Source organism: Silene latifolia, chromosome 7 (assembly GCF_048544455.1).
Source record: "Silene latifolia isolate original U9 population chromosome 7, ASM4854445v1, whole genome shotgun sequence".
Classification (NCBI taxonomy): domain Eukaryota; kingdom Viridiplantae; phylum Streptophyta; class Magnoliopsida; order Caryophyllales; family Caryophyllaceae; genus Silene; species Silene latifolia.
The window spans coordinates 57,978,704-58,050,792 of record NC_133532.1 but is presented as its reverse complement, the minus strand read 5'-3'; the positions used below and the strand labels follow the sequence as shown (position 1 = coordinate 58,050,792).

Below are 72,089 nucleotides of genomic sequence, written 5' to 3'. Positions count from 1 at the left end.
GAAGTATACCCTTGTGAACCTGTAAGAGATTTACAAATGTTATCACACTAATTTGTGGAGGACACAAGCTCCAACAAACTCCCACTTGTCCTCACAAGTGTATGTGCGATAACCGATTCTCATATCCTTTAAAATTTCTCCCACTCAATGTAAAACAATTTGCAAATCCGAATTCACAAAGGTCGTATTTTACAAGCGATCAGTATCAAGAGTGGTTTTCCCGACTAGAGAGTAACTTAACTGATAAACGAATCATCATTCGAGCATGGCCATGCATTTCAGTTACAACTCCTCGAGTGGCCCTGAGAAATAACTATACCGTATAAGGGTTGGATATTTTCCTCAACTCGAATCCCGCACGTAAGCACAAGTATGAAATGACCCGAAAAAAACTACTTAGCCCCAGTTACGGTAGACCGTGAGAAAGAAACCAAAGTCACCCAAAAACTGCCTTAATCTCAAGAGACAGTTGATAGTCAAAAGAATCGACTCTAGGAACACAATGGATGTCCTATCCACGACCTGGCACCGAATGTTTATTAAACATTTAGGACTCCATTACGTTGTCACAAAAAGTTGTCCTACGAGGTATCGTCATAATCTCGTATCTGTGATCGATTAGTCAACCGTTTAACTTATGGCTCGTTGAACCCACCATCAATCGACTGCACAATATAATAACCGGAGTTATCAGCTCACATTGGCGATTACGGATCAAAACAAATATAATGTAATTCAATTCACTTTGTGGCGTTCAATGTTGTCAGTACAATCCACATGAAAAACAAAATATTATATATATAAAACGATGAAGTTATAAATAATATATGAAAAAGATAATGTATCAAATCCATAATCAAGTACTACAACTCTGGAACATGTTTAATTTCCATGGAATTAACATGCCCTACATGCTTATCATAATTCAATGGTTTGGTGAGAGGATCCGCGATGTTATCATCCGTCGCAATCTTGTCAATCACTATCTCTTCTTGCTCCACGTAATCACGGATCAGGTGAGCCTTCCGAAGTACATGTCTAGATTTGTTGCTAGACTTTGGCTCCTTAGCCTGGAAGATGGAACTCTATTGTCATAATAGATGGTGATCAGGTCATTCGAACTAGGAACTACCGAAAGCCCTTGTAAGAATTGACGCATCCATATCGCTTCCTTTCTTTGCTCTCCGAGCGGCATAGTACTCGGAGTCAGTAGTAGAATCTGTTACAACACTCTGTTTGGAACTCTTCTAGCTGACCGCATCACCATTAAGAGTGAAGACGAACCCGGACTGAGATTTTGAATCGTCTCGATCCGTTTGGAAGCTAGCATCTGCGTAACCGGTTGCGCATAGCTTAGTATCGCCTCCATAAGTCAATACCCAATCCTTAGTCCTCCGTAGGTACTTGAGGATATTTTTGACTGCTATCCAGTGTGTTTCACTTGGAGTCTTTTGGTACCGACTCGTCATACTCAATGCATATGCCACGTCTGGACGTGTGCATATCATGGCATACATGATCGATCCTATTGCAGAAGCATAAGGAACACGACTCATGCGCTCAATACCTTCGGGCGTCGTGGGTGATCGAGACTTGCTCAACCGCATCCCCTCGTCATTAGAAGGTTCCCCTTCTTGGAGTTGGTCATCTTTGAACCTCTCAAGAACCTTATCTAGATAAGACTCCTGACTAAGTGATAACGTCCGCCGTGATCTATCTCGGTAGATACGGATTCCCAAAATACGCTGTGCCTCACCCAGATCTTTCATCTGGAAATGGTTCTTCAACCATTCTTTAACCGAAGAAAGGAGAGGAATGTCATTCCCAATCAAGAGTATGTCATCGACATACAATATCAAGAATACAATCTTGCTCCCACTCGACTTGATATATAAGCATGGTTCTTCGACCGATCGAGTGAAACCATACTCTTTTATCACTTGGTCGAAACGATGATTCCAACTCCGAGAAGCTTGCTTAAGTCCATAAATGGAACGCTTAAGCTTGCATACTTTCTTAGGATGTTTAGGATCTATGAAACCTTCGGGTTGCACCATGTACAACTCTTCCTCCAAATAACCGTTTAAGAAGGCGGGTTTTACATCCATTTGCCAAATCTCATAATCATGAAATGCGGCAATCGCTAAGATTATCCGAATGGTACGTAGCATGACTACAGGTGCAAAAATCTCATCATAATGCAATCCTTGCACTTGAGTGAAACCTTTTGCCACAAGTCGTGCCTTATAGATATCTGGTTGCGCGTCTCTGAGTAACGCTTTATTTTGTAAAGCCATTTGCCATAGAGGTTTTACCTTATTAGGTAAATCAACTAGATCCCATACGTTATTCTCATACATGGAGTCCATCTCGGATGGCATGGCTTCGAGCCATAGCTTTGAGTCGGAACAGGCCATAGCACCTTTATAGGTTGCGGGTTCATTACTTTCTAGAAGTAAAACATCATTCTCCTCGACCATACCAATGTATCTGTCCGGAGGATGAGAGTCTCTACCCGACCTCCTAGGTTCCTCGGGAATATTAACCGTATCATCAGTTGGAGGTACAGATTCCTCCATCTGTTCCTCGGTTGTTGGTTCCGAAATCTCCGATGACTCGAAGGTTCTATTACTCGACTTGTTCTCGAGAAATTCTTTCTCTAAGAACGTCGCACTAGCCGCAACAAAAACTCGATGTTCGGTTGGCGAATAGAAGTAATGACCAAATGTTCCTTTTGGATAACCTATAAAGTATGTCTTGACCGATCGCGGGCCGAGCTTATCCTCGTGTCTCCACTTGACATAAGCCTCGCAGCCCCAAACCCGAATAAAGGACAAGTTAGGTATCGTTCCCTTCCATATTTCATATGGAGTCTTGTCGCTTGACTTTAGACGGACTTCGGTTAAGTATAAGAGCGGTGACAAAAGAGCATAACCCCATAATGATTCAGGCACTCTTGTGTGACTCATCATGGATCGAACCATATTAAGTAAGGTTCGATTTCTCCGTTTGGACACACCATTTAATTGAGGTGTTCCGGTGGAGTTAATCGTAGAGCGATTCCACGATCTTTCGGTGTTGATCAAACTCATTTGAAAGATATTCGTCACCCCGATCTGAACAGAGTGCTTTAATCTTTCTACCCAGTTGGTTCTGTACCCTATTCTGGTATTCCTTGAATTTCTCAAAGGACTCACTTTTATGCTTCATTAAGTAGACATATCCGTATCTACTCAAATCGTCCGTGAAAGTGATAAAATATCTATAGCCATCTCTAGCGGTAATTGACATAGGTCCACATACGTCCGTATGTATGAGTCCTAATAGATCACTAGCGCGCATTCCAACACCTTTGAAGGAAATTCGAGTCATCTTGCCAATGAGACATGATTCACACGTGCCATATGCATAAAATCCGAATGAGGGAATATGCAGAAAATCCGAATGAGGGAATAGTCCCATTATCGACGAGTTTCTTTACGCGTTTCTCATTTATGTGTCCCATTCGACAATGCCATAGATAGGTTTGATCTTTGCACCAACCTTTAATTTCTTATTATTCATGTGTAATACTTCCGTGGTTTGATCTAAGATATAAATTCCATTCATGGAAACTGCTTTGCCATAAATCATTTCATTAAAAGAGAAAATACAACTATTATCCTTTATTGAAAATGTAAAACCGTCTTTGGCAAGTACAGAAATAGAAATAATGTTCTTAGATAAACTGAGTACATAGTAACAGTTATTTAAAGATAACTCAAAACCACTAGGGAGTTGGATTACATATGTTCCCTTCGAGGCAGCAGCTACTCGTGCTCCATTCCCAACTCGCAGGTCCACATCACCTTTTTCGAGAGGTATGATGTTCTTTAGGCCCTGCAAATGATTACACAGATGAGAACCACAACCACTATCTAGTACCCAAGTTCCGAAACTTGCATGGTTAATCTCAATCATATGAATATAAGATGACATACCAACAGAACGACGCGCGGCTGCCTTGATGTCCTCACGGTAGACGGGGACAGTTCCTCCTCCAATGTCCGATCTTGTGACAATGGTGGCACTCTATGTCACCGCCCTTACTCTTTGTCTTGCCCTGTGAGCCACTAGTCTCACCAGGCGCACTCTTACCGTTTCCTGGCTTCTTAAACTTTGGCTTACCTACAGCTAGGTCGCCATGAGCCTTGCCCTTACCTTTACCTTTGTGGTGAATCGTGAGAACATCCTGCTTCATGCTCCCACTCAATTTCATATCCTTCTCGTTCTGTACGAGAAGGGAGTGTAGCTCATGAGGACTCTTTTTCAAGTCATTCATGTAGTAGTTCGCCCTGAAAAGGGCAAAACCATCGTGAAGAGAATGAAGCATTCGGTCAATGACAATACTCTCACTGATTCTACAATTCAGTGACTCCAGTTTCTCGACAATCTCAATCATGTGAAGAATGTGTGGGCTAACCGGTTGGCCCTTCTGGAGTTTCGCATCAAAGAAGCGACAGGTATGCTCATATGTAACGATTCTTGGTGCCTTTGAGAACTCGTTAGTGAGCGTGGTGAAAATCTTGTTTGCACCTTGGGCAATGAAGCGTCTCTACAAATTGGTTTCCATTGCAAAGATGAGTACGTTCTTTATCGCACCCGCTTCCATAACGAAATTACTATAAGCGAGTGACTCGTTGACTCCTGCATTTGGGCCTGGGTTGACGGTATTGGCTCGATTAAATACCCGAGCTTACGTCGTCAGCAGATGGGCGACATTCCGTAGTGCCGCCTCCCGTCCGCAAAATTGGATCCATCATTCTTGATCGAGTGGTGATTCATTTGGTCCATGAACATTTTAAGCTAGGACGAACGATCGATCTTGTGGCACTAGGCATTGGGATTGCGTTATTTCCAGCCATTTGTTGTAATAGTATTATTGATAATAAGCGTGTTCTACACTGCGAAAGAAGAATAAAATAATAAGCATGCATCGTTTTTATTTTAAGTCTAATGAACTAATGTCATAACGCGAAGACTCAAAAACATTTATACAATTGACCTCCCTCAAGAATTATATAAATGACCCCAAGACTCAATTCTCTGTAAATTGATAAGCTAACCTGTTAGCTAATTCTACCGTTAGAATTCTTGGTCGATAAATTTCTGTAAATACTATCTTTAGTCCATCATAATCACGAGAAACGCTTCGGACTACAATGTTGAGGTAAACTAAGTCAACACAACTACTTACCCAACGTAGAAGGGGTCATATTAGGCCTACCGACGAAGAAGGGATTCATAGATGTTTGCCCTTATAAAGACTAATCTTAATTTCCGTTTTAGAGGAAGATCTCATCAACTTTTTAATTCATTTTAAGTGAACTATAATCTAGCATGCGAGAATGATTTAAACTAAGGTGATGGCTTAAAGACTGTGACATCTGCATGTCCATGAAAACTAACATACAACCTATATGAGTCAATTTTCATGCATTTTAGTAGTAGGTGGTTTGGTTTTAGGCGGAATATGATGCAATTACTAGCATGTGAATGAAAAGAAATAAAATGAAAAACGTAAAAAAAAAAAGTAAAAGTCCTAGTGTGGCCTATCCTATCAAAATGAACAATAAATACAAGTTTGGAATCCATCCTTGGACCCGAGAAGCTTGTCTTGATGTTCCATCTTGATCCATGTAGCGGGAGTGAGCTTGAATCTTCATCTTTAGTCTTCTTTGAAATTACAATAAATAAAATTACATAATTGACCTATTAATTACATTCTAATTTCAAAACCCAAAACTAAAATAAAGGAGATTCGAGATCTCATAATTACATAAAAATCATGGTTCCTTCATTACGAAAACATAATTTGACTAAGGCCACACTAAGTATTACATAATACAACCGATTGCAAAAATTAAATACGTAAATAAAATTCATTCATTCGATTCATTCAACAAAAAATAAAAGCATCAACTAAAATAAATTAAACATACATAATACAATACATTAATTATGTTGATTAATTTATCCAAACCACCTATTTAAATTAAATTAAGTGACAATTCCGCAATTTAATCACATTAATTTCATTTCAATCCATATTAAACTTGTAATATGAATTCTATCCGTCAAAATTTTAAACCGCTTTAAAATAACTCGGCATCTTTAATTTGTGAACCGATTCACAATAATTAATTGGCCAAAAAAAAAAAAAAAAAAAAAACCAATTAAAATTGGTTCGGCTGAAAAAATAAACAAATTTTTTTTTTATTTTTAACAGCTACTTCACGGCTGATCATAAAAAAAAAACAGCCCCTTCCCTCTTTTTTTTTATTCGGCAATTAAGAAAAGAAAAAAAAACTTTCCATAATTTTTTTTTTCCGAAAAAAAAACTTTCCTTCTTTTTTTTTTTTTTCTGATTCGGTAATAGGGGAAAAAAAAATAACCTAAAAACGTTTTTGTTCCGGGTGTAATTCCAGAGCAGTGTTTGTTTACCACGCAAGCTTGGTGAATGGATGTCCTTCCTTGCCTTGGTTCTTCCTCTCGGTCTCTCCTGAAACGATGAACAAACTGAGGGCTCGGCTTTGCACCGAGCGTACTCACTCCGACGCTCAAGTCAGTGAACTTAAAGGGGATTAAGTTGTGTGTTACTTGGCGAAGTATATATTGTAGAGAGATAAGGAAGATATTACCAGATTATGAGGTGTTTAGGTTAGATTGTGGATCCTTTCCTCAATGAGAGTTGAGGAGTATTTATAGACTTTCACCTTTTGTCACGTAGTGGCCAAGTGGCTAGCAGGTGGAAAGACTGATGTACCCTCGGCCGAGGGACCCATGGCAGGCCGGCGGGCCCTGTTGACTCCATGCCGAGGGGTCAAGGATATGAGTACGCGGATATGTGCCCCCTACCGGCTAGTTGTCCTAGCCGAGGCACAAGAGACAGCCGACAGTGCGTCGGTTAATTTGTCTAAGTCGTTGACTTTGTGGATATCTTTGACCTTGCTCAATATGTTGACTCGGTCGGCGGGTGCGAGAATATGCCCCATCAATTTGCCCCCGACTTAGTCTATGCCGTGGTATGGACCTTCGATGAGTGTTGAGCGTATTCTGCGCAAGTTGAAAACTCGCCCCTGACTTCTTCTACCTCGGCTTGGTTCGCTTAGGCCGTATCATATCCCCCTCCACATGAATGTGTAATGGACATCGATGTGGAAAAGAAAGTGGCGCTGGCCGAGACCCGAGGTTGTGAGTGCCGTGTGCTTTTGATTTCCCCGGGTCTTTGCCAAGCTTGGTCGAATCGGCGGGCGTTTGACAAGCGAGATACCAAGGGGCGTTTTTGAAGAAGATACGTCGATTGGCATTCTGTCAAGGAGCGTGTTGAAGAAGTTTTGTAACTGTTTGTCGATTGACATTCCATGGCTGCATGCTTGACATGTGTCTTGTTGTTGATTGGTTGACGCTTCATGGGCTTTGCCCTGATTCGTCTGTCTTCGTGGGCTTAACTCTATAAATAGAGCAGTATGCCCCTTAATTTTCGCACAAAGTTAAACTTCTCAAAAATTTTTCTTTCTTAGATTTTCAAGGGTTTCTTTCTCTTCTAATCTTCAGAATCGTTACTTCGGCGTAACACTTTTTTCTTCAAGGTAAACAAACAAATTTTCCAACTTTTAATTGGTAAGTTTTTGTTGTGAACATGTCTTCTGCTGATGCCGGACCTAGTAACCTTGCGCCAGGGGGTTCCCCGTCGCGCCTTGATGAGGAGGAGGCATTGGCCGCCATCCCGATAAGGTCTGGGGGCCCTAGGTCTCCTTCTCCTGAAGTTGATCCAAAAGCTCTGGAGGATTGGGAGGATGATGATGATGATGTTGATGATGACGGTGATGATGTTGAAAGGACTCGTCCTAATGAGGAGAGGCCGTACATCATGGATCACGGCGACGCCTGTAAGGTCTGCCCTGACCGTGCTTGGACCCACAAGTTTGCGGTTGTTGGTCCCGACTTTTTCGAACGTCACTTCTCCTTCGGCAGGGAGTATAGTATTGTTATTCCTGGGGAAGGTCAGGCGGTCTGTTGCCCTCCTCCAGGCTGTATCGGCGTGTACATCAGACACCTGAAGTATGGGCTCCGGTTTCCTCTAAATGAACACGTTATGGCCATAATTAAAGCCATGAACGTCGCCGTGGCCCAACTGCACCCGTTGGCCATTAGGACTATAGTCGGCTTTGTGTGGCTCTGCCTTTTCAAGGGGGAGGTCCCAACGGTTAACTTATTCCGCCGGCTTCATCACCTTCGGCCGTCAGCCCCTGGTCGCGTTGGGTGGTACAGCGTGCAGACGGAGCCGGGTTACGTCTCCGTTGATAAGCTTTATTCCTGCAAGGACTGGAAGGCGCGGTGGGTGTACGTTGAGGTTCCGGAGGATTATCCACTGCCCCGGTCCTTCCAGCACCAAGTCAATTTGCGGTGCGAGAGTAAGGTGGAGCATGACAAATGGGTCTCCCGGAGTAAGCTTAAGATGGACGCCAGCAGGGTCTCTCTTAATGCGGATGAGAAGCGGGCGATGAGGCTGTTTGAGGCTGAGAAGAATGGGATGCCGAAGGGATGGATGCCCCGACGCGGATCATTCTTGAGAATGAGTCGCTTCTGCCACGTCGGCCTCATACCGGCCCTCGAACGGGGTGAGTGGGGTCGGTGTGAGGCCCATCTCTCGCTTTTAATGTTTCATTATTTGAACTTTGATTTATTTCTTCTACTTAACCCTTGCTTCGTTTCCTTTGCGGACCGTTTGCCCGGATGCATCAAGATATCCTTAGGAGAATGGGACTTGCCAAGGACAAGACAGTTATTAATTTGCATCCTAAGGCCCAGACCCGTGATCGCAGACCGCCGCCAAATGATCTCATGGATCAGCAGTTGAAGGCCCTAGATACGAAGGCGGCCCAGGCGAAGGTTGCTGGTAACATACCGCGCCGAACGCGGAAAACAAAGTCTTCGGCGGCGCGGCAGCGCCGACATCGATTCCACCTCCCATCCCTTCATCGAGAAAGAGACGGTGGAGGTCGTTGATATTACCGCCGAGGAGGTGGTCACCTTGGCGGTGGAATCTCCTCTCTTCCGCAAGAGGAAAGAGCCTACTACGCGCCGATGCTTCGCTTCTCTCGCTCATCGCTGCGAGGCCGGCAAAGAAATGCGTCCTCCGGCCAAGAAGGCCAAGCCTGGTACAGATCTATCTGTGGCTCGAGACTTAGCTTGTTCATTAGGCGTTCACGATGACGGGCTCTCGGTATGTCCATGAATGTTGACATGGATGCTTTGGTTGAATTTTTTGTAGATCCACCGCTGCCGTCTACCGGACACACTGTTGAACGGCGTGCTGAGAAGCAAACTGCGCAGGCAAGTGGTCAAGATGCCACCGTCGTCTCCTCCTTCCCGAAGCCTACCCCCGTCCAGATTAGGTCGGAGGGCATGAGTTTGGCCGGTGCTCTTATTGTGGAGCAAGAAAAGGCCATGGCTGAAGCTACCCCACAGCTCGAGCGGCTCAGGCTTGAACTCGATGCTGCGAAGAAGGAAGCTGAGAGGGTCAAGGCCGAGGGTCAAGAGGCGGTCCGTCCGAGAGAAAACTTAGGAGGACGCTGAAAAGCGATCCTCGCCGAGAGAGCCAAGGCCGAGGCTGCGGAGGCTGATGCCGCTAAGCTGCTGGAGGGGCGTGACCACCTTCAGAAAGTCGCCGACTTTAATGCTAAGAAGAGGGACGAATGGAAGGCCATGTTTCAGGCCCAGGGGAAGGTGGTCCGGAATAAGGAGGCTATCATCGCCCAGAGGGAGGAGGACATTGAGACGCTCCAACGCGATATTCTTCCTAACATGTGCGCCCAATACCGGGACCTGGCCGAAGAAGCCGCCAGGGAAGTGATTGGGGAGCTCTTTCCTCTTGATGGCTCCTTTCCGTGGCAAAAATTTGACGAGCTGCTTGATGACAAGCTTGAAGCTAAGGAGAAGGCCGCAGAGGCGAAGGCCGCTGAAAAGGCGAGGGTGAAGAAGGAGGAAGAGGAGGCCGCGGAGAAGGCGGCCCTTGCTGAGAAGGCTAAGGCGGCCAAGGAGGAAGCTGAGAGAATGAGAGCATTTGAGGTCGCTGAGGTCAAGCCGCCAAGACAGCTTCGGGTCGCCTACCAAAGACGATCGCTAACGTCACCGATGGCAAGCGGCAGAACAGGCATAGGGAGACGGGCGGTCGTCACCAGGTTCACCCAGCATCTCGGATAGTTTCAGCTGTTCGGGGGCCAACTATTAAGCCTTTCCTCCCTGCCACCTTTTGGCGCTTCAAATGATATGTCTGTAACCTTTTGTTCTTCTTTTCCTTGTATTTTGTGAAACTTTGGTAGGTTGTGTTTTGGCTTATCCCTATGGGGACGGCCGTCGTCTGTATTCTCCTTGTAATCATTTTCAATAAAGTTTGTTTATTGGCCCGCAGCCGCCGGGCTTTGATCACAATCCTTCACATGTCTTCTTTCGTTATTAATTGAGCGCTTTTTCGTTTTTACCTTCGGCCTGGCCGAGGCAGTTAGAATGCGTATCTCAACTGTGTTTAACGTTTTTTAAACATGTTGGCATGTTGGTCGCTTCCTCTTTCACTCTCGGTCTGGCCGAGGCGTCCGATTTGCGTTTTCCAACCATTTGTGAACATGTTAGCGTATCGACCGTTGTGTCCCCTGCCAGGCCTTCGGTTGGCCGAGGCGGCTAGAGGTTACGGCTCGACAGCGTTCGTATCTCAGAGACATATTGATCGCTTCCTCTGCCAGGCCTTCGGTTGGCGAGGCGGCTAAGTGCGTCTCAACTGTACTTATACGTTCTAAGGCATGTTGGTCGCTTTTCGCAGTATCAATCGCTACTGTAGTAGTGACCGTCGTGGCGTCTACTTCTTGGGGTGATTTGCCGGCTTGGGCGTGGCGTCTACCTCGATATGACTACGGAGGGGATAAACACTTTGATGGAAAACTTGGATGATTTTTCAATAGATATAAACACACGTTGGGGTACCAACAACAGTTTTTGGACACCTCCGCATTGTACAAAGTATTTCCGAGGTTGTCGGTGTTCCAATGGCTCATCAAAGGCACACCCTCCATATCTGTCGGCGGTATGTACCCGGCCTCATTTCTTCAACCACTTTGTAAGGACCCTCCCAGTTGGCCATCAATTTACCATGAATGTTCCCTTTGTTGGTGACGGCCGACTTTCTTAGGACTAGATCCCCTACTTTTAAGTCCCTTTTGTGGACACTTCGGTTGAAGGCTCTTCTCATTCGGTTTTGGTATCCGCCAAGTTGAGGCGTGCTGTATCTCGGCTTTCTTCGACCAGGTCTAGGGAGGTTCTAAGACCTTCCTCATTTTCAACCGGGTTAAAGGTGGCCGTTCTGAATGTTGGCACCGTTGCTTCAATTGGCAGGACTGCTTCGGACCCGTAGACTAAGTGGAATGGATGTACCCGTTGCTTCTTTCTCCGTGGTTCGAAGGGACCACGGGACGCCGGGTAGTTCATCGGCCCATCTTCCCTTTAGGTCTTCAATTGTCTTCTTCAAACCGTTGAGGATTGTTTTATTGGCGCCTCACTTTGTCCGTTGCTCTGTGGGTGGCGAGATGGAGGAGTATGCAAATTTGATACCAAGTTCTTCCAACCAGTTCATTATTGTGTCACTCCAAAACACTCGGCCGTGGTCAAATACCATGACTTGGGGTAACCCAAAACGAGTTATGACATTTTCCCAGATTACCTTTCTTACGGCCGCCGTCGTCTTGGGCGGCACTGCGACGCCTTCAACCCATTTGGTGAAGTAGTCAACGGCGACAATCAAGTACTTTCTTCCTCCGGATGCCGTTGGAAATGGCCCTAGTAGATCCATCCCCACTGTGCAAAAGGAAGGGGACTAAGTACCATTGCGCAGTCTCGGGAAGGTGCATGTATCACCGGAGCATGCATTTGACAGTTGTTGCACTTTTTGGTTTTGGCTCGGAATCTTCAAGCATGGTGGGCCGAAGTAGCCGACTCGGAGAGCTTTGTGGGCTAGTGTTCTTGCCCCCATGTGATGACCACAGATGCCTTCGTGAATTTCGTCGTATTAGCTCGCGCGTCGGCCGGGCCGACACATTTCAAGAGTGGCCTTATTACGGACCTCCTGTATAATTCTCCTTCAAACACCAAGTACCTTGCTGCGATCCTCTTTATCTTCGTGAGAGACTGCGGTCCTCCGTAATTCATTCATCGGTTTGTACTTCATTATCGGAGTCATCCACGTCATCTCGGCCTCTATGTCGCCCACCATGTCGACGGTCTCAGTAATGCTTTTGGCATTTCGATGTCCACCAAAGACGGTTCGCCCGACATTCTTGATGGTTGAACTGGCAAGCTTTGAGAGAGCGTTGGCTCGGTTGTTCTCGGACACTGGGAATGCATTGTATCGAAAAGATTTCAATTTTGAAGTGTCGCTTTTACCCTTTCCGGGTATCTTACCATCCCGTCGTCTCGAGTCTCGTACTCTCCTCTAATTTGATTAGCCACTAAAAGTGAATCTGTTTTCAAAATGATGTGTTCCGCCCCGGCAACTCTAGCTAGCTCGACTCCGGTTATCATCGCCTCGTATTCGGATTCGTTGTTTGAGGCCGAGAAGGTAAATTTCAAGGCGTACTCAAACTCGTCCCTGTTTGGGCTGATGATAAGTATCGGCTCTGAGTGTTCGCCGTGGAGGACCCGTCGGTGTATACTTCCCATACTCCGGGGTTTTGCTCTTCTTGATATGTGCACTCGGCCGGAAATCGCAAGTGCTGTCCCTTTATCGAGGGCCTCGGCTTGTATTGAATGCGAAGCGGGATAGCTCTCTTGCCCATTTGATGAGCTCCTGCGGATTGCTCAAATTTTTCCAATGCTTTCTCCAATGGTTGGTCGGTTAAGACCGTCACGGGATGTGCGTCGAAGTAAGGCTTGATTTCCTTGCGGCAACGACGATTTGCAAGGCCTTTTTCAATCGGTGGGTAATTTCTTTCGGCGGGCAACAATGTATGGCTGACAAAGTAGATTGGGTGTTCTTTGTTTGTCTTCTTCTCTCGATGATCACGACACCGACCGTGGCGAGGTAATCGCTATGTATAGATATAGCGTCTCCCCAAAGATCGGCCTGGACGGGGTTGGGAGAGTTTGAAGATGAGCTTTGAGTTGTTTGAAAGCCTGTGCTCTATTCCTCCCCAGTGAAGTCCTTATTTCCTTCAACACTTTGAAGAATGGGGTGCTCTTGTCGGCTGATCGAGAGATAAAACGGGTTAGAGCCGCCATCCTTCCCGGCCAACATCATAACCTCTTTTCGATTCCTCGGCTCCAGCAGTCCAGATTGCTTGGAATTTTTCTCGGATTGGCATCAATTCCCCCGCGCCGACAAGCACGCCGAGGAACTTACGATCGGACACCGAAGTTGCATTTCATTGGGTTAAGTTTCATCTTGTATTTCCTTAGTGAACAAAATGTCTCGTGTAAATCGGCTAAGTGCTCATTTGTCGGACTTGCTTTTACAATAGCATCGTCGACGTAAGCCTCAATGTTTCGCCCTTTTTGATTCTGGAACACTTTGTCCACCAGTCTTGTGTAAGTTGCGCCGGCGTTCTTCAAACCGAACGGCATCATTTTATACATGTATGTGCCGTTACCGGTGATGAATGCGCATTTAGGCATGTCTTCTTCGGCCATGAATACCGATGATACCACGAGAAGGCGTCCGGCAGGCTCTCAGCATAGTGTAGCCTGCCGTGGCGTCGATTAAACTATCTATTCGAGGCAAGGGATAGCAATCTTTGGGGCACGCTTTATTAAGATTGGTAAAATCTACACACATCCTCCACGCCCCCGATGATTTCTTCACCATTACAACATTAGCTAACCACTCAGGATAAGTACAAGGCATGATAAAGCCCGCCGCTAGTAATTTATCTACCTCGGCTTTGATGGCCTCATCTTTCTCGGCTGAGGAGTTCCTCATCTTCTGCTTGACAGGGCGAGCGGTGGAGAGTACGTTCAGCTTGTGAACAATTATCTTCCGGCTCACGCCTGGCATCTCGGCTGCTGAGTAAGCGAAGACGTCTTTGTTCTTCCTCGGCAGTCAGGAGAGCGGCCACGAATTTTGGCTCCAGGTTGACACCGACAGTTACGGTGCGCCCTGGGTCAATTTCTACTTCTTCGGTCTCGGCTCCTTCGACCATGCCGACGGTTGCATCCATGAGATCGCCCTTCTGTTGTAGGGATGGGCTCTTCCCCTTCTCTGACTTCTTCGCCACTTTGAGGGATTGCATGTTGCACCCTCTGGCAGATATCTGGACGTTGACTACTTCGTCTTTTTCGTCCTTTGAGACGAGCTTATGCGCTTCCCCCCGGTCCGAGACATACATCAGTGTCAGGGCCCGGATGGACATTTGCGCATCGGCCTCGCTCGAGTGACTCGGCTATGAGAACGTTGTAGGCGGACGAGCCGTCAATGACCATGAACTCGAGGACGGGACGTTCTTAGCCGCATTCCCCTCGCCGAACATCACCGGGGCTGATTGACCTGGGGTACCAGGCCGGCCCCGGAAAAAGCGTACAACGGATTGGTGCAGGGGCTCAAGTCCTCAACCTTCAGACCGAGGTTGACAAACCACTCCCTGAACATGATGTTCGTGTAGGCGCCTGTGTCAATCAGGCACCTCTTGACCAGGTGGTTGGCTATGTCCAAGTGGACTACGAGTGGTCGTTTGTGCGGGCGATGACTCCCTCGTAGTCCTTCTTCCCAATAGTCATATCGGGGGATGTTGGAAGTGGGGATCGCTGTTTTGGGCACAAAATTGATGGCCTGATATAGCTCGTTCAGGTGCCGTTTGTGCCCATAAGCGGATCCACCATTCTCGTTGCCCCCGATGACAACATGAATTACTCCTATCCGTTCAAAGACGGATTTTTTATTTGAGCCGCCGGTATTAGTCTTTTGACCTCCGGCAACATATTTGCTAAGGCTCCCCTTCCGGATCAGCTCTTTAATCGCATTCTTCGATGCGGCGATTTGTCGATTAAGTGGCGGTGTGGCGTGGTACTCACAAGATCGCTCGTGTCACCGTCCCCCTCGCCTTGGGAGGCCTTTCCCACTTCTGACCCTCGTTCTTGCTCGGGGCAAAGACCTCGGCGGCGAGATACGACCAAGGGGTGTGACCATTGAAGCGCTTTTGGTAGTACGGTCCGAACTCCCCGGCGCCCGCCGAGTTACATTTCTGGCGGACTTGTCAGGCCGTGACCTATTATTGTCACGGCGTCCTTCATCCGGGTTGTCCTCCCGGCGGCTCTTTCTCTCTGAGTGCCCGGCCTCGCTGGGGCCTACCCAGGTTTTGTGGTAGTCCTCCACTTTTATGGCTTGGTCGGCCATCTTCCTGACGGAGTCTAGGTTCAGGCCTCCGCACTTGATGAGCTCGTTTTTTAAGTCTCCTCTCGGGAGGCCTTTCATCAATGCGAAGGCCGCAGTTCATTTGTTCGGCTCACGAATCTGCTTGAACCTTGGCGTCGAACCTCTTCACATAACTTCGGAGAGACTCGCCTCCCTCCTCTCCCGATAGTCGGGAGATCCGATGTCTCGACGGCCCTCCTCTTATTGCAAGAATATTGGGCCAAAAATGTGTCCCTTAGGTCGGCATAAAGATACCGACCCATCGGGTAGCCCTTGTACCAACTTTGTGCCATCCCATGCGAGTCGTTGGGAAGACTCGGCACCAAACCTCATCGGGTTGCTCCCATACCGACATGTAAGACTCGAAAGCCTCGGCGTGGTCGGTTGGGTCGCCTTCTCTTTTGTATGATATGGGTGGCAACTTTAGCTTAGTCGGCACCGGGACCTCTAGGACATAGGCATCGAGGGGTCATCGACCACGTGTCGAATGACACGCGGCGATCGGCTCCTCGCATCCTTAGTCCGGCTCCTCTCCCCGTGGCGGGAAGGGATTCTTCTCCGACTCTGGTGAGTCGGACTTCTTCTCCGACTCTGGTGAGTCGGACTTCTTTCACTCCTGCAGGGCGGGCCTCGTCGGTCTTTGCGGCGACATGTCCTCCCGCGAGTGCGGGAAGGACTCAGTCTACCACTTGCACTCTGGGCTCCCGGCGTCTTGACATGGTCGACTTCCTCCAATGCTTCGTTCAAGTTTCTCGGAGTCACTTTTTGGACCACGATCTCTGTGGGGGTGCCGCCGCTCTTGTCGTTGTGACGGTGTGAGTCGGCGTGCTACCCATTAGTTCCGGAGTAGCTTCGGTTTAGCCGCATCAACCACATGTCCCATGATAGTGACTTGGTCGGCGGGCAGCGGTGTATCTTGTTCCTTCGGCATCCCGTTCGTCGTATCAGTGATACGGCCGGTGGGGGACTGCCCGATTTCAGAGTTGTGGAATGTGTCATCTTGGTAGAATTCGGTTTCCACAAGCACCGTTTAGTTGTTTCGACATCTTCTTAGCTCGTTGGGTGGGTTTTGTTTTGTGTTTTTTTTTGTAAGGGATTTGACTAGCTTCTAGTATCTGATTCCCCACAGACGGCGCCAATTGTTCTGGGTGTAATTCCAGAGCAGTGTTTGTTTACCACGCAAGCTTGGTGAATGGATGTCCTTCCTTGCCTTGGTTCTTCCTCTCGGTCTCTCCTGAAACGATGAACAAACTGAGGGCTCGGATTTGCACCGAGCGTACTCACTCCGACGCTCAAGTCAGTGAACTTAAAGAGGATTAAGTTGTGTGTTACTTGGCGAAGTATATATATTGTAGAGAGATAAGGAAGATATTACCAGATTATGAGGTGTTTAGGTTAGATTGTGGATCCTTTCCTCAATGAGAGTTGAGGAGTATTTATAGAGTTTCACCTTTTGTCACGTAGTGGCCAAGTGGCCAAGTGGCTAGCAGGTGGAAAGACTGATGTACCCTCGGCCGAGGGACCCATGGCAGGCCGGCGGGCCCTGTTGACTCCATGCCGAGGGGTCTTGGATATGAGTACGCGGATATGTGCCCCGGCTTGCTAGTTGTTCTAGCCGAGGCACAAGAGACAGGCCGACAGGCTGCGTCGGTTAGGCTGTCTAAGTCCTTGACTTGCTGTGGATATCTTTGACCTTGCTCAATATGTTGACTCGGTCAGCGGGTGCAGAATATGCCCCATCAGTTTTTTTTTTCACGGCATACCTAAAAAAAATTGAGCCGTCAAAATTATTTTCCTTTTGCGGCAAAAAGCCCTAATACAAAAATTGATGAAGAACAAAGTTTATAGTTGCTAATAGAACATGATTTAACAAATGAATTAACAATCATGATTAATCTTATATGCTAAAACTATATAGCAAAAACAAGTTCTTGTATCAATGACATGATGATACTATATCTATTCTAACTTAATCTGCATTAAATCAAAATTTCTCAATACTTCATATGATAATTTTAACCGATTAAAACAATGATATGATCAAAAGAAATTGAATATAAATCATCAAACAAAAGGAAAAACGAAATAAAAAAAAAAAACATGCCGAAAGAAAAAAGGTCTCGGCCAAAAAAAATTTTCAACCGAAAAAAAAAACGAAGCCCTAATTTATTTTCTCGAAAATTAGGTTATAGTGTACATACAAAATTTATGAAAATCATCAAAATTAAAATCGTGGCCTAGTGCTCTGATACCACTTGTGGGAAATAAATCTGTATACTTCCCTTAAACTTGAAGGATTATAACGATTTAATAAAGATGATCAATGGTCATAAAATAAAATACATAAACATAAGTAAAAAGATTTAGAATTAACCTTCGGTCCTAGCAAATATGGCCTAAGAACAATATCAAAATTGATATTCGCCTATTAGTTTCACCCAAGATGATCTGAGATATGCCCTTTGATTATGCTAGAAATCAATCTAAAATTTTCTGTAAAATTTAATTGTCTTTGTGTTCTTGTGATGAGAAAGAGGAGGCTAGGTCAAGAAAAAGCATTAGGGTAGAAATAATTCTCTACCTTTCCTTTTATACAGACCGAAACTTGGAGTCAATTAGGAAAAGAAAAACTTCCCTAATTTCGGCCAAGTGAACCGAAATAAGGAGTATTTTTCTCCTTATTTTGGTCTTTCCAAAAATATATAAAGTGTGTTAAATTGTCATATAGTGAGGATCGAACCCATGACCTCTTGGCTTGTGTACCCTCACTATTACCACTATGACACATTCAACTTGTTGATATTAAATACAACTGATTATATTTAACTACGAATTAACAGATTAATTCGTCCAAACTAACCTTATATATATTTAATTTAAATATAACCTATTATATTTAATTTACGAATTGACAGTTAATTCGTCTCAACTTAATATTATTTAATTTTATTAAATAATTATCTCATCAACACATTGACTAACTTTTTAGTCATTTTGGGCATCAATGTAATTATATTTCTATAACCACATTTCTCAAACACGTCCTATAGGTGTGACCTTTAGGGACCAGTTGATCACCGCCATCTGTATGATAATAACGTCAAACTTTCTAGCAAGTCAACCGTTATTAGGTAAACGTTAATCAACTGATTAATTATACGAAGTATACCCTTGTGAACCTGTAAGAGATTTACAAATGTTATCACACTAATTTGTGGAGGACACGAGCTCCAACACACTTTACGCTATCTTAACATCACATACACCTTGTTTTATCAAGTATAATCAGAAAAATTAGTACATTTCACCCAAGTCCATCATCTTATCTTTGTTATCTACTTAATCATACCATATTACTATATATCAATCACCCATCTTGGGGATGATACACCAAGCCATGATCAGCCTACTAAGCACATTGCCAAACATAAATAATTCACAAAAATCAATTACGCAACGGTTTTATGGTCATCCAACCATTAAGAGGGCGTTAGGGTCTTAAAATAGGGGTACCTATAAAATAATTGGTCGAAAATAAACAAAATCATACGCCAAAAATTCACTCAATCAGGTGAAATGGTCACTCGGTCGAGTAGACGGGCACTCAATCGAGTGAAGCAGCAGTCGATCGAGTGTCAACTGAGCAGAAACTTTTCGAGAATTCTTTGCTTCCTAACTTGTCCATTTTCCTACATAAATACAACTAAGTTCTGATGGTGATTACCACACCATCCAACATCCTAAATAAGCAAATTCTAGGCCTTATGGCCATGATTACAACATCTAAAAATAAATAGTTCAAGTGTGAAAACAACACAAATGTCAAATAAGTTTGATTCAAAACAAATAAGACTAAGAAGAGGACTTTGTTCTCTTACCAAGCCTCTTCACCCACCGGACTATGGCCCCTTCACTGCTTGCTGGCGATTCCTGTCTCCGAGTACTCCGACCCTCGCTCCTTGCCTCCCCTGAGATGTCCGTTGCCGCATTCTCAACCTTCACATTAGCATAGCTGTAACACCCCCAATTTGTTTAGGAGCCTTTAACAAGACATTCCTAAATAAATTGGAATGTTGCCATCTCGGTTGCCCGAGGTAGTGAACAAAAAAGTAAAACAAGCCAAAGTACTTTATATAAAATAACCAATAAAGGTTTCGTTACACTTGCCAACTGGTTAGTTAAACTTTAATAATACAATTTACTACGCAGCGGAAAAAAATAAGCTGAATAGTAAAACTATGTGATCTAGACTACTAGGTAGACTGGGCGAAATCCTCACGCATCCCCATAAGCTCCCAAATCAGCTAATCTCAAGTACCTGTCAGTCAATCTGCTCCCCAATAATTGGTTCATCACAGGTGTTTATAGAATACACTGTCAACCAAACGGTTGAGTAGGAATATCTAAACAGCAATATTAGCCCAAATGATTAATTAAATAAACAAATAAACAACAGTAGTGCCTCCACCAACTGACCATGAACCATCATCACCACCCCCCAACCATACTGCATTGATTAGTCTAGTTTAATAAGGATTAATAAAGGTTATTTTGATAGTTAATTGATAGGTTCAGAAGCATTTTAGTGGAGTTTATTGCATATGACTTTTATGTTGGATTGGTAATGGACTTGTGTATTTCTTTGGGATAATTGGATTGATTTAGAGGTTGATATTGGGCTAAAGATGTCATGTGAGTGTGGATTTTAAAGTAAGTCAAAGGTCAAAGCAATGAAGCATCACGAGGAAATGCCACTCGGAGTGGCAAAATGCCACTTGGAGTGGCCAAACAAAGACTCTTGAACTTTTAGCCTGTAATACCCCGTATTTTTGTTGGATTTATTACACATTTAAATAATTAATCGAAGCATTTATATTTAAATATTCATAATAAGACGAAAGCATTTATATTTAAATATTCATAATAAGATGGAAAATGATTAATTACAAAGTTGGGTCGTGTATGGGAGTTATACCTGTCAAATTATGACCCGACCCATTTGTCAGGTCAAGACCCTAAAATTTCGACCCGATGACTTGTTTGACCCGAACCCGAAATGACCCGTTATTTTAGGGTCGAGAGCCGAACCGAACGGGTCGGACCCGTTGGGTCAAAGGTAAATCAAGAATTTTATTAAAATATTAGTATTTATATATTACATTTGAAAAAATAGTTAAAAAATATTATTTTTTATTACTTAAAAATACAAACATAATTAAAAAGTCAATTTTATATAATTTTTATAATATTTAATAATAAAATAATCATTAAAAAAAACTTTATTTTAATAATTATGTCAATGACTCAATATAATTAATGTAAACATTGAATATAAATAAATTTTGATTTTAAATATTTTTCACATTTAAAAAAAAAATATTTTTTTGATAAAAAAATCGTTAAAAAACGCGTTAGAAATTATTTCTTGACCCGTATTTTGACCCTAACCCGACCCGTGACCCGTATGACCCGACTCATATGACCCGACCCGGGACCCGGCCCACCCGACCCATTTGACATGTATAATGGGAGTCGTGCATTGGACCGTGCACTCGTGTAAGACGGGAACTTAAGCTAGAAGTCGAGATTTAATAATAAACTAATAATTACCTATACTAATTCAACCTAACCTATCACCTTGGTCTAAATAGCATAATAAGACCATCTAGCCTAGATTATTCATATAAAAACCTGAAGTATTCATCTATTAAGGAGAGAAGGAAATCTAAGGAAATGTGTTTGCGGAACAAAGCAATAATTAACCAAGGTAAGGCCGTCTTGTTAAATTAATTCAATTGGTATGTAATTAGTAGTGTTGGCCGTGTAAAGAACCAACTCGACAGCCGTAGGACCCTCGACTTGACCTTGACTTTGACCCAAGTGATTCCTAGGACCACCGTCATGACCCCTGGCCGTTCCTTGACCGTCAACGACCGGGGATTGGGTGTTAGCTAAGGTGATTTTTTTATGTTTGTCGATTTTACCGAATTGTTAAGATGGGTAATTGAACCCCTAACCGTCGACTATGTGACCTGGGTAGAGGAGGTGGTGTTCGTGGTTATGGGTTGACCACCTTGGTGGTGGTGGTGGTTGGGGTAAAGGTGTTACCTTTGCGTTGGTTGGCCAAATTTCGACAAAACAGGGGAAAAGGGGAGCTTTTGAGTGACCATCTTAAGACCACTAGTGTGACTGACCTAGGGGACTCGCCAGAGGAAGGGAACCACCACTGGAGTCACCGTGAGCCGGTGTTGGCAACAGTGGTGGCGAAAGTAGGTATGTTGGTTGTGTTGGGTTAAAGCCACGGTGGGTGTGGGTGGTTGTGTGACTAGATTGTACACCAGAGAGGATTGGTTTGGTGTTTAGTGTGGTTTCTTGACTCGATCTGGATCTGGGAGTGGGTCTCAACCCAATGTGGTGAAAGGTGGCAGGTTATGGAGGGACACGGTGGTGAATGGTGCGGGATATGTGGTTTGATGCGGGTCTTGACCCGGGTTATGAGGGTGTCATGGGTTGTTGTTTTGTTAAGAAGGCTTTTAAACTCGTAATTATTAATAATTCAAGTAATGAATCGTGAATTTTAAGTAAATCGAATAATTAGTAATTAAATTATAATATTGTATTTAGGTGACGGTTTTGAAGTGGAGTACTTTTGATTATTAATCTTTGGACTGCATTATTGGATTATAGCTACTAAGGTAGGTTATCAAATCAACTTGAATGTGCTTTTGTGATATTTAATATTTGGAAGATGATTGGAATTGAATATTGTATGTTGGATGATTATTGACAAGAACTGTTATTGTTAATCCGTTCATTAATTATTATCAATGTTGCATACTTTTGTATTGTTGTACTATGAAGACCCGGTCCAGGAATTGGCGAGATATATGAGTGTTCGAAGTATATATAGGTGTTCGAGTTTGTATGGGTGTTCGAGTGTATATGGGTGTTCAGAATATATATGGGTGTTCGGGTTATATGGGTGTTCGGAGTATGTAAGGGTGTTCGGATTATGTTCGGTGTTCGGAGTTGTGAACAGGTTTTTGAGCATTACATATTTGATTGTGTTATACTTGTATTTATTCCTGTTGTTTAGATATTCCTACTCAACCATTTGGTTGACCGTGTATTCGTTAAACACCTGTGATGAACCAATTATTGGGCAGCAGATTAGTTTCAGGTAATAGAGCTGGCTTAGAAGGGAGGTAAAGGGCGTGAGGCATTGGCATTTACTTAGCAGTCTAGATCACCTAGAATGGACATTCATTATTTATTATTCATTTTATTTAGTTTCTGCTACAGTTATATTTTAATTAATTACAGTTATTTATTTTGGAACAATGTAATAAGGCTATTTAACGTTATATCTAATTAAAGTACTGTGGTTTCGTTTACCTTTGTGATCACTACCTCAGGCAACTGAGATGGTAACACTTTCATTTATCTAGGAATGCCTAGTAAAGACTCTTAAGTAAATGGGGGTGTTACAAAGTGGTATTAGAGACGACATTCCTCAGGCCTAAAATAAATGAACCCAATGAACTTAGGATGAGTCTAATAAAATAAACCCGGGTAGAAACTGTTAGGAGCCCCCTTAAGGCTTGGGATGAGAAATAAGGGCCTCCTAACACCAAACTTCTGGCCCTTACAATTTTGAACCGCTCATCTTGAGACAAATTGAACGAGTGGGGTAATTAGAAAGTATTTTCTATCTTAAGGGTCAATTGTTTGTCTTAAGATAAAAATTTCTAACCTTATTACAGGACGCGGATTGAGGTAAGTAATATGTGACAATGTTTGGGCCTAGGGCCATGTGATATGGCATATTTGTTGGGAATTTTTATAAATGGATGATAATATGCATCAAGTGGTGAATTGGATTATTTGGATGAATTTATATATATTAGCTTGAATTGGTTAATGGCATGAATGAATAAATTACATGAATGGATGTTATATGAATTAGAAATATTATGTCTAGAGATATGCGGTTTATGTGATCCCTAAACTATGATTAGTTGTAATAATTTAACGATAAAAGCGATAAAATTTTGTTTGATGGGCTAAGTAGGGGACGGATAAGCCGTGGTGGTGCATGACGGCTTTGGTCGTGGGTGAATCACGAGGTTGACTGGTCTTAGGCCAGTCCAGGCAACCACATGTTGTTTTGTTTGCAGGGATAATATTTAAAAACCTTATGCCTAAGTTACTAAGCAGAAGCTTATGTGTTTCATTTTATTTATATCAGAATCGTGCTTCCAAAGAAAGCTACACCTACACCTACTACTATGTCTCAAGAGGAAGTGGATCGTCTTATTGCCATGAATGAAGCTTTGACTAATGCATTAAAGTCAAAGGAGTCAGTTCAAGATCCAGCTAAGGTGAGTGCTTCTATTGCGATGCACAATCCGACGAAGTATGACGGGCTAGGTGAACCATCTTTACTGGGAGATTTGGCACATGGAGTTCGATAATCTTTTTGAGCTGATAAAGTGTCCGACGGAGTTTCTAGTGGATCAGGCTGATTATTATTTGAGGGGGTAAGCTGGTTTGTGGTGGACTCGTAGCAAAGAGGCTTTGAGAGAAGCTGCTGCAAATAATGGGAGTGATTATGTGAAGTGGTCTTGATTCAAGAAGGTTATGAGAGCTGTGTTTGTTCCAGAGCATATTAGGAGCAGAATGAGAGCAAAATTTGATTCTTTTAAGATGATAGATGAGATGACAGCCGAAACCTACTATAACATATTTATGGAGTTATCAGAGTATGTGGCAGACTTAAACTTTAGTGATGAGATGTTGGCACTTAGATTCAAGAAGTAGTTGACCACAACTATCAAGAAGAGGTTCCATTTTGCTCGGCCAAGTAACATGGATGATTGATAGGACAAGAGTTGGTCGTCACACATCTAATCAAACACATTTATAATGCTCAACAAACTACTAGTTAGCGGTAAGTCGAGGTCGATCCATGGGACGGTGTGCTTTGGGTTCTAAGTCTATCTATCTCAATTTGTGCTAGTGTCACAATTGATGGGGTTTGTAGTTGTATTCTAAACTAGTGAAAGTAACAAAGTGAAGCAAACAATGAACTAGGAAATGTAAACAAATGGTTAAAAGTGCTAGGATATCATGGGGTCATAGGGGATTCATGGTGTTGATCATACAAACATGTTTACAATTATAAGCAAGCAATTAATGTTGTGGAGGAACCGAGTTGGTTTATATCTTACGGTTCTTAGGAAGAGTTGGGTCCCGGAGCCGAATCGATTAGATTGTAAAACACCTACAAGTCGACTTACTTTCCTCCTAATCAACTTCTATGCATGGTCTAACAAGACTCGAGTTGGTTTATATCTTACAAGTCAAGTTGAATAGATAAGAGATGATTGTAAATGCAAGGATTCATAGGCTTAGCATTTCATCAAACATAACATGTGCATAAAGTTGACATCACAACAAGCAAGTAAATTAATTATGTGAACATATTAGATTAAGTATGAATCAATCCCATGTTTGGTTTCCCTTAGTTACCCACTAATCCTAGCTAAGAGACTACTCACTCATTATCAAGTTTAACATGCCAACAAGGTTGTCAATCATATTAACAAGGTAAAACATGATGAACAAGTAAGAAAGATTAACAATAATTAAAACAAGGATTAAGAGAATTATACCTATGGAGATTCCAAAATAATAATGGAAAGAATAAAAGAAGAAACTTGATTGATTGATGAAGGGTTGTCAATTCCCCAATAATCTTCAATTACCCAATAATAAACTTGAATAATAAACTTGAATAATAATTAAGGAAAGATTAATGTGTAATTTGTAGAAAGATTAAAGAGTAATCTATTCTAATCTACTTCTAATCTAATCTAAGGAAGGATTGATTTAATCTAATGAAAAACTTGATGGTTTGATTATTACAAATGGGGTATATATAATAGAGCATCATTAGGTTAAGCAAGGGTAAAATAGTAATTTAACAATGCTAATTGTTGGGTAGGGAATCGCCGGTCTCAAGAGAGACTCCGGTCTCCTTTTTTACGGTCTTTGAAAAATATGCGCATCCTTCATAGAACAAGAAGAACACGAAAGTTGCTGTAAGGGAATCCTAGCGGATTGGTCTCGGGACGAGCGGATTGGCGGACAACTTCTTTGTTTGACCTCGGATTGTAAAACGGACGTCATTTTCTCATCCGGACTCCTATTGGAGTGATTCAAAAGCCTAGATCACTTGTTTTTTCGACGCCGTTCCATCTAGCATATTTTCAGAGCCAAAGGAGCAACTCTTGGTTTGGGTTTTGAGTAATTTCTTCTTGTAATGCCTTCCCTCTCGTCATTCTTACTTTTAACCCTTTGATCCTTCTATATACACTTTATTCCTACATCCTTGGTCATCATTCTTGCCTTCTCTTCATACTAGTCCATCTAATATCATCAATAAGCTTCCAAATATGCACGAAAGACGGGAATTTCCGCCTTATTATCTCCTTTCCTACAAAACATGCACAATGCAATAGGAAAACGAAGTAGGAAGCAATTGACGGATAAAATGGTCATGAAATGCTATAATAGTATGCAAAATAGGCTCAATTACGGGACTAAATGTGCGCAAATAATGTTCACATCAATGATGTATATCAAAGAGCTGGATTTGTTGAGAGAATTGCAGATATGCTCAAGGAAGAAAAGAAATAAAAGGGTGAGAAAAGAAAGATTGAGGCTGCAAGGGAGACTGCTGGGAATAAAAAGCAGAATGTAAATAAATTCCGTTTGTATTTCTTGAATAATGGGCCAAATTTGAGTGTGGGCCGTGGAGGCGTCGGCCGAACTGGGTCAACGGGAAACAGCGGTGTCATATGTTTCAGATGTGGCAAATCAGGTCACAAGATTGCTGATTGCAGAGTTGCCGTGGGTGGCCAGAGAAAAGGAGTTGTTAATGGGAACCACAGTGATGGGTTTTCACTCTTATGAAGAGCTATGGGAACTATAAGTAGAGGTATGGAGGTGGAAATTATCAAAGGAGCAACAACAACTATTCTAATCAGAATCGCTTCAACAATAACCAAGGCAATGGAAGTGGCAATTTTTAGAAAATAATGAACGGTGGGAATCAGCAGAATGGGTCAGCATCAGCTAGCCAGGGTGGAGCTAAGAGTAGTGGAAAATTATTTATGATGGGAAAGGAAGCTGTAGAGGAGGATACTCATGTTGTCGCGGGTACCTTTCTTGTTAATTCTGAGCCTACCTTTGTTTTATTTGATTCGGGAGCTACCCACTATTTTATTTCAAGTTATCATGCTAGGACATTAAAATTAGAAGTATTTGATGCGATAAATGACCTAGTTGACATACCTTCGGGGGATTCCATACCTCGTAACCGTGTGTAAAAAGATATGTCGGTTAAAATTGGGGAATCTGTCTTTTTGACCAACTTAATTGAATTTCCTTTGGGTGGTTTTGAGGTAATCTTAAGGATGGATTGGTTTGGTAAATATAAAGCCTTTATAAATTGTCATCAAAAGAAGGTCACCTTGAGTGGACCTGAGGGAACAAAAATGTTTTATAGGGGATTTGTAGTCAAACCAAAAATAAAACTTATCTCAACAATCACCTTAAAATCTTGTTTGAGGAAGGGTGGACAGTTAATCTTATGTCATGTGAGGGACACAAGGGAGGACGTGCCAGGAGCGGCATCGGTACTTATCGTGCAAGACTTTCAAGATTTATTTCCAGACGAGATTCCGGGGTTACCACCTCAGAGGGATATTGATTTATGCATTGACTTGAATCCTGGGGCGGGACCAATTTCTAAAGCACCTTATAGGATGGGACCTAAGGAGTTGGAGGAGCTTAAAAAGCAGTTGGAGGAGTTGTTAGAAAAGGGCTATGTGAGACTGAGTATGTCACTTTGGGAAGCACCTGTGTTATTTGTTAATAAGAAAGACGGAAGCATGAGGTTCTGTATTGACTACATGGAGCTAAGTAATGTGACCATAAATAATCGGTACCCTTTAGCTCAAATTGATGATTTATTTAACCAGTTGAGTGGGGCTGAGATATTTTCTAAAATTGATTTGAGGTCGGGATACCATAAATTGAGAATTAAAGATTACGATATTCCAAAGACTATATTCAGGACTAGATACCGACACTACAAGTTTGTTGTTATGCCATTTGGGTTAACTAATGCACTGACAGTTTTCACGGACTTAATGAACCGCGTGTTTAGTTCCTATTTGGATCAGTTTATAGTTGTCTTTATCGATGATATCCGGGTGTATTCTAAGGATAGGGAAGAGCATGAGAAGAATTTGAGGATTGTATTGCAGACTCTGAGGGAGAATAACCTATATGCTAAGGTGAGAAATGTGAATTTTTGTTGGAAAAAGTTGCTTTTCTGAGGCACGTGGTGTCTAAGGAGGGAGTGTCAGTGGATCCAAGTAAGATTGAGGCGGTGTCCAAGTGGAAAAGACCGAATAATGTGGGTGATATTAGAAGCTTTCTGGGGTTGGCTGGCCATTATAAGAGGTTTGTAAAAGACTTCTAAAAAATAGCTAAGCCTTTGACTACTTTGATGAAAAAGGAGAATAAGTTCCAGTGGGATGAGAGTTATAAGATGACATTCGTAACCTTGAAGAAAAGCCTGACTACAACTCCTATTCCGGCCTTACCTGAAGGGAGTGAGAATTTTGAAGTTTATACAGATGCTTCGAAGAATGGATTGGGATGTGTGCTTATGCAGAATGGGAAGGTGATAGTTTATGTCTCGAGACAGCAGAAACAATATGAAGCAAATTATCCAACTCATGACCTGGAATTGGGAGCGGTGGTATTTGCCTTGCAACTGTGGCGCAATTACCTTTATAGAGCTACTTTTAAGGTATTTTCTGATCACAAGAGCTTAAAGTACATTTATACTCAGAAGGAGCTAAATATGAGACAAAAGAGGTGGATAGAGTTGATTGGAGATTATGACATGGAGATAATTTATCATGAAGGGAAGGCTAATATGGTGGTAAATGGACTAAGTAGGAAATCTGTCAATGCTTTGTGTTCTGCTATGTCTAGGGTGAAGTTGTATGAAGAGGTGGAAAAGATGGGCAATTTTATGATTAAGAAGGGAGATAAAATTGGAGATTTGACAATTGAGCTGAAGTTGTATGCTGAGATCAAGGAGAAGCAAGCGGGAGATGTGCGTGTGACAAGGTGGAGAGAAACCGTGAGTGATGCCATGGGGAAGCAGTTCTTTGTGGGTAGTGACTGTAGTTTGAGATTTGATGGGAGATGGTTTGTACATGATGAAGAGCTAAAAAGAAAGATTTTAACGGAAACTCATGCTACTCCATATTCTGTTCATCCTGGAGGAGATAAGCTATATAAAGATTTGAAGGAAACTTTCTGGTGGCCTAAAATGAAGAAAGAGGTCGCCGAGTTCATTGCAAAGTGTTTGGTTTGTCAAAGAGTAAAGGGAGAGCATAAGAGGCCACAAGGTAAAGTTCAATCATTGGATGTACCTGAGTGGAAGTGGGAGAGCATTTCGATGGATTTCATTGTGGGGTTGCCTAAAACTCAGAAGGGGAATAATATGATATAGGTTACTGTGGATCGATTGACCAAGTCAGCTCACTTCATTCCTATGAGAGATACTTGGAGTAAAACTGAGTTGGCTAAAGCTTATGTCAAGTATGTGGTGAAGCTTCATGGTATGCCTAAGGATATTATTTCTGATCGTGATTCAAGGTTTATATCTAAGTTCTGGCAGGAATTGCAATCTTTGATGAGGACTCAGTTGAAGATGAGCACATCATTTATCCAGCTACAGTTGCTCAGACAGAGAGGACAATTCAAACATTGGAGGATATGTTGAGAGCTTGTGTGATGGAGTTTGGTGGATCATGAGAGGAGAGGTTAGATTTGATTGAGTTTTCTTATAATAACAGTTACCATGCTAGTATTGGCATGAAACAAGTTTAGCCATTGTATGGAAGCAAGTGCAGGAGTCTAGTGTGTTAGGATGTGATGTGTTCATTATATATATACTTTTATCCCATATTTTAGCTCAAAATTATATGATTATTACACTAACCTTAGTGTTTTTATGAGCTAATATTGTATTCTAGTTGTCTTTGCATGTTTTGTCACATTTTGTAGGAAGTTGAGCTTTTAGATGTTTATTCCATCACTTGTGCAAGAAACTAGAAGCAAGGCTAAGTGTGAAGCAAACATTGGACCAACCTTGAATTTTTACATGGATTCGCATGCATAAAGATATGGATTTAAATGAGAAATGCAAAATGAAGTCTTATGCAAAGTCAAGCCCAAGATTTGAAGTCCAAGTAAGGTGGAAACATTGGATGCTTAGTGAAGCATAGGATGCTAGTTGAAGAGTTTAACCGAGTGATTAAACAAGGCATTAAACATCAAGTTTGGATTCCTTGAGCATTAACTAGAGGAATTAAGAAGACAGAGCTAGAAAGCCACGACCCCGATCGGGGTTACCTTGCTCTATGCGCATACGTTTCAAGTCCTAGCTCCCTATAAATAGAGAGCTAGGTTCGACCTAATTGTCATCCAATTTTCATCATACATTCTCACATTACTTGTATTCTTAAGCACCAAAAAAAAATCCTTCATAATTTTCATTTTAGTTTTAATATTGTTAAGCATTTGGTTATTGTAAACATTTGGCTATTATATATTCAAGCTTTTGGTTCTCATTTGTTCTTCATTGCAAGTTCCTAGTTCAAGTTCTAATTCCCTATTTCGGTAATTCTAATTCTGGTTTATTTAGTTTATATTTCTATTTTAGTTATCACATAGTTTTATCATTAGTATTTTAATTATATCACATAGATTATTATTACATTTCATGATTCACCATTTAGTTTACATCATCTCTATAATCATGTCTAGCATTTCATACATCATAGTTTGTAGTTTATATTTCAATATGTGTAGCTAAATTTCCTTAGTCTAGGGACTAGGGAAGCCATCCAATAACTATTATATGTAAATGATAAATTAGGTTTATATAATATTGTCTAATTGTTTCTATCACATGTTTGTATCGTCATGATTAATCTTTGTTTAGTGGCCATAATCATCGATTAAGTTTGTTAATTCGTTCTATAAGTTGAGAGGCACGGAATCGGATTAGACTAAGCATGTGTAGTAGGACGACCTAGTCATAAACGAGAGTTTCTCTAAGACCCGGTCTATGGTTGACACTAATATCGAGAGGTGGGTGTCTTTAAGCCTAAACAATTGACAATGTTATTATTTCCGAGTTTAACATGAATATATATTTGCAATTTCATGTGTGACCCGACTCCCCTAGAATCCTCTAATCATATAGTTTACAATGTTTTATTTTCTAGTTAACAAACCAACCAACAAACCAAACCAATCGTAATCGACCTTGGTAGAAGTCTACTCATAGCATTTCATAGCGAAATTCTCGTCTCCTTGTGTTCGACCCCTCGTACTACATTATTTGTGTTAAAGGTAATTATCTTTGTTAGGTGTGCGACATAACCTATCAGGATGACAGAGCAGATACTGTGGTGTTAGGACCTGAGATGATACAGGAAATGTTGGAGCAAGTTCACATTATTCGTCAGAAGATGCGTGCGGCGCATGATAGACAGAAAAGCTATGCAAATTTGAAGAGAAGTGATATAGAATTTGTCGTAGGAGATAAAGTGTTGTTGAAAGTGTCTCCTATGAGGGGAGTAATGAGATTTGGGAAGAAAGAGAAGCTGAGATAGAAGTATATTGCGCCATATGAGATCTTAGACAAAGTTGGAGAGGTAGCTTACCGTTTAGCACTACCTCCAGTGACAGGCTTGTCGTGTACCTACCAAAAATAACCAACTGGTCACTAACTAATATAGCTAGGAAAGTCGGGTCGATTTCCACAGGGAGGCAAGATATCTGTTAAGGTCGGTCTATTTAGGTCACTAAATGGAGGGTTTAAATTTGGTTTCTAAACTAATAAAGGCTTAAAAGAGAGAGTAGTAAAGAAAGAGCAGTAAAAGACAGAAATTATAATAAAGGTGATCAAATGAGAGAGAACATGTCAGGATTTCGGTTCACCATGGTAGTCTATCGGTTCAGCTGCAAATAGCCTAGATAATCTATGTGAGACGGATACAGGAAAGGTCCTTCCGGTCCACTTTCTATCCTAGATTTCCACTAACTTAACTTCCATCCTCGTCAGGGTAGTCTACTATTCATAGCAGGTCTATTTAGTCCAATCTTTCGATCCAGGAGTAAATTTAACCAGATTAAAAGTAACTTAGAAGCGTGCACTCAACTAAGTCGGTATTATAATTATATTGCCATGGGTACAGATTCTCACAAGTAAATCATCTAGCCTATTCGCTACATCGTCACAATCCTACCATGGATTCCCTAATCCCAACATGAAAGGATTTAGCTACACATATTACTAGTGTTGTCAATAATAATAATAATGAATAAACTAATTGAAGGCATGATGAAATAATAATAATAATAATAATAATAATACATAAACTAAATTAGGGCAGAAATTAATCAGGAGAGAAACAAGGAATTAAAGCAACAAATAATCAGATTAGGATTGATATGGAGAAGAAAGATTACAATCACAAGAGTTCCGGCGTAAAGAACAACCAAAATCCGAGCGAAGAGATCCAAGAGCAAGTTTATAGTAGAAAGTATTACAGAGAAATTAAGAGAGTAAAGTGGCGTTATAAAGATGAGTAAAAACGTAGTCGTGTAAAACAGCGTACTTAATAACCTAATTATTGAATGTTTAAATAGGAAAAGTAAGTCCATCACGAAATAACATAACACGGGTTATTTAAGCCCGTCTAAAATCTAAAACCTCTCGATCGAGCAGTATAAGATCACTCGATCGAGGACTTCAAGAGATAATTCTCTCGATCGAGCAATATTTCCACTCGATCGAGGAAACCCCATAAATAGCATTTCGATCGAGCACACCAAAGCACTCGATCGACCTCTTCAACTTCCCAAACCACTCGATCGAACCTGAATGCTTCTCGATCGAGTGTTATTCTTCCAAGTCAGCTCCAAACTCGTCTTTGACTGCTTCGTTGACCATCCTTTCACGCATCCCAAGGCATAATCTCGCTCTAACATTCCCGTCTCCTCAAAGTGCATGCAAAACAGGACGAAAAGAGTACGGTTTCACCACTTTCATGTTCATTTCTACAAAACAGACAAAACAAACCAAAGTAGCCAATTCGGGGCATATTGCAATACAAAACGGTATAAAAATGCATAGAAATACGTGCAAAATAAGACTAAAAAAGCTATATAAAATGCACGTATCAAATCTCCCCAAACCGAACGTTTATTCGTCCTCGAGTAAACTAAATGCAAACTAATGGAACGGAAATGAAAAATCAGAGCTAGCTATAACTCGTCTACTTGAACCAATTTAATGCAACAGAAATCAACAGCTACAGCTACAGCAGTCAATATGCAAACGAATTATAAGATGTCTATAAATAAAGCTGGCCTATCGACCTTGTAAGACCAACAAAATCGGAATCTCACATTGTCGCTCTTCTCTCATGAAGCAAAGGGTGAATTATATATGTATATGAGAGAAGGAGAAACAGTCACTCACATAAACTGCGACCTACATAGCATGCATGCAACAAAAATGATAGACGATTCGAGTACTATGCACACATTCGAACCAACAATGTCCGTAACAGCCGAGGGCTTACAAATAGTATAGGAATAGTGAGGTTCAAGTAAGAAAAGGAAAATAAATTATGGAAATGTGGAGGTAAAAGCGCCAAGCTAGTTCCTAAACAGGACCATATAAGACCATCCGAATCTCAGCTGTCTAGAAAATAAAGCACAGGTGCCCTTCTTTGGCACATATCTCACTATCCAATACACTATCTCCTCAAAAATATATGAATAAAACGGAGGAGTGAGACCGTCACAAGATAAAAATAAGCACAGTCAGTCTCTTATTATTCAACCAAACACAAAATTTCTGATTTTTTCTTTCTTTTCTTTCTTTTCTTTCTTCTTCTGCATTCACGTGTGTTTACACTCCTTTTTTTTAAAAAAAAAATTTCTTTTTTTTTCATTTTTTTCTATCACACGTGCCTTTTTCTTTTCTTTTCCACGTCTTTTTCTTTCATTCCTTCATCCTTCCTCACTTTTCCACCAACTCCCAACAATAAAAACGAACCAAACTCGCAACATGGATCAACATACCACAAATGACACACTAAGCTAGCTTGACTGGGCAGACTTAGTTTTGGGTGTAGCTAGTGGGTCAAAAAGGCTAAATTTGGCTTAAGTGGAGCTAAATGGGTGAAAAATGTAAGAAAGGGAAATTTGCAAGCACCTCCCTGCATGTGACACCGACCACAAACCCGAATGTATGCAATTGACAAGAAATCGAATGTCATAATTGTGCAAAAAGATGAACATGCTATGCAAGGAGTACTACTCTCAATTCCTATGTAAACCGGTCATGAATGTCACCAGTTATATGGCTCTAAATCTTAGAAATTGTAAAGTAGGTTGCCAATTTATCAGGTCAAGTCTACACGGTCAGCTTAATCACGGTCAGCTTAATTTGAACAAAAACTCGTAGATTATGCGTAAGACTCAGCTAGTAACTGTCAATAAAAGTGCAAGGCTCAAGTAAAAAATGACAAGTTACAGTGTAATATCATCACGGAAATCAACCGTTCCGACTCAACCTATATGCAAAATAAAATGTGAATATTTTATTAATCTTTCTATTTTTTTTTACTTTTTTAATTTTTATGATTTTTATGAAATGAAAATAATGCAAGCTGAAAAAATAGAAACGTGAATGCAAAACAAGTGCAAATGCAGACTCAAAGGATGCATTACCCTCCCCAAACCAAAACGGACAACGCCCTCGTTGTCCTCCAGCATACACCAGCAGATATATACGGGGGAACGGGAAAATACAACCAATAAATGAATGAAAAACAATAAATAAAAAGGAGACAAAAGAAATAAAAGAGCAAGAATGTACATACAAAACACGAACTTCCCCAAACCAGCCTGAAAACTGGGGAAGTGAGTAGACCAGTAGCTACTCGTCCGTCACGTCCTCCACCGTGTAGTCCGGGTCTCTCTCCTGCTCCCTCCTCCTCTCCTCCTCAGCCTGAGTATGCGCCTCCGCCTCAGCCGTGCCCTCCTCCTTGTCACTGGCTGGCTCTGGGTACCCCTCAACTGGGTACCGGTAGAAAGACAGGTATGGCCAACCCTCAGGAACTGGACGTTGTCGCCTCATGTGATACTCGTATAGAGGGAACAAAGTAAGAGCTATATCCCGCTCCATACGAGCCTGCCTACTAAGAAGCTCAAGCAACAAACCGTCACGGCGTCCTTGGTCAAGGACCGCGGACGCCTCAAAGGGTGGAGGAGGTACAAAATTAGCCGGGTAAACTGGCTGTGTCTGGTCGGGTGCAGGAGTAGGAGTAGGAGTAGGGATCGGGGTAGGAATGGCCGTGGAAGTCTGGCCTTCCGTAGAAGGTGTGGATCCCTCTCCGGTCTCAGATCTCCTCCGCTTCCTAGAAGCGGACATAGTAGGAGGTGGTTGAAGTGGGAGGTGATACATGGGTAGAGGTGGAGGTAACCTGCCCCTAACAGTGGGTAGGGGAACGAGACGGGGTAGAGTGGTGCAAGGAAGGGTCTTAGACAAGGAACCAGAAATCTTCCAAGTCTGGTGGTCGTAAGCAAGCCAAAACATGGACAGCATAGCAGGAATGCCGAGATACCTATCCGTGTCTAGGTACGGTAAGTCACGAGGGAAGACGGAGAAGAGAGAACGGGCAAGAAAAATGGTTATGCCACCGCAGACAATGGTGCCCGTGGTCTTCTCACCCACAGAGTGAAAGTACTGGGCGGTCAGGTAAGCAATGTTAAGGACAAAGGGTCCCTCACTGTCAATGTTCAGTACCCGCCCAGAGTAGAAAGCTCAATGTTGTTCACATTGTTTGGTTCTTTACGGCCAAAAATAGTACTACCCTTCAGACGCAGGAAGTATCGGGCAGGGGGAAGGTGGACCTGAGGGAGCTTGCGCTCCTCGTAAGTAGTTTGTGCCAAGGTCCTCCACAACATGCGGATGACCTTCCTAGGGGCAACAGTAGGACCCGTAAAAGAAAGTCCTAGCCTAGTACCGAACCCCTCTAAAGGCCAGGAAAAAGTCCGGTTAAATAACCGGAAAGACACGGAAGCACAAGTGGGGTCAGTGTCGTGTGCCCCAGAAGAGAAGGTAATGGAGCTGAAAAACTCGAGGGTCAGCTCCTTGGAGGTCAAGTCACTCATGGTCACTAGGCCAGACATCCTCGTACCCCTCAAAATCTCGACAACTGGCTCGTAAATACCAAGCCTATCAAGTGACTGACGGCACAAAAACTTGGTAGAGAGAAAATCACAGCTAGCTAAATTAAAGAATCGAGTGTGATGCATAGCATTAACAAAGATTACCTCAGGATAATCGAGGTGCGAGTCAAGTGAATCATCCACGCGGATGGTGACACGGCCAGCAGAGCAGCCAGCAGAGGGTGTAGCTCGTCCGCGACCTCGCACTCTAGTACCTAAATAAGAAGCCCGTCCAGTAGCGGGACGAGGTACTTGAGCGGCCCTGTAGGCAGCTGTGATAGCTGGTGACCATGCAGCAAGGGTGGTCACAGTACCCGACGTGCTAGCTGTGGCTGCAGTAGTAGAAGCAGCAGAAACCGACACAGAAGAAGAGCTAGCAGCAGAACTAGCTAAAACAGAGGCTGAAACGGAAGTGGAAGTGGGAGCGAAGCTAGCAGCAGAACTAGCAGCAGTAACAACAGTACCAGCAGTCGTAACAAGTAACACGGGGGTAGTAGCAGCGGTACTAACAGGTGTGGTGCCGGTGGTGGCAGTAGGCACCATCATCTCAGTCAAGGACGGAGTAACAGTCGAACTAGACGAGGGTAATGAGCTACTCTCCATCCTAAACAAGTAAGTAAAGGGGGCGATAATCAATTGAATCAAAATAATAAAAAAATAACCCCAAAACAGTCGGGTTTTCGATCAAATGACAAACCCGAAACCCTAATTACCTTATGAATTTGAAATAAATCAATTAAACAACAATAAAGTAAAGGGAAAACTTACTTGATTATTAGACCCACAAGATATGCAAGAAAATGGACTCAAAAATGATGCAAATGGCGATTTTTCTTCCGAAAACCGCAAACCCTAAATACCCAAATTGACCGTAAAAAATAACAAATTTGAAGGGCAAATTAGAGGGCAAATGTCGATTTAAAAGCAAAGAACAAATTGTGGGTGGTGGATTTTGTATTGGGGAAGAGAAAATGGAGAATTTAGGGTGTTATGTCACGAGAAGGGAGAGTAAAATGAAGAACAAAATAAAATGAAAGAAGAAAATAGAAGTTAAAGGGACACTTCCTGCGTATGATTTGCAATTTCACTCGATCGAGTGATTTTAAATCACTCGATCGAGAAATCTAACCTCCATTTCACTCGATCGAGTGAAAATCTACTCGATCGAGAACTTTCCATTTTAGCCATTTCGATCGAGTAACTGGAAACTGCTCAATCGAACCCTTTTCTGTGTATTCCTCTCGATCGAGTTCTTTTCTTCGTGTAATTCATCCAAGTGCGTCATTATCTCCCCAAACCTGCATAAAAACACTCGCAAACATATCCCGAACATACCCAATCACAAAGTAACAGCCTATAGTCTTTCTAACTACGCTAAAAATAGTCTAAATTCTAACAGTCTTAAAAACGCAATAAAGAAATTCGACGGAAATTTAAAATTAATTTTTACAATTTTTTACACGGGGCATTCCCCGCTCAATTCCCAAAACAATTCAGTAGCCCAAAGGAGGGTTTCCGACTGGAGGAGGTCCCTTCAGCATCCTTGACCGTCCTCTTCATTCTCCATGAGCTTGAATTTGAACCAGTAGGGCGAGAATAGTTAACGTCCACGTATGCACGAACTTTTCTCGTCCCTTTATCTTTCCCATCAGCTTTGACGTTAGCATTCCCATTTTGATTGATTTTAATTGCATTTTGACCTTTGACAACTCATAAATCCAATCCATCTGTACCTGCAGCAAGGAAAACAGATGAACGTTCCTCCTTTTCGCTCTCAGTCTAAGGCGGAGGGGTCACAATTGCAGCACAATATTCTAAATTTTCATCTGGAGTGTCAATATGGAAGTCAGTAGAGGAAAGGGCATTGCAAGGTTGAGCTTGCATGGGAGCCCTAAGAGACTTAGATTGATGAAAAATAAATTCTTGATCTCCTACCTGAAACGTAAGTGTCTTAGCCCCGACATCTATCATTGCGCGAGCAGTGAATAAAAATGGTCTCCCTAAAATAATAGGGGTGTGAGTGTCCTCGGGTATATTAAGCACTACGAAGTCAACAGGAATAAAGAATATCCCGATTTTGACAGGTATGTCCTCTATTACTCCTAACGGCCGTGATATACTACGGTCGGCCATCTGTACGGTCATGTTTGTGCAATTAAATTTGGTCAAACCAAGTCTCTTTGCGAGAGACAAAGGTAAGACGCTCACGCTAGCACCAAGATCGCATAGCGCATTATCAATCAAATGGGTACCTATGTGACATGGAATTGAGAAACTACCCGCGTCTGACTATTTAGGTTGCAGCTTATTTTGAACTAGGGCAGTCCCTACCTCGGTCAAAGCTACCGTCTCATGATCATTTATATGCCTCTTACGTGATAAAATTTCTTTCATAAACTTTAAATAAGAGGGTACCTGTGTTAGCAACTCGGCGAATGGAAAAGTGACCTGTAAGCTTTTCAGGAGCTCGGCAAATTTACCGAATTGTTGATTGGCTTTAGTGCTCTGTAATCGCCTTGGGAAGGGCACCGTAATAGGAATATCGAGCCCTTTGTTTCTTTCTTCCAACGTCTCAGCAGGTTCAAGCTCTTTTTCAATCGATCGAGACTTTTTACCTCTCGATCGAGTCTTTCCAGGTGAAATTTCACTCTATCGAGCGATAGTAGCCTCTCGATCGAGTTCCTCAATAGCAGCAGTGTTCGATCAAGGCAAATTTCCACTCGATCGAATAGATTCTTCAATATTTTCACTCGATCGAGTGGTTTGAACCTCTCGATCGATGCCTTGATTATCCAGTTCACTCGATCGAGTAGAATTTCCTTTTGATCGAGTGCTTTCTTCCTCAATTCTACTCGACCGACCCCCTGAAATCAGTTGATCGAGTATATTATTCGTGGTAAGCTTATCTTCAGCGACAGTTGACTGTTCATCAGCATTTATGGCCTTCCTCGGGTCTGATATGTCATCTAAAGTTGATAATTTTGGTCCTTCATATGAACGGCCACTTCTCAAATTAATCAAGTTTACCGTCTCGTGTGAATTCTTCTTAGATTGGGATGGCAAATGACCCGGTTTCCTCATGGACTGATTGGCGGCGAGTTGAGCAACTTGAGTTTCAAGTGACTTAATGGATGCTTCTTTCTGTTGGTCACTTAGTTGCCATTGCTTTGTCAACGACTGAAGCATTGTCTTTAACTCAGCTAGCTCACTTACCCCACTTGAAGATGATGCTCCTTGATTCGGTGGATGAAAAGAAGGAGGCTTTTGGAAGCCTTGTTGAGCCTTGTGAGGAGGGACATATGGCTGCTGCTGCTGCGGTGGAGGAGTGGGATTAAGAACATTTTGACTTGTCCACCTCAAATTGGGATGGACTGCCCCTTGATTGTTGTAATAAGAACCTCCTTCTTGCCAATATTGTTGAAAAGCAAGGACTTGTTCTTTCTCAGTTAGACAGTCGATAGCAGTATGACCGTCATCGCTTCCACACCTCTCACAAATAACAGTTTCCTGTCTAGTCAACAGATGAATCGTCTGTTGATCTCCAGCAGATTGTAGCTCCAATCTATCAAACCGAGCATTCATGGCTTCCAGCTGAGCCACGACTGCCTTATCAACTAAATGGACCGTTCGAATACCGTCGCGTGGGTTCCCCTATTCAGCACAATGGGTCGCCATCTCCTCAATAATGCCCCATCCCTTATCATCATCAATATTCTTTTGAAATCTTCCGTTGGATGAGGCGTCAAGTATAGCTCTGTGGTCATCGTACAACCCATTGTAGAACTGGTTCCACAAGAACCACTGATCAAAACCATGGTGAGGAAGAGACCTCACCAACTTCTTGAACCGACACCAAGCTTCATAGAAAGTCTCATCAGTGCCCGCTTGAAATTAGTAATCTTACCCCTCGGTGATTAGTGCGTTGTGGAGGGAAATATCTTTGTAGAAGGTAAGTCCGAGAGTCTCCCGTTGGTGATACCAAAGACTGTCCGGTAAGATCATCACCCACTCACGGGCCGAGTCGATCGAGAGAAAAAGGAAAAAGCACTTCCTTTATCTTTTCTTGAGTTACTCCCTTAGTAGCGGGAATAGTAGAGCAATAGTCGGTAAAGACTTCTATATGCTTTCACGGATCTTCACCCGCCACACCTCGGTACAGATTCCTTTCCACCATATTTATGTAAGACGGACGGATATCTAAAGTATTACCGTCCTTAGTTTGGACGTTAAAACCTTTAGGAATCGAGGATGCTTTGGGCTCCGAGTGACTTGCAATGTTAGGCATCTTTACTGGCTTGTTGACAGAAATGAGATTGTCTTCTTATAAATACTGGTCTTCTGCAAATAAAAAGTGTTGCATCTCGGGCTCGAAAGTACTCAAGTCTTCCTTTCGACGTTCTCTTTGCAGACGGAGTCTATGCCAAAACAGTCTTTCTGGCTCAGAATCAGTCGGAACTAATACCGACATGTTTGACCTGGGCATGCACAGCACTGAAGGAGATAAATGAGAACTGCCTCATGGAATAGAAATTCCCTGAGACGGATAAAAATAAACGAAAACAAAAACAGATAGGGTTGTTGCCTCCCCGGCAACGGCGCCAAAAGTTGACAGGCTAGTCGTGTACCTACCAAAAATAACCAATTGGTCACTAACTAATATAGCTAGGGAAGTCGGGTCGATCTCCACAGGGAGGCAAGATATCTGTTAAAGTCCGTATATTTAGGTCACTAAATGGGGGTTTAAATTTGGTTTCTAAACTAATAAAGGCTTAAAGGAGAGAGTAGTAAAGAAAGAGCAGTAAAAGACAGAAATTATAATAAAGGTGATCAAATGAGAGAGAACAAGTCAGGATTTCGGTTCACTATAGTAGTCTATCGGTTCAGCTGCAAATAGCCTAGATAATCTATGTGAGACGGATACAGGAAAGGTCCTTCCGGTCCACTTTCTATCCTAGATTTCCACTAAGTTAACTTTCGGCCTCGTCAAGGTAGTCTACTGTTCATAGCAGGTCAATTTAGTCCAATCTTCTGATCCAGGAGTAAATTTAACCGGATTAAAAGTAACTTAGAAGCGTGCACTCAACTAAGTCGGTATTATAATTATATTGCAATGGGTACAGATTCTCACAAGTAAATCATCTAGCCTATTCGCTACGTCGTCACAATCCTACCATGGATTCCCTAATCCCAACATGAAAGGATTTAGCTACTCATATTACTAGTGTTATCAATAATAATAATAATAATGAATAAACTAATTGAAGGCATGATGAAATAATAATAATAATGCATAAACTAAATTAGGGTAGAAATTAATTAGGAGAGAAACAAGGAATTAAAGCAACAAATAATGAGATTAGGATTGATAAGGAGAAGAAAGATTACAATCACAAGAGTTCCGGCGTAAAGAAACACCAAAATCCGGGCGAAGAAATCCAAGAGCAACTTTACAGTAGAAAGTATTAGAGAGAAATTAAGAGAGTAAAGTGGCTTTCTAAAGATGAGTAAAAACGTAGTCGTGTAAAACAACGTACTTAATAACCTAAATATTGAATGCTTAAATAGGAAAACTAAGTCCATCACGAAATAACATAACACGGGTTATTTAAGCCCGTCTAAAATCCAAAACCTCTCGATCGAGCAGTATAAGACCACTCGATCGAGGACTTCAAGAGATAATCCTCTCGATCGAGCAATATTTCCACTCGATCGAGGAAACCCCATAAACAGCATTTCGATCGAGCACAGCAAAGCACTCGATCGACCTCTTCAACTTCTCAAACCACTCGATCGAACCAGAATGCTTCTTGATCGAGTGTTCTTCTTCCAAGTCAGTTCCAAACTCATCTTTGACTACTTCGTTGACCATCCTTTCACGCATCCCAAGGCATAATCTCGCTCTAACATTCCCGTCTCCTCAAAATGCATGCAAAATAGGACGAAAAGAGTACGGTTTCACCACTTTCAGGTTCATTTCTGCAAAACAGACAAAACAAACCAAAGTAGCCAATTCGGGGCATATTGCAATACAAAACGGTATAAAAATGCATAGAAATACGTGTAAAGTAAGACTAAAAAGGCTATATAAAATGCACTTATCATCTAGCTTTGGATAGGGTCCATAATGTGTTCCATGTTTTGCAGTTGAGGAATTATGTGAGTGATCCTACTCATGTACTAGAGCCTGAGCATATTGAGATTGATGAGCAGTTGTCTTATATTGAGGAGCCTAAGGAAATCTTGGATAGAAAAGTAAGGACTCCTCGTAATGGTGAGACAATGTTGGTGAAAGTTTTATGGTCTAATTATAAGGTAGAAGAAGCTATATGGGAACCTGAAGCTGCAATGCGAGACAAGTATCCTAGTCTTTTTGTTTAAGTAAGTTTGTTACGGGGACGTAACCCTTTTTGTTAAGGGGATAGGAATCATACGATGTAACATCTCGTATTTTATGACATTTTTTAATCTGAGTTATTATTCGGTTATTTGGATGTTTTGGTGAACTTCGGGGACGAAGTTCTTTTTAAGGGGGGAAGACTATAATACCCCGTATTTTAATTGGATTTATTACGCATTTAAATAACATTTTAATAATTAATCGAAGCATTTCCATACTCTTTTAAAAAACACCAATTCTTTTACTGTAGCCAGAACAGTAACTCTTCCCATATCTCCCCATTTTGCCCCTGGTTAATATTATTTGGGTTTTCGCGGCTCTTACCCTCTCTCCTTCCCTCTCTATTTTTCTTTTCCTTTGACGATGGGATTTGTCAATTCCCATTTTTCTTCTTTCTTCTTATTATATGTGTATGTAATATAATACCGCCACCGACAGATCCTTTCTTCCTTCATTGTTGTTCCAGATCTTCTACTGTTTTCGTTTCTGCTTTTTTATTGACGTGTGCTTTTGTTTCATCGAAGGGTCACACACTCACACTCCAGGTCAGGTTTTTTGCCTTTTTTCCATCTAATTTATGTGTTTCTACCATTTGATTAATTGTTTTGGCCTTATGTGCTGAATTTAGTTGGGCTTTTATAATTTTACTGTTTGCTTATGTTCATCTTTTCTCACTTTTTGCTAATTTTGGTATTTTGTGTGTCTTATGGCATTGGAAGAAGTTGTGTCCTGCTGCATGCATGTGCATCTTACTCATTGTTTAGCGGATGAAGTTTACTTGAGTACATGTTTGGTGATTTTCTTAATTTGGGACATTGTTCATGCAAGTGTCAGATAGAAATGGTATGATCTTTTGACTTTTCAGTCGCCTAATTTGTTATTATAGAGAACATTTTGGTTGTCTTTTTTTTTGGATTTTTGCATGCGGTATTGCTTAACTTCTCCCTGTGATTTGGGATGAAGGGACTTGTGTAATGTGCATAATTAATGCTTTATTGATGGACTTCTGGATTATATGGGTGGTGTATGAATATTGGTCAAACTGGGGTTAATTTAGCGTGTTTGGCCTATGATTCTGGATGTGTGCTGTCTTTTTTAGATTTATTATAGGTGTATTTAGCTATATTGTTTTGTGGTCAGGAAGCGAAATAAGTGTTTATGTGTATTGCATACTATAGTGGTTGTTATTGCAGTTCCATGTATCCATAGAATTGTCCATTTTGGGTCAATTTAAAATTCTGGGTTATTTTGGCGCTTTGCTTTTGTTTTGTATCTAGATTATTGTAATTATTCATAAACTGCGCTCACTAACCGGTCTTAGACAATACTTCCTTCTGGTGTGGAATTGCAAAATTCAGTCAATGAGACTGATTTGACCTTTGATAACTGGTCTTAAGTCTAGAATTGCAACATTCTGTCACTTGAACAAAATTGTTATTAGTTGTATTGTTATTGGATATCGAGGCCTTGAAATAGAGTCAGATGTTAAGATGAATAATTTGTACTTTGGTGGTAAATGAGGTTTATTAGTAAGCATGCTTGCGTAAAAGTCTTTAATTTTCATGTCGAATTTGATTTATCTAGGTGTGATTCTGTGGATGCTCAAAAGTTGGTTGAACGTCCATTTGCACATATCTTCAAAGCACGACCACTTGATAAGAAGGTAACAAGTCACAGACATGTAGTAATCATTAAGGCTTCTTATGCTTTCAAATTTTGAGCTCTTACATCATTTAGCAGCAATATTGAGAATCCACAGAGGTTGTTTCCAGACGACCCATAATGAAAATTGCTTTAGCAATTGCACCATATGTGCGCTATTTCTTAATTTAAAAGAAGCTGAACCAATTTAGCTGGTCAGTTTTGCTTTATTAAATCATAATTCAGACTGGAAGAATAGCGAGGTTCCATCCGAACAGTTGTTATGTGCTGACTTGTTTTGAATGCAGATATTGACTAGTAGAGGATATATATCTTGATGTTGTTTGGTTGGGGTCTTATTTTTTTTATTCCTTTGTTTACGTCAAACCAAACAAGTAAGGATATTAAAGGGAAACTCTTTTCTTTCCCCTTGTTTCCCTTTCTTATTCCCATTTCCTTCGCCCAAATCAAACTAAACGCCCCCTTAAAGTGGAAAGCTTTGATCACAACGAAAAATGTGGTTACATTATAGTATTATACCTTCACAACCATGATAACTTGATCACTATATAGTGTCGTGACCTAGATTTAACAATCGAGTATGGGCAATGTTTGTTGTCTCGGGTTACGGACTTACATATGAGGTGAAATGTGTAAATTGAAAGTCATTTTTGATAAACTACATAAAAAATGGAGGGTATGGCCTTACTTAATGTTGCAATTGTACCATATATATCGGTCTGATTGCAATTATTTTGGAAATTTTGACTGTATAGAACTTTCTTTCGCTTATCCAGCCACCATCTGATTTTAAAGGATTCAAAGTGGCAGAGCGACCAGGGGAGCAGTGGATAACCTTGACGAATTTTTTTGGATAAAGTGAAGAGATTAAAATTAAAGTCACCATGTTTGATGGGCCAGTCACTATTCCTACAGAGGGCGATAAACCCGGTGAACCAGGAGAGGAGGATCATTTGCATATAACAATGATGATTAGCATAGTCAAAGAAGAATATAACCAAGTCTTAGAGTTCATCTGATCAGCATCACCTGATCGACAACCTAGAAATTCAAAAGTTATTTGTTGTCAACAGTCCATAATGCTACATAATCAACGCTATACTGGTACTATATTGAGTAAGAAGTGTGTTAAACTATTCCTTGTTTGTTTGTCTTGTAAATTTCATACTATTGAAAAAAGGGAAATTATACTTTATTCTGTAAGCGTACTATTAAAATCAATTAAATCAATATCGTCGGGCTGGGCTTTAAAAAATGTTTCCCTGTCTATATACCCTTGTTAGCTTTTGTTCAATTAGAAAACGACTTTAATGTTGTTTATGAACTTCAGTTTTTTGTTGCATTTAGTAGCTTAAGAGGGTGTGTTTTTCCAAAAAAATAACAAACTAATGATTGCTTAAAACCCTTTAAAAACTATTCTCCATTCTTGCCTAAATTTCACTGCTAATCGCTTTTCGCATTAATATTATGCGTTCGCAGGGCATTGGACAATGTGCTGCGGGACTCACTCAATAATTTCTTAGAATAAAGGGGTGTATAAGATAGCATGTGTTATATTTGTGCATAGATATATCCATTATAAAGACAAGGCCGAGTGCATTCGTTGGATGTAATATGTAAACAAGGCGATAAAGAAGAAGTATCAGTATCATTGCCTCCAAACAGACTTTTTCCAACCCATTTGATGGTATGCGTACAATTACTCTAATGCATCAGATACATGTTATCTGTTGTGTTCTAGTAGCTTTTCATCTGAAGCTATACAAGTTATGGTGTGTTTTCTTGACGGAGTTTTTGTATGAGACGGTCTCACACATTTGCAAGCAACCTAAATGGATTGATTCTAGCTGCTTATTAGATTGTTATGTATGGTGAGCAGTTGTTCGCTCAGATTAATTTTACCATAATTTAGTGGGTTTTTACCGTCTTTAGAAATGCCTGGTGACTGGTGTTTAAAATTATTGTTAAAATTTTGTGTGTAAACGAAATGCCATAAAAGATTCTGCAGTTTGTACACTGTTCCTTTTGGAAAATATGGGAGAGCGAAATTTGGTGCTTTATGATACGTGCATAATATATAGTCTTTTTAGCCTATTTCAGCACGTATTTCTATGCATTTCTGTACTGTTTATATAGTATTTTGCCCCGAATGGGCTACTTTGGTTCGTTTTGTCCATTTTGTAGAAATGAACGCGAAAGTACTGGAATCGTACCCTTTTTCGTCCTTTTTGCATGCATTTAGAGGAGACGGGATTTTCCAGAGTGAGATACTGCGTTGGGAAGCGTCAAGGCACGGTTTACGAGGCAGTCGGGCAAGGACTTGAGCTGATTTGAAGACAAAGGAATCGATCGAGCAGTTTTACCACTCGATCGAGTGGTTTTTACGTCCATGGTTGGTCGATCGAGTAGTTTTCTACTCGATCCTTAAGTTGCTGAAAGTTAAGTTGCTCGATCGAGTAACTATCTACTCGATCGAGTAGATATTGCTGAGGTTTGCTCGATCGAGTGGTTTTATTCCACTCGATCGAGTGGTTTCGCTATTGTGGGCTTTAATTAGCCCGTGTTTTGTTTTAATTCGCAAAACTTATTTACTTTTTTATTTAAGCACGCTTTACTAGGTCATTAGGATCCATCTTTTTCATTATCTAATTTTCCTACTGTTAAAACTTTACTGCGTTGCTTTGGCTATTCACTGTAACCGTGTTCTCGAATTTACTTTGCTCGGATTTTGTTCTTTACGCCGGAATTCGCACGATTGTAATTCCTTTCTCTTCTCTCAATAATAATTAATCGTTGTTTGCTTTAATCATTTGTTTTACTTCATTTATTCCTTGCCCTAATTTACTCTTTAGGCGATTTAATTATAGTTTTAATATGTTGAATGTTGGAAATTTATCTGCTGTTAGTTTTGATAGTTTAAAATTAGCGAGATGAGTAGCTAAACCCTTTTCATGTTGGGATTAAGGAATATGCCGTAGGAATGTGACGATGTAGTAAATGAAATAGATGAATTGATTGTGAGATACTGTCACCATAGCAATTTAATTGTATTTATCGACTTAGTTGAGTGCACGCTTCTGAGTCACCTTTTAATCTGGCTAAAATTAATCCTAGATCGAAAGATTGGACTAAATAGGCCTACTATGAACAGTAGACTACCCTGACGAGAATGAAAGTTAAGTTAGTGGTATTTTAGGGTAGAAAGTGGACCGAAAGGACCTTTCCGTATCCGTCTCGCATTAATTCGTCTGAGTCATTTACAGCTGAGTCACTGGACTACCGTAGTGAACCGAATTCCCGACATGTCCCTCTCTAGCTGATAGTTTAATCCTTATTTCTCTGCCTTTACTGCTCTTGTCTTTATTTCTCTTCCTTTAAAGCTGCGTAGTTTAGAAAACAATTCAAACAAACCCCCCATTTGTGACCAAATAGACGTACTTCTCGAGATATCTTGCCTCCCGAGGAGATCGACCGACTTCCCTAGCTATATAGTTAGTTTAGTTAGTATATTTTTTTGGTACACGACAGACGTGTCAAATTTTGGCGCCGTTGTCGGGGAGGCAATTGCCCTATTTGTTTTCGTTCCGTTTATTTTATCCGTCTCAGGGAATTTTTATTCCTTGGGGCAGTTCTTATTTATTTTCTTTCAGTGTTGTTTATGCCGAGTCGACGGGTTTGAGTTAGTTGCGGTGATTGAGCGGAGAGATCATTGAGGCATAGACTCCGTCTGCAGAGAAAATCACGAAAGGAAGACTTGAGTACTTTCGAGCCAGAGCTAGATCATTCTATTTTCGCAGAAGACATTCCTATTTCTGCCGATCAACCGTAAAGATGCCAAAGCTTTCCAGTCATTCGGTGCCTAAAGCATCCTCTATTCCGAAAGGTTTCAATCTCAAGACTGAAGATGGGAATACATTCGACATCCGTCCTTCTTATATCATTATGGTGGAGAGAAATGTCTATAGAGGTGTGGCTGGTGAAAACCCGAGGAAGCACATGGAGGTCTTTACAGACTACTGTTATACTATCCCCGCCACTAAGGGGGTAACTCAAGATAAGATTAAGGAGGTGTTATTTCCTTTCTCTTTAGCCGATTCAGCCAGGGAGTGGCTGACTGACTTGGACCGCACAGCTGCTGGGGTTACAGATTGGGAGTCTCTTGCTCTTGCCTTTTACAAGAGATATTTCCCTCCACAATGCACCAATCTGCTGAGGGCCAAGATTACCAGTTTCAGACCGGCTCCCAATGAGACTTTATATGAGGCGTGGTCACGATTCAAGAAGTTGGTGAGGTCTATTCCTCACCATGGCTTTGACCCGTGGTTTATAGCTAATCAGTTCTACAATGGGTTGTATGACGACCACAGAGCCATACATGATGCGGCATCTAGTGGGAGATTCCAGGAAAATACCGATGATGATAAGGGATGGTCCCTTATTGAAGAGATGGCGAATCATAGTGCTGAGTATGGAAACCCGAGGGATGGGATTAGAACAGTTCATGCAGTCGATAAGCAGGTTGTGGCTCAGCTGGAAGCCATGAATGCTAGATTTGACAAGTTGGAGTTACAAGCTGCTGGGGAGCCTCAGACGGTCCATGTTCTTACTAGAGGGGAGACCGTTACATGTGAGAGATGTGGGAGTAATGATGGCCACACTACCGTTGGTTGTCTCGTGGAGAAGGAACAAGTCCTTTCCTTTCAACAATATAGGCAAGGAGGTGGTTCGTATTACAACAATCAAGGGGCAGTCCATCCCAATTTGAGGTGGACTAGCCAAAACGTGCTCAATCCTACTCCTCCTCCGCACCAGCAGCAGCCGTATGTTCCTCCACATAAGAATCAACAAGGCTTTCAGAAGCCTCCTTCCTTCACTCCTCCTAATCACGGTCCATCCCATGTTTCAGTCCTTTACAAAGCAGTGGCAGCTGAGTGATCAATAGAAAGATGCGTCCATTAAGGCACTTGAAACTCAAGTTGCCCAACTAGCCACAAATCAATCCACAAGGAAGCAGGGTCAATTACCGACTCAAAATGAGAAGAATCCACATGAGACGGTAAATTTCATAAATCTGAGAAGCGGTCGTTCATATGAGGGACCGAAAATGCAAAAATCAGACCCAAGAAAGGCTACAACTGATGGTGAACAGTGTTCTGTCGAAGAAAATGAGCTCACGGCTAAGAAAGTGCTCAATCGACTGGTTACTGGAGGTCGATCGAGCAGATTTGGCGATGAAAGTGGTCGATCGAGTGGTTTTTCTACTCGATCGAGTGAACAGGAAAATGGAGTTGTTCGATCGAGTGAAAATTCCACTCAATCGAGTGATATTATTGAAGATTCTACTCGATCGAATGGGAAATTTGGTCGATCGAGTAGTTTTGATGACGGGCAGCTTGATCGAGAGCCTGTTAGTGCTCGATTAAGCGAGAAATCACCGGAAAGACCTCGTTCGAGAGGTAAGAAGCGTCCAAAGGATACAGAGCTTGCTCCGGGTGACACATTGGAAGAGAGAAACAAGGGACTCGAGATACCCATCACGGTTCCCTTCCCGAGGCGTCTGCAGAATACTAAAGCCAATCAACAATTCGGCAAATTTGTCGAACTTTTGAAAAGCTTAGAAGTCACTGTGCCATTCACCGAGTTGCTGATAAAGGTACCCTCTTACCTTAAATTTATGAAAGAAATTTTATCGCGTAAGAGGAATATTTGATAGTGAGACAGTAGCTTTAACTGAGGTGGGGACGGCCCTATTTCAAAATAAGTTACCTCCAAAACAGTCAGACCCGGGTAGTTTTTCAATTCCATGTCATATCGGTACCCATTTGATTGATAACGCGCTATGCGATTTAGGCGCTAGCGTGAGTGTCTTACCGTTGTCTCTGGCTAAGAGACTTGGTTTGACAAAGCTGAGTTGCACCAACATGACAGTCCAGATGGCCGACCGTAGTATATCACGGCCACTAGGTATAGTAGAAGACGTACCTGTGAAGATCGGGAGGTTCTTTATTCCCGTTGACTTCGTCGTTTTAGACATCCCCGAAGATGCACATACCCCTATTATTTAGGGAGACCATTTTTGTCTACTGCCCGTGCAGTAATAGACGTCGGGGGTAAGACATTGACTTTTGAGGTAGGGGATGAGGAGCTGATTTTTCATTAGTCTAAGTTCCGGAGGGCTCCCATGCAAGCTCAGCCTTGCAATGCCCTCTCTTCTATTGATCCTATTATTGACACTCCAGATGAAAATTCGGAGTATTGTGCTGCTATTGTTACCCCTCCGCCTCAGATTGAGAGCAAAAAGGAGGAAAGTTTGTCTGTTTTCCTTGCTGCAGGTATAGATGAAAGCAATGAAGGAGCTGTCAAAGGGTGTTGTGCAATTACTGTCAATCGAATTGGAAGTGAGGATGCTAAAGACGGTGATAGAGGAGCAAGGATGAGGAAAGTTCGTGCTTACGTGGATGTGAACTATTCCCCTCCTAATGTTTGAAATGATTCAAATTCAAGCTCATGGAAGCTGAAGAGGACAATCAATGTTCTTTGAGATGACGTCCTCCGTCGGGGAGCCCTCCAAGGGGCTAACAATTGCATTGGGAATTGAGCGGGGAAATGCCCCGTGTAACACCTTATAATAAACAATTTTTAAAATTTCCGTTGAATTTCTTTTATTGCATTTAATTAGGACAATTAGTTTATAGACAGTTTTTAGCGTAGATTTAAGACTATAGACTGTTCTTATGCGTATTTGGTATTTTGGGATATTTTTGCACGTGTTTTTATGCAGGTTTGGGGAAGTTTTACGCAAATATAAAGGAAGAAAGACGAAATTAAAGAGCTTATGCGAGAAAAGAGCTCGATCGAGTACTTTTTGTACTCGATCGAGTGAAAAATGGTCGATCGAGTGCTTCTTTTCAGTCGATCGAGTAAAGCAATAAATGTAAGTTCTCGACCGAGTAGAATTCTACTCGATCGAGTAGGTGAAGCATCAAAGTCCTCGATCGAGTAGTTTTAAACCACTCGATCGAGTGATTTCGCAGAGAACACATGGAGTTTTCTTTTAAACTCTTTATTTTTGTTTCTAATTCATTTTTCACCTAATTTTCGTCTCCCTCTTCCCTAATTGCGATCAAAAACTCTCCCAAATCCCCATTTTAATTGCTCAAATACCAAATCCGCCTCCTACAAATTGTTGCTTGCTACTTAATCCTTCAAAGCCCCTTATTTCCCCCTTGATTCGTGCTCCTTTACACGGTTTTATAGCGGGTTAGGGTTTGCGGTTTTTAGATCGAAAAATCGCCTTTTCTTGCTTGTTATTTGAAGAGTAATTGCAATTTGTAGTTTGTTCTCGTCAAGTAAGTGATTCCTCTACCTTCATTGCATTTTAATTTAATTACTTTTGCATTTTTATGAGGTAAAATGGAATTAGGGTTCGAAATCCATTGTTTAGTCGAATTTTTTCGACTTTAATTGTCTTTGTTGCCCTTTCTTTGTCTTACTTGATGATCAATCCCCATTCCTCATCTTGTTGCTTGTTTAATCCGAATATTGCGCGAGATCTGCGATTAGGGCCAATTTTCGATCGAATTTTTCGATTTGTCTCTCGGTTTTTCATTGTCATCGAGTCTTCATGTTTTCATGCTTAATTGACCTCAGTTTTATTAGATTTGTTGGAATATGTGTCCTCCGACAATAATGCGATCACAACTGTTGATCATGATGATCACATGTTTAAGTCTCATTTTAAAGAATACAATTGGGAAGTAATTTTTACTGTCAACTGGTCCACACATATCGGTAATGATTGGCTGACTAGAGTTTGACATTACTGTCGTGCGACGGTGGTGATCAGTTGATCCCCTAGGTCATACCTAAAGGATAATACTCTTAATTGATCATTTAATTAATTGGATAACGTTACGAGTTAATTAAATTACTTGAAAATTGACGGACGATTTTGGAAGTAAAATTTACGTATCTCATTATAATTTGATTAAATAAGATACGGTCTAAGTGATCGAATTGTTTTATTACTTGGATGAAATTACTGTTTAAGGAAACAATTGAAATTGAATGAATAAATTATTATAAATACAAGATGTTGTGATTTATAATTGGTAAATTATTTTGGTACAAGTAATTGTGAATTACTAAGTCAATTTTGTGTATGACGTATTTTTATTAATGCGTTGATTTTTAATATGATAAAAATACATAACAATTTTACATGTGACATGTGACAAATTGACAAATTGACAAAGATAAAATGGAATCCATTTTATCTCTATATGGACCGAAATATTGGGTGGTATTAACAATATATATTATGTTAATTGAGTTAGTGGAAAACATGATCATTTTTCCTAAAGCTAGCCATGCAAACCTAGTGCCTCTTGTGAAGAGCACCAAGCTCATGCATTGGCCTTCTCCCCACCCTCCTACCCGGTTTTCCTTGTAAAAGAGCCAAGGGTCTTTTGCTCTTTTATACTATTATTCACTACATGCAAAGTGTGTGAAATTAATTCATTCTATCATCATAAAAATATTTTTAGAGAGATAAAAATATTTCTTCCTTCTTCTTCCTCCTCTTGACCGAAATCCAAAGAGGACAAAAATATTTTGGGTCATTTTATTTAAATTAATGTTATTCTAGTATTAATAATATTAATTTTATTAAGAGTATATCTTGGGTATTATTCCTTGGGAGGGATACTATACTTGTATCCTTTGTTCATCCATTTAAGGAGAGCTCAAGAACAAGAGAGTAGGAGAACTCTCTTGTGCCCTTTGATCCGAAAAACAATGTAAGAATGAAGATTTCTTCCTTATTTTACATATAGTTTGCATGCATAAGATCACCTTTTAATTTTATGACTAAATTAAAATTATAACATATATGAATATATTGAGTAATAGATCTAGATTTCTAACAAGTGGTATCAGAGCCTTGGTTGTTTGCATGCAAATCGGTTATAGTTTTTCCGAGTTATACGATTAACATATAAAACTTGTTAAATTTGTGTTATTATGATATACCACGAAAATAATTATGAATGTTAAAGTTTCTGATCCTAAAATGTTTTTAGGATATTTTGGTTAATTTATGGATTTTTATTGTTCATCTTATAATTAAAAATATGATTTTATGATTAAAATGTCATTTTCGGACTAAAATTAGCTAAACTTCGAATTTTCCAGTGATTTTTGGATATGTTATCACATATATTATTTTTAGATGACCTGTAGAGTTTCATAATTTTTGGAGTTTTTATGCTCGTAATATGGATTTTTCATGATAAAAATCGAATTTAAATGAAAAATAGGTTAATATGATATAAATTTCGAATCTGGTCATATAATTTTAGTATGTTGTCACATGCAATTTTACAAGATGTGTGTAAAATAATAGGCTATATTGAAGTCATTTTGCATGATTTATGAATTTTTGATGAAAAATAGCATAAATAGTGACTTAATTAGTGAATAATTGCTAAAACATACTCCATGACTAAGGAAAAACGTCACATGTTGCATTTTATTATCTTTTTCAGATCTAAAATTGAAAAGTTGGTGAATATAATTTTTCCCATGTTTTTATGATTTTTATTGATAAATCCGATAAACCGCAACATAGTTTTTCCGATAATTTTACGAAATTTTAACCTAAGTTTTTGAACATTATGAGTGTCATGGTATTTTTCCAGAATGTTCATAAGTTTAAATTTCAAATTTTTGAATTTATTTGAAATTTTGTGATTTATTTGAAGTTTATAGCATTTTTATTGTAATTTTGGGTCCATTAATGAACAATTTTAAGAAATATGAGTTAATTATAGTCAAATAGTTAGTAAAGACTAATTTTGAGTCCTAAAAGGTTAGGATAATTAACTTGTGCATAAATATGAATTTATGTAATTTTTTGTGATTATAAAACGTTGAATCACGCAAATCCGTAAAAACCGTGTAATATACGATATTGGCTCCTTAAATGCGATTTAGCATAAAATTGGGCATGTTCATACATATTATAATGCTGCATTTTATTTATGATTGTCATAATTTTACTTTGTGTAATTTTTGAATTATGTAATTTTTACTTAGTATGGCCTTAGTTTTTAATTGGTATTACCCGAAATGTATGGGAATATCGATTCGGTTGTAATTTATTGTGATCTCGTATCACCGTTTTGTAATTTAATATATTTATTTTATTTTATTTTAATTACAAATGTATAATAGAAAATTATGTAATTTGTTATGTAATTTATTTATTCCGGAGTTCCTTGAAGACGGTGTCACTCAAGAAGGCGGTACATAAAGACGGTGTTACCTCGAAATACGTGCCTCAACCGAAGTTCAAGGGACCAATGGAGTTGGTTTCCGAATATGTAATAGTTAATTGGATTTTCTATTTTAGGAAGGCCATACTAGGATTTATTTTATGCTTTGCATTTTATTTATATGTTGCATACATCGCTAAATCGCCATAACTAAAACATGCATTGTCATTTTATCGAGTTTATCGACCGTGTCAATTACAATTATCGTAGTTCACCGCTTTAGTTCACTTAAAACTTGATAGATAATAAATTGACATGACCTCTCGCAAAAACAATCAATTGAGACATAGCCTTACCAAATAGTAGAAACCATGAAAACCTATTTCGCGAGGGAGTGCACTCGGCTACCCCGGGGTACAAACCTTGTTATGTAGGGGAAGTGGGTGATAAATGTCTATCCACCGAATTCATGTTGATGAGGGTTTCATCGGCTACCCCGTGCCCAAGTTAATGTGGGTTTGGATCATGGACACATTTATTCGAAATTTGGATTGAACTAAACAAAAGTTTTTGATAAGGGTTTCATCGGCTACCCCGTGCCCTTGTCGGATGTGTTTTGGACTATAGATAAATATTAGAGTAATTTTATCGACCGAGAGTTCTAAAAGTAGAATAGATTAAAGAGTTAGTCCACAGAGTTATATTGATAAGGGTTTCATCGGCTACCCCGTGCCCAAGTTAATATGAATTTGGATCTCGGAATCATTTATAATAGTTGGGTAGAGGCACTATATAAATGCTCATATCTTGTTAATTATTTACAAGTATGATATTAAAAGACAAATGTTAATATTTCCTTTTCCTCCATATTTGTAGTTCATTACAATGAATCCATCAAACGCTACCGCACCGATAACTATTGAGTCTTACCACAAAGTTTTTGACGACGTTTGCTCCAACAATGATTTCGACACTACTAGAGAACTTCATTTTGGGATAGGATCGGATGGAAACCTTAACTTCATCACTTCTACTAGACCACCTACTACTACTAGATCTCGTGTGAGCCCGTCTCAGGAAGACTACCTCATACAATCTATAGGGTCTTTGTCTCTGGAAGATAAAAATGCCAAAACTAGTGGGAGCTCAAGCAATCAAGTTCTTGCTTCAAAGGGCAAAAAGTTCAAGAAGAAGGGAAAGAAAGTCAAAAACTTCAAGCAAGTTAATGATGAGTGCCATTATTGCTATGGCATGGGACATTGGCTTAGGAATTGTCCCGTATATGTGCGAAATATAAGGGAAGGAATCATCGTTCCAAAAGGTAAAATTCCTAAAGAAATTTATGTTATTGATATAAATTATACTTCCACTACGACATGGGTACTAGATACCGGTTGTAGTTCTCACCTTTGTAATCATTTACAGGGTTTAAGAGACGTGAAGATGCTTAGCAACGGAGATGTGGATCTACGCCTTGGAAATGGAGCTCGAGTAGCGGCCGAATCCAAAGGAACTTTTGTTTTAGCTTTGCCTAACGGATTTGAGTTGTATTTACATAATTGTTTTTATGTGCCTACACTCTCTAAAAACATTATTTCAATCGCCATGCTAGACATGGACGGTTTTTGTTTTGTCATTAAGAACAATCGTTGTACTATTTCAAGGAATGATTTGGTTATAGGCCAAGCTTCTTCCATCAATGTCATTTATATTTTAGAGACCTCAAATCCGACTAATAATATCTATAACATTCAATGAAAGAAACTCAAATCAAGTGACCCAAGTGAAGCGTTCATTTGGCATTGTCGATTAGGTCACATAAACGAGAATCGCATCAAAAGATTAATTTCAAGTAATGTGATTACACCATTTGATTATCAATCATATGGTACATGCGAATATTTCCTACTTGGCAAAATGACTCGTAATCCTTTTAGTGGTAAAGGAACACGAGCAAGTGAACTATTGGGACTCATACACACCGATGTGTGTGGACCAATGAGTATCACCGCTCGTGGAAATTATGACTACTTCATAACCTTCACCGATGATTTAAGTAGATATGGGTATATCTATTTAATGAAGCATAAGAGTGAAGCGTTTGAGAAATTCAAGGAATTTCAAAACGAAGTACAGAACCAATTGAACAAAAGGATTAAGGTACTACGATCCGATCGTGGTGGCGAATATCTTAGTCTTGAATTCGATTCACACTTGAAAGGTTGTGGTATTATATCACAACTTTCTCCACCCGGAACGCCACAACTCAATGGTGTTGCCGAAAGGAGAAATCGAACCCTACTTGATATGGTTCGATCCATGATGAGTCAAACCGAGTTACCAAACTCGTTTTGGGGATTTGCAATCCAAACTGCAATTCTATCTTTGAATAATAGTCCCACTAAAGCCACCGAAAAGACTCCATTTGAAATGTGGAAAGGAAGAGTTCCTAATCTATCCTACATGAAAATTTGGGGATGTGATGCTTATGTCAAGGCAAAAACCGACAATAAGCTTGCCCCAAGATCCGTAAAATACATCTTTGTAGGTTACCCTTTGACCTCTCGAGGTTACTACTTCTACAAACCTCAAGAAAACAAAGTGTTTGTGTCTGCCGAGGCTGTCTTCTTAGAAAGCTAGTTTATTTCTAAGCGACAGAGTGGGAGAAATTTTGAACTTGATGAAGTTCAAGAGCCACAAACCGAGGTAGAGACGCAAGAAGATGTTCCTTCGTCGTCTAACGCGGTTGTCCCTCCTCCACTTAGAAGAACGTGCCGAATTATTCGCCATCCCGATCGATATGTAGGACTTATCGAAGAAGATGGAACACTCGATGTGTTGCTTATAGAAAGTGACGAGTCCGCCACCTACAGGGCCGCAATCTCTAGTCCTAATTCCTCCTTATGGCTTGAAGCCATGAAATCCGAAATGGATTCTATGCATGAAAACCAAGTTTGGGACTTGGTAGATTTGCCTAAAGAGGCAAGACCTCTTCAATGCAAATGGATATTCAAAGTCAAAAATGGCATAGAAGGACATGATGATGTCTACAAAGTTAGGCTAGTGGCAAAAGGATTTACCCAAGTCCAAGGTCTCCATTACGATGAGACCTTCGCGCCCGTAGCCATGCTAAGATCCATACGGATTTTGTTAGCGATCGCCGCATTTCATGATCATGAAATATGGCAAATGGATGTCAAAACCGCTTTTCTAAATGGGCATTTAGAAGAGGAGGTGTACATGATACAACCCGAAGGTTTTGTTGATTCTAAAAATCCTAACAAAGTGTGAAAGCTTAAGAGATCCATTTATGGTCTTAAACAAGCATCTAGAAGTTGGAATCATCGATTCAATCATGTTATAAAGGAGAATGGTTTCACTCGAAGTGCTGAGGAACCATGTTTATACATGAAATTTAGTGGGAGCAATGTTGTGTTCCTAATCTTGTATGTCGATGACATACTACTCATTGGAAATGGTATTCTAATGTTGTCTTCTGTTAAGAAGTGGTTAGGTAACCACTTCCAAATGAAGGATTTAGGAGAAGCACAACGCATATTAGGTATCCGGATCCATAGAGATAGATCCAAGAGGATATTGGCACTAAGTCAAGAGTCTTATGTTGATAAGATTCTTCGACGGTTCAGCATGGACAAATCTAAAAGGGGTTTGGTACCTATGGTAACTGGGACTATATTGAGCAGGACTCAATCTCCCTCCAAACCCCATGATGTTGAACTCATGAAGATGATTCCTTACGCTTCCGCTGTTGGATCAATCATGTACGCCATGATATGCACACGTCCTGATGTCTCGTATGCCTTGAGCATGACGAGTAGATATCAAGGAAGTCCAGGTGAGAGTCACTGGATTGCTGTCAAGAACATCCTTAAGTACTTGAGAAGGACTAGGGATTCTATCTTAGTGTTTGGAGGAGACACCGAACTCCGTGTTAATGGTTACACGGACTCAAGTTTTCAAACAGATAGAGATGACATGAAATCACAAGCTGGTTTCGTTTTCATGCTTAATGGTGGTGCCGTTATCGGAGAAGCTTCAAGGAAGTCTGTGACCGCATGGATTCAACAACGGAGGTGAGTACATTGCAAAGATCGAGGAAGCGCCAAGGAAGTGTGTGGATCAGGCAATTCACGGAAAGTCTAAGAGTAGTACCTACCGCCAATGATCCCATCACTCTCTATTGTGATAATAGTGGGACGATCTTCCAAGCTAAAGAGCCAAAGTCTAGTAATAGATCTAGACATGTACTTAGAAAATATCATGTAATAAGAGATTTCATTGAGAGAAAGGAAATTGCGATTTGTAAGGTTGGGACGGATGACAACATAGCCGATCCGCTCACCAAGCCTTTATCGAGTGCCAAGCATGATGGACATGTTGCGTCCATGGGACTTAAACGTGTACCAAGTTTTAGTTAGATTTTGAAATGAAATAAAAGTGTTGTTTTTGTTCATGTTCATAAATCACATTTGTATTTTATCTTTTCTTTATACATTGTTACATCCAAACGGGTTGTGGAGACAATTGAACCCCGTTAAAGTGAACGCGGATTAACATAGTATTTGCCCATAGTCACTTGTATGAGGTGACGTCTCGAAGTGACTAGAGTGTGATGCGATTGATGGCAAGTTCAAGTGCCATACAGTCATGTGAGGACTAGTCGATCACATAGGCAGGCTGTTAGGAACACCTTGTCGGGCCTTATGACCGCTTATAGAGTTCTGGCAAATTTATATAGCCTGATCGTGGCGAGAGCTACTATAGTATTCTAATGAGTCGATTCTTTTGACTAAAGACTATTCGCCTAAGATGGCACAGTTTCAGATTAACTTTGATTTGTGTTACTACGACCTTCGTAAATGGGGTCAAATGGGCATATTTGGGGTTATGATGGCTGTGGCTAGTCGAAGGGAATGAGTGCGATAGGAATTGTCCACCTCTAGTCAGGGTTAAAACAATATCTCAGGGCCACTCGAGGAGTAATGAACTGGAAATGCGTGGCCACGCTCGGAATGAATCCATGGTGGATGAATCCGGTCAATCAGTTATTCTCCAGATCGAGAAAACCACTCTCGACATGATCACTTGCAAGTACGACCTGAAAGACACCTTGCATTGAGTGGGAGATAGTAATAGGACAAGAGAATTGGTGACGCACACTTGTCGAGGACAAGTGGGAGATTGTTGGAATATGTGTCCTCCGACAATAATGCGATCACAACTGTTGATCATGATGATCACATGTTTAAGTCTCATTTTAAAGAATACAATTAGGAAATAATTTTCACTGTCAACTGGTCCACACATATCGGTAATGATTGGCTGACTAGAGTTTGACATTACTGTCGTGCGACGGTGGTGATCAGTTGATCCCCTAGGTCATACCTAAAGGATAATACTCTTAATTGATCATTTAATTAATCGTATAACGTTACGAGTTAATTAAATTACATGAAAATTGACGGACGATTTTGGAAGTAAAATTTACGTATCTCATTATAATCTGATTAAATAAGATACGGTCTAAGTGATCGAATTGTTTTATTACTTGGATGAAATTACTGTTTAAGGAAACAATTGAAATTGAATGAATAAATTATTATAAATACAAGATGTTGTGATTTATAATTGGTAAATTATTTTGGTGCAAGTAATTGTGAATTACTAAGTCAATTTTGTGTATGACATATTTTTATTAATGCGTTGATTTTTAATATGATAAAAATACATAACAATTTTACATGTGACATGTGACAAATTGACAAACTGACAAAGATAAAATGGAATCCATTTTATCTCTATATGGACCGAAATATTGGGTGGTATTAACAATATATATTATGTTAATTGAGTTAGTGGAAAACATGATCATTTTTCCTAAAGCTAGTCATGCAAACCTAGTGCCTCTTGTGAAGAGCACCAAGCTCTTGCATTGGCCTTCTCCCCACCCTCCTACCCGATTTTCCTTGTAAAAGAGCCAAGGGTCTTTTGCTCTTTTATACTATTATTCACTACATGCAAAGTGTGTGAAATTAATTCATTCTATCATCATAAAAATATTTTTAGAGAGATAAAAATATTTCTTCCTTCTTCTTCCTCCTCTTGACCGAAATCCAAAGAGGACAAAAATGTTTTGGGTCATTTTATTTAAATTAATGTTATTCTAGTATTAATAATATTAATTTTATTAAGAGTATATCTTGGGTATTTTTCCTTGGGAGGGAGACTATACTTGTATCCTTTGTTCATCCATTTAAGGAGAGCTCAAGAACAAGAGAGTAGGAGAACTCTCTTGTGCCCTTTGATCCGAAAAACAATGTAAGAATGAAGATTTCTTCCTTATTTTACATGTAGTTTGCATGCATAAGATCACCTTTTAATTTAATGACTAAATTAAAATTATAACATATATGAATATGTTGAGTAAGAGATCAAGATTTCTAACAAGATTGCTGTTGTTGATACTAGCTATCCCGCCTTATCGCTATTTACATGCTGTTTTTCGAAATTTTTGAGGAATTTTGGGACATTTGTGCTGTAAGTCGAAATTTTCGACTGGTAGGGGATTCACATGCTGCTTTTTGCTGGTTTTTCGTGTTGTTTTAGCCACTGTTAGCTGCTGTTTTCTTATCATACCCCCTGCCCTATGTTTACAGGATGGAGTCCAGCTCATTGCCTTCTACTAGTACCACTTCTAGCCCATCCTTGAGTGAGACGGTGGCCCCTGCTGTTGCCACCGCCTCCACTTTAGTCACTACCGCAGCCCCAGTGTTCCTAGTTTCAGCTGCAGGTACAATTTTCACTCCAGCTAGCTCTGTTTCTAGCTCAGTTTCGGCTGCCACTTCCTTTACGGCCACCACCACTGCTAGCACTGCTGCTAGTCTCTCTTCAGCGGTGGCCATAGCAGCCACTACTCCTACACCAGCCGCTACTTTTACACCTGTGGTGGACTCGCCAGCAGCCGCATGTTGCCTTTAGACCCCGGTTCCTCACACAAAAATCACCGCATGGGCTTCTGCTTTGGGTTCCAGAGGCCGGGGTCGTAGACAGTCCCGTTCTACGCCAGCTCCAGCCACCTCTACTTCTGCTACTACTTCTTCTTCTTCAGCTGCTGCTCCTTCTACTTCTGGCACGGTCACAGTCCGAGGGGACACCTCCCTCGACTCTCACCCAGATTATCCGCAGGTACATTTTGTTAATGCTTTACATCGTAAGAAGTTTTATCACCTGCTAGGCTGCGTGCATGTACCTTCCCGATTTTAAGAGAAATCGGCACTTGTGAGACTCGGCATTTACGAGTCGGTTTGTGACTTACTACGGGGCACGGGGATGGTCGGACTCATCACTATGAGCGGCCGTACCTTTCTGGAGCTGAGCCTTGAGTTTCTCAGCTCCTTTACCTTCTCCTCCGGGGCACACGATGCTAACCCCACTAGTTCTTCAGTGTCCTTCCCGTTGTTTAACCGGACTTTTCCGATGACTTTAGGGGAGTTTGGTAGGATACTTGGCCTTACCTCTACGGGCGAGATTGCCGCCCCTAGGAGGGTCTTTCGTCAGCTTTGGCGGACCCTGGCCCAGACCACTTTTAGGGAGCAAAAGCTCCAACAGGTCCACCTTCCCCCGGTCCGTTGTTTTCTTAGATTAATGGGGAGCACTATTTTCGGCCGAAAGGAGCCGAACAACATCACAAACACCAAGCTCTCCATCCTGGGCGGTTACCTGAACATCGACTGTGAGCGTCCTTCTACCCTCAACATAGCTTACTTAACCGCCCAATACCTTCAGAGCTAGGGGCTGAAGGAGACGGGAACTATTGCTTGCGGTGGCATAGCCACCATTCTTGCCCGTGCCCTTATCCCCGTTTGGCCTCGTGACTTGCAGTACCTCGAAGGAGAGAGGCTACTAAGTCTGGATGCCATGCTTTCTCAGCATTGGTGACCCCATACTACCAGACATGAAAGATAGACGGTTCCTTGTCTGTAGACTTACCTTGTGACACTCTCCCCCGTCTAGAGCCCTTGCCCACTGTTGCTAGCGGCGCCCGTCTGCCACCACTGCCTGACCTTCACCTTCCACTCCGACCACGACCACCTCCCACTGCACCCGCCGCCAAGAAGCGGCGTCTTGATATTGGAGAGGGGTCCACACCCTCAGGGAGTACCCAGCCTTCCATGGCTACTCCCATCCCGACCCCTACTCCCACTACTACACTCCTACTCCCGCTCCCACTGACCAGACACAGGCTCAGCCGGTCCTACCGGCTACTTTCGTACCACCTCCACCCTTTGTGACGTCCGCGGTCATGGACCAAGGGCGCCGTGACGGTTTGTTGCTTGAGATTGCAGAGCGACAGGCTCGTATGGAGAGGGACTTAGCTTTGACCTTACACCCTCTGTACGAGTACCACTTGAGGCGACACCGTCCGATCCTAGAGGGTTGGCCACACCCTTCCTTCTTCCGATACCCAGCTGAGGGGTATCCGGAGTCTGCTGACGAGGAGGAGGGGGAGGACCCCGAGGTGGCTGTGGAGAGAGCTAGAGCTGAGGAGCGGAGAAGGAGAGAGGAGGAGGCTGATCCGGAGTACACTGTGGTGGACGACGACGACGACGAGTAGCTACTGGTCTACTCAAATCCCCAGTTTTCTGGCTGGTTTGGGGAAGTTCGTATTTTGTATGTATATCTTACTCTTTTATTTTGTCTCCTTTTTATTTATTGTTTTTATTTTCTTATTGGTTGTATATTCCCGTTCCCCTGTATATATATGATGGTGTATGCTGGAGGACAACGAGGGTGTTGTCCGTTTTGGTTTGGGGAGAGTATTGCATCCTTTTGAGTCTGCATTTGAATTTGTTTTGCATTCACGTTTATTTTTCAGCCTTGCATTGTTATTTATTTCCTAAAAAATCAAAAATACAAAAAAATTAGAAAAATTTCAAAAATTCAAAAAAATTCACGTTTATTTTTGCACATAGGTTGAGTCGGAACGGTAGATTTCCGTGATGATAATGCACTATAACTTGTCATTTTACTTGAGCCTTGCTCTTTATTGATAGTTATTAGCTTTGTCATACGCATATTCTACGAGTTTCTGTTCAAATATAGCTGAATGTTTAGACTTGACCTGATAAATTGGCAAACTACTTGATAAATTCTGAGTTTTAGAGCCCATAACTGGTGACATTCATGACCGGTTCATTAGGAATTGAGAGTAGTACTCCTTGCATAGCATGTTCATCTTTTTTTCACTTTTATGACATTCAATTTCTTGTCAAATGCACATATTCGGGTTTGTAGTTGGTGTCACATGCAGGGAGGTGCTTGCAAATTTCTCTTTCCTTATATTTTTTTCACCCATTTAGCTCCACATAAGCCAAAACTTGCCTTTTTGACCCATTAGCTACATCCCAAACTAAGCCTGCCTAGTCAAGCTAGTTAGTATGTCTTTTGTGGTATGAGTTTCCGTCTGCAGTTTGGCTCGTATCTCTTTTGTATGGAGTTGTTGGAAAATTAAGGAAGGAGAAAAGGTAAAAAAGAATTGAAAAAGAAAGAAAAACAAGAAAAACGTGAAGGAGAAAGAAAGAAAAAAAATGAAAAATGAAAAAAATGAGAAAAAAAGAAGCTGATACGTGAGAAAAAGAAGAAAAAAAAAGTTTGAAAAAAAAGATTGATTTATTTGAGTTAGTTCATTCAGACGGTATTAAAAAAAAGGGAAGTTTGTGACCGTCTGACTCCTCCATTCTTATTCTATATTTTTGAGGAGATTGTGTTTGAGTTTAGTGAGCTTTGTGTCAAATGAAGGGCACTTGTACTTAGTTTTTCAGTCAGTTGAGATTCGGATGGTTTATTATGGTCCTGTTAGGAACTAGCTTGACGCTTTTAGCTCCACATTACCATAACTTGTTTTGCCTTTCTCACCTGAACCTCACTATTCCCATATTATTTGTAAGCCCTCGGCTGTGACGGACATTATTGGTTGGAATATGTGCATTAGTACTTGTGTGGACGGGGGGGGGGGGGGGGGGGGGCGCTTGGGAGGAAGAGAACAGGCGTTTGCATTTTTGTTGGAGTCGCCACCAATTTTTATGGGAAATTGGAACCGTTCGAATACCTCGTGCCATGTCAAGACACAAAGTAGAGACATGAACACCAAGCAATCGTTACCCTTAGCATTCTATGTCTAGAATGACTCTCGTGGATGCCAATGAACACGGATGTTCACAGAGATCTGGAGTAAGGGGTGAGGGTACGTATTAGGAAGCTCATTTGATCGAACACCTAATCCCGCCCGCCTCGATAAGGGCTTCTACTAATGATTAGGGACATCATTTATACTCGATATATCGTCGATTATATGCATGCAATGCAACACCCAAGTTTTAATCCTAGCATGTGAAGAATTAGGCTAAGTAGGTTGACACGTAATTGAACATACAATTGGGTCGAATTGGAATTTAGATTAATTACATGTGAGGACATACAAATGATACAAGAAATATGATAAATACAACAAATAAAATTACAATAATTACAACGGATTAGGCGATTTATGTCGAAAATACCTTTAAAACGGATAATTTGAGAAAAAGAATAAAAGAAAGAATTAACGAACAGATCAGAAGGTGATAATACGGATAATAGTCGATTATACGTAAACTAATTAACTAAGGTCAAGCAACGACGGAGTTCAGAGACAGAATTCAACCCGGAACAGGCGCAGCAGGCCTGCGTCCCTTGGAATAGGCGCAGCAGTTGCTGCATCTGTTCCTGACCTGAGTTCTGGCTGTGAAGCCGGAATTGCGTGTTGTTAATACTCGTCGGTAAATTTAATGATTGATTAAATTATTTACTCGGATGAAAGTGATTACTAGGTTATTTACATGTGATCGATAGTCATAAAAGCAATAAAATATGGATGAGTGATACTGTCGTTTCGTACCAAAAATAAAATACCTAAGTACTACTAACAGAAGTCAGCGGTAAGTAGGGTCGATCTCCACAGGGAGGCGGTGTACTATCTATTTGTCTATTTATCTGTCTGATGTCACAATTGGGGGTTGAATTGATGGTGTTGACTAAACTAAAGACTAAAGCGAGGGAAAAAGATGAGAGAAATTAACAATAAGAGAAAGGAAGTATGCTAGGAGTCGGTCCACCGTGGCAGCTATCAGATCTTATATTATCGAGAATACTAAGGCGATTAGACTATTGATAAGAAGAGCTATGGTCGTCACCTTTCGGTCCTTAAACCGCCTAGAGCGTAAACAGCTTAACTTTCGCCCTCACTGCAATACCCTATTGTAATTAAGCAAGCCTTCCCTTCCAATCTTTCGATCTAGGTCGGGGTTAACTAGATTTATGGTCTCCTGCATGCATTCATTCGACCGGATAACAATTAAATTGCCTAATACAATTCCTATCGCAAGACTAATCTATTTAATACAATTAAAGCATCGCTACCACGGCTTCCCTAATCCTAACATACCAGGGGGATTTAGCTAGACATGGAATAAATAAGTACAATAAATAAATAGGGAGAGGGAATAATAAACATTAAATAAAAAGAGAGAAAAGAGAGAAGAAATTACTGAAATTAAGGATCCGGAAATAAGAACAGAGTAACAGTAATCAGCAATGTAGCAAAAGTGTGAGAGAGTTTATAATGACAAACTGACTTCCTATTTATAAGAAAATAGGATTAGGATTAAACCTAATGACGGAATTAGAGCTAAAAAGCCCAACCCGTAGCAAAGTCCACTCGATCGACTAACTAAAGCACTCGATCGAGTGATATTCCTTGGCATTCCTCTCGATCGAGAACAATTCCTCTCGATCGAGGACTTCTTTCCCTTTAATCACTCGATCCAGAATAGGTGGCTCTCGATGGAGCAAATTGGCTCTCGATCGAATAGAAGTAGTTCTCGATCGAGCACTTCTCAGCGCGTAATTCCTGCTTCGCGCACTGAACTTCAAACGGCTGCCATTTCTTCGTTACTTGGACAAATAAGGCGTGGTTGGTGGCGTTGGAAAGCTAAGAGGATAAGCTTTCACCTCCATCTGGAATCACCTTAATAACTGTTGTAGAACTCGAGATATGGCTCTTGCAAGCAGGAACTAGCAAATTGAAGCACTCTCTTGGCTCGCCTAACTTCCTTACTCCAATGCGCATCTCAAAATAGTACTTTCCAAGCTCCGACTCAGCCCATCTCCTAAATGCATGCGTAGGGACATGTTTTAGGCTTGAATCTACTACTTTATGATCCATTCCTGCAATTAAGACAAAATACACCAAAGTAGCATATTCGGGGCATTTCGTAGCAATAAACTACGATAATAACATAGAAATACGTGCATAAAAAGGCCTAAAAAGACTATATAAAATGCACGTATCAAATCTCCCCAAACCAAACCTTTACTCGTCCCCGAGTAAACTAAAATGCAACTAATGGAACGGAAAAGATAACTCAGAGCTAGCTACAAATGCCCACTTAAGCCAATTTAATACAAGCAAACTAACACTTAAAGCAAGACAGTCAAATGCAAACGAGTTATAAGATGTGTATAAATAAAGCTGAACCGTCGACCTTGCAAGACCTTTAAAAAAGGACTCTCACGGGTCACTCTTCTCTCATGAAGCAAAGGCAAGCATATATATGTAAGAGAGGAAGAAAAATAGTCGCTCACCTAGACTACGACCCACATAAACATGCATGCAACTAATATGATAGACAATTCAAGCTACCGTACATACATTCCAACCAACAAGGTCCTGTCACAGCCGAGGGCTTACAAAAAATATGGCTAAGTGAGGCAATGGGTAAGAAAAGGCAAAACAATTATGGGAATGTGGAGGTATAGGTGATCAAGCTAGTACCTAAACAGAACCATATATCAACATCCATTTCCAACTCAATTATGAAATAAACACATGCCCTTCATTTGGCATAAAACTCACCAAACCAAACTGAACTCACTCCTCAATAAATGTAAATAAAGCATAGGAGCAGAAACCGTCAACAAACTGCATTTTTTTTTTCCTTTTTCTTTCTTTCTATTTTTTCGGTTTCTTCTTTTCCACGTCTTTTCCTGTTTTTTTCATTTTTTCATTTCTTTTTTTTCATCATCACGTCTTATTTTTTCATCTTCCTCCTTTTCTTCATAAATTACCAACTCCGAATCAATAGATGCAAGCCAAACTCGATACAATAGACAATATACCGCAGAAACAATCTAAACTAGCTTGACAAGGCAGGCTAAATTTGGATGTAGCTAAGGGTCAACAGGCAAATTTGGCTAATGTGGAGTTTATGGGTAAAATGAAAGAAAGGGAATTTGTAAGCACCTCCCTGCATGTGACACCAACCACTAACCCGAATGTATGACGGCAAAAAGCAATTGAATTTCATATATGTGCAAATTGATGATACATGTTATGCAAGGAGTATACTACTCACAATCCTACATGGCTGGTCATAAATGACACCGATTTATAAGGCTCTAATCCTTAGAATATATAAGTAGGTTGCCAAAATTTCGAGTCAAGTCTATTCGTTCAGCTAAATTAAACATTAACTCGTAGACATGCAAAAGACAAAGCTAAAAGATAATAGTTTAATGCAAGGCTTAAGCAAAAAGACAAACGCAGTGCAATATCATCATTGAAATCTGCCGTTCCGACTCAACCTATATGCAAAAATAAACGTGAAATTTTTTCAATTTTTAACAATTTTTCAAATTTTTCAAATTTTTAGGGAATTTTTGAATTTTTATGAAAATAAACAACAATGCATGCTGAAATTAAACGTGATAACAAAAATGCAGTAAAAACAACATGCAGACACAGATATGGATGCATAACCTCCCCAAACCAAACCGTACAATGCCCCCATTGTACCAAAACATGGAAAGGAAATGCAAACTAAAGGAGAAAGAGAGTAAAAGCGGGAAAACTCACAAAATAGCGCGAATCAGGGGACCTCCCCAAACCGACCATGAAATGGGAGGTTGCTAAGGGCCCGGAAAACCGTCTCAGGAAGCTAATCCAAGTCAAAAACACTCGATGGCAGAAGAAAATCAGTCGATCGAGTGAAATGGGCATTCAAAACTGCTCGATCGAAAGGTAGCTAGGTCGATCGAGCAGTTTCTCATCTTGCAGGTGGTCGATCGAGTGGATGGTCCGCTTTCGATCGAAGGGAATGCCGGCAAAAGTGCTCGATCGAGTAGAGAAACTACTCGATCGAGTGATCTTCGACATGTAAGCGCAAAACGCAATGAAAAACAGCCCATGAGACTAACTAGACAAGCATCCGAGATAGTCTATGGTATAAAAACCATTTATTACAATGAAATAAAATAGAAAGCAAAATAAAAAACCGCCGGGTTGCCTCCGGGTAGCGCTAGCTTCGATCAGTCCCGGCTCGACCTTCTTTTCTTCGAGCTCTCTATAATTAGTCACAATCAAAACAGCTCAAAGCGCGCGACATTAAATCATAAATCTGCGCATGTGCTACACAACAAAGACATAAGTAGCACCAGAGTGGAATACGAAATAGGAAATAAAAATATGTAAACATTTAAGTCTAACAAATTTCCTATGTGCGCTCCTAAATTTATCCACAAAATATAGGAGCGTGGGAGCAATTGTCAATAAAGTAGGGCTCCATTTCAGATTAACAAATTTATAATGATAAAGACGGTGAAAATTCGTTAAATTGTATGACCTACTAGGAAGGGGCAAAGCATTAGAATGCAAAGCATAAGTCAAACGAGGCAATTTACTATTTAAACAAACAATAATTAAACTATCGTTCACTACCTCAGGTTGATCGCTCTCAATGGCGGAATCATAGATAAAAGGATTTATTACCTCATCCGCGCTAGGAGTAATTACCGACTCAGCTGCTTCTTTGTCACCCTCCTCAGTAGAATCCATCCCGTAAATCGCAGCTTCAAGTGTATCCGACTCGGCTGTGAATAAGGGAGGTTCACCGTAATCTTCATCATCGTCAAACTCGTCATCCAAAATGAACCCAAGTGACGAATTAAGGCTCCCCATGGCCAAATCAGTCGATCGAGCAAAATACTCACTCGATCGACCAACTTCCTCCCGCATCTCACTCGATCGAGTAACAGCATCACTCGATCGAGAACTATCCTCCTGCATGTCACTCGATCGAGAAGGGATATTACTCGATCGAGGACTGTCTTCTGGAAATTCACTCGATCGACCATTATAAGTCACTCGATCGAGTGATTTTTCCTGCATAGAGCTGAAATCTTCACGTGGAGCAGTGAAATATGAAAGGAACTCATCGTCCGAGTCATAGAAGTCATCCTCATCATTGGGCAACACGGTTTCCTCAGGGGAAGAACCGCTCTCAACAAGGTATACCTCTTCTTCTTGCATCTCAGCTGCTAACTGAGCAATGTCAGTTTCGAGCTTTTCAAGTCGCGAAGAAGTGCGTCTATCATGATCTTGCCTCTCTCGGTCACGATCTTGCAATTGAGATGCAAGTGTCTGCAAAAAGGATTTCAGCTCCGCAATCTCTTCTTCTTGTATATCAGGAGGATCTTGTTGCGGTGGCCATTGATAGGGTGGATGTGGCGGCACAACTACAAACTGCATTGTGCTCGGTGAGAACCACATCTCCGTGCGGATCACCTACTGTTCCATATGATGGGACATCGGTGATGGGTCAAAGGTACTCAAGCCTTCCCTTTGATTGTCTTTCACCTAGAACTGTCTAGGTAGTACCTGTAAGGCCTATCAAAACAACACTAAACAAAAGATTAAAAACGGCCTCAAGGAAAAATCCCTTGAGGCTAAAAAGAATAAAATTAAACAAATAAATAAATAGATTGCCTCCCAAGAAACAACGGCGCCAAAATTTGATCGTCGTTTCGTACCAAAAATAAAATACCTAAGTACTACTACAGAAGTCAGCGGTAAGTAGGGTCGATCTCCACAGGGAGGCGGTGTACTATCTATTTGTCTATTTATCTGTCTGATGTCACAATTGGGGGTTGAATTGATGGTGTTGACTAAACTAAAGACTAAAGCGAGGGAAAAAGATGAGAGAAATTAACAATAAGAGAAAGGAAGTATGCTAGGAGTCGGTCCACCGTGGCAGCTATCAGATCTTATATTATCGAGAATACTAAGGCGATTAGACTATTGATAAGAAGAGCTATGGTCGTCACCTTTCGGTCCTTAAACCGCCTAGAGCGTAAACAGCTTAACTTTCGCCCTCACTGCAATACCCTATTGTAATTAAGCAAGCCTTCCCTTCCAATCTTTCGATCTAGGTCGGGGTTAACTAGATTTATGGTCTCCTGCATGCATTCATTCGACCGGATAACAATTAAATTGCCTAATACAATTCCTATCGCAAGACTAATCTATTTAATACAATTAAAGCATCGCTACCACGGCTTCCCTAATCCTAACATACCAGGGGGATTTAGCTAGACATGGAATAAATAAGTACAATAAATAAATAGGGAGAGGGAATAATAAACATTAAATAAAAAGAGAGAAAAGAGAGAAGAAATTCCGAAATTAAGGATCCAGGAAATAAGAAAGAGTACTTGATGAATCAAGCAATGTAGCAAAAGTGTGAGAGAGTTTATAATGACAAACTGACTTCCTATTTATAAGAAAATAGGATTAGGATTAAACCTAATGACGGAATTAGAGCTAAAAAGCCCAACCCGTAGCAAAGTCCACTCGATCGACTAACTAAAGCACTCGATCGAGTGATATTCCTTGGCATTCCTCTCGATCGAGAACAATTCCTCTCGATCGAGGACTTCTTTCCCTTTAATCACTCGATCCAGAATAGGTGGCTCTCGATGGAGCAAATTGGCTCTCGATCGAATAGAAGTAGTTCTCGATCGAGCACTTCTCAGCGCGTAATTCCTGCTTCGCGCACTGAACTTCAAACGGCTGCCATTTCTTCGTTACTTGGACAAATAAGGCGTGGTTGGTGGCGTTGGAAAGCTAAGAGGATAAGCTTTCACTTCCAACTGGAATCACCTTAATAACTGTTGTAGAACTCGAGATATGGCTCTTGCAAGCAGGAACTAGCAAATTGAAGCACTCTCTTGGCTCGCCTAACTTCCTTACTCCAATGCGCATCTCAAAATAGTACTTTCCAAGCTCCGACTCAGCCCATCTCCTAAATGCATGCGTAGGGACATGTTTTAGGCTTGAATCTACTACTTTATGATCCATTCCTGCAATTAAGACAAAATACACCAAAGTAGCATATTTGGGGCATTTCGTAGCAATAAACTACGATAATAACATAGAAATACGTGCATAAAAAGGCCTAAAAAGACTATATAAAATGCACGTATCAATGAGACAGATTAAAGACGGATTATTTATATGAAAGAATGATTAATTAGTAACATGGGTGAACTAATTAGGTTAGACACAACGAATTAATGACAAATATGCGACGAACATGACAAAAGACAGACGAAAATATATCAAAGATCGAATTCCAGAAACTCAATATGAACGAATTGAATCTCTACAACCCGGATTGAGTTTAATGACAAAAACCCGCAAATATGAGATTACTTGGGATTTAAGTCAAATTTAATGATTAAATTACATGCTAATGAATGATAAATAATATACATGGGAGATTATTGTGCTATAGTAACGAGGAATCAAAGAGAACGAATGGAAACAAATAAAGAAGACGAATTACAGAGGACGAAGGAAGAAGAAAGGAAGCGAGGAGGCTGGCGGCCTCACGAAGAGGCGCGGCAGGATCTGCGCTCCTTCGAAAGAGGCGCGGCGATTCTGCGTCCTTTCTCGACGGTTTGTCTTCTGGTAATCCGTAAAAAGGTTTTAAACGAGGTTTTAGAAATCGGTTTTAATTGG

General features: G+C 40.9%; 1 protein-coding gene and 1 long non-coding RNA gene across 3 annotated transcripts; both read left to right on the top strand.

Moving 5' to 3' along the window:
- The first annotated feature begins 26,535 nt into the window (after nucleotides 1-26,535).
- LOC141590124 (uncharacterized) lies at nucleotides 26,536-31,206 on the top strand. Its single transcript, XM_074410735.1, has 7 exons — nucleotides 26,536-26,656; nucleotides 27,173-27,798; nucleotides 28,182-28,387; nucleotides 28,508-28,889; nucleotides 29,034-29,142; nucleotides 29,202-29,314; nucleotides 30,961-31,206. The coding sequence occupies exons 1-7, from the start codon at nucleotides 26,536-26,538 to the stop codon at nucleotides 31,204-31,206; spliced, it is 1,803 nt and encodes a 600-aa protein (XP_074266836.1).
- Nucleotides 31,207-42,462: 11,256 nt separating this feature from the next.
- On the top strand, nucleotides 42,463-45,331 carry LOC141592192 (uncharacterized). 2 transcript variants are annotated; one of them, XR_012521083.1, is made up of 3 exons: nucleotides 42,463-42,784; nucleotides 43,824-43,902; nucleotides 44,678-45,331. It is a non-coding gene; the product is annotated as an uncharacterized LOC141592192 (long non-coding RNA). The 2 variants fall into 2 exon arrangements; XR_012521082.1 differs by lacking the exon at nucleotides 42,463-42,784 and adding an exon at nucleotides 42,797-43,082 and having other exon boundaries at nucleotides 44,678-45,330.
- The last annotated feature ends 26,758 nt before the right edge of the window (nucleotides 45,332-72,089 follow it).

Bases quoted from the DNA above. Each gene is read 5' to 3' on its own strand.
- LOC141590124 (XM_074410735.1), top strand. From the start codon at position 26,536: ATGAACGGTGGGAATCAGCAGAATGGGTCAGCATCAGCTAGCCAGGGT. The intron at 28,890-29,033 runs GTTTGTCAAAGA...AATATGATATAG, and splicing joins AGTTCATTGCAAAGTGTTTG to GTTACTGTGGATCGATTGAC. The intron at 29,143-29,201 runs GTATGCCTAAGG...AAGTTCTGGCAG, and splicing joins GTATGTGGTGAAGCTTCATG to GAATTGCAATCTTTGATGAG.